This window comes from Adiantum capillus-veneris, chromosome 3 (assembly GCF_014529385.1).
Source record: "Adiantum capillus-veneris isolate H3 chromosome 3, ASM1452938v2, whole genome shotgun sequence".
NCBI lineage: Eukaryota > Viridiplantae > Streptophyta > Polypodiopsida > Polypodiales > Pteridaceae > Adiantum > Adiantum capillus-veneris.
In genome coordinates, this window is record NC_140933.1 from 17,774,426 (window position 1) to 17,846,514 (window position 72,089).

At 41.8% G+C, this 72,089-nt stretch overlaps 1 protein-coding gene across 1 annotated transcript; it reads right to left on the minus strand.

The window, feature by feature from the left end:
* Window positions 1-15,326: 15,326 nt before the first annotated feature.
* LOC147460549 (pentatricopeptide repeat-containing protein At2g33680-like) lies at window positions 15,327-20,111 on the minus strand. The gene has a single exon (XM_086507966.1). The coding sequence runs from the start codon at window positions 19,675-19,677 to the stop codon at window positions 17,026-17,028; it is 2,652 nt and encodes an 883-aa protein (XP_086364092.1). The 5' UTR covers window positions 19,678-20,111; the 3' UTR covers window positions 15,327-17,025.
* Window positions 20,112-72,089: the final 51,978 nt, after the last annotated feature.

Genomic DNA, 72,089 nt, shown 5'->3' on the forward strand with positions numbered 1-72,089 from the left:
ATGCCAAAAGTGTATGTGTGGAGGAAGAAAGGTGGGCCAATTTGTGTATGTGCCAAAATCAGCCCCTCTTCGATCTTTTTGATGCCGGAGCAAGGGGATGCGCCGACACTCTCTCTCTCCTTGCTTCCAATGCCAATTTTCTCTCTTTCGATGCCGAAAATGTGTGTATGTGCATACACATAGGCTCTCGCCAAATCTTCTCCCACTGCTTGCAAACATGTGAGAGCTCACGCTCTCTACTGCTTCTTCTTGCTCAATCTCTCTTTGTAGCATTGCTACACAGTTCCAAGAAACTAACGCTATGCTTTAATTTTCATCAGCGTTATCTATGAAAAAAATAAATGCTACCTGGTATTGCCAAAATTCCAATGCTTCTGTGTTGTGGAAATCAACGCTAACTCCACAGAAACTTCAATGGTGTTTTTCAACTCCAAAAACTCCAAAGTTGCTTTAGATTTGCACAGAGAGGCCAACGTTGCCGTGTTGCTCTAAAACACTTCTTTGCAGAGTGGCGAGCTCTGATTAAATTCACATGCACACTAAGGCTCAAAGCTTAACTCGTTTCGAAGTCCTTGCATGCACCGTCAAAGCCGAGATGAACTACCGTGGCTCTGATACCACTTGTGAGTGTGTGCAAGTGCGCGGTGCGTGCAGTGCACTGTGTGTGTGTGTGTGTGTGTGTGTGTGTGTGTGTGTGTGTGTGTGTGTGTGTGTGTGTGTGTGTGTGTGTGTGTGTGTGTGTGTGTGTGTGTGTGTGTGTGTGTGTGTGTGTGTGTGTGTGTGTGTGTGTGTGTGTGTGTGTGTGTGTGTGTGTGTGTGTGCAAGTGCGCGGTGCGTGCCGTGCAGTGTAGTAGAGATGTGATCTGGTGGAGCTCTCGTGCGATGAGAAGATTTCTCACTGCTCCTTATTCTTTTATATTATCCAAAGTATAAGTGAATTGTTAGTGATGGGCGGTCAACCACTTGGCCTGAACCCCAACACATTGTTGTGAATATATTATATGCTTCATGTGGCACAAAACACAAGAGTTATAGCAAATGTAGAAGCATGTAGAAGAATTATAACAAGTATTTCTCTAATATTCTCCATGTGCATGTGAGATCGGTCCCTTTGACCTTGTAGTCAACACATGGAAGAACACAGTAACACCATGTAGCATCTACTTAACAAGTAGTAAAAGAGGAGAGTTATGTTCTCTAGCATCTTCATTATGTTGGTGCTGCCCACTGTCCACAGGACCTACTCAGCATGCTTGAGTTCAAACAAGGTGAGTGATGTAGCCATCCCAGATGACTTCGGTATTGGTGACTTAGGAGCCAAATTTGAAATTAGTATTCAAGAGGCTATGTTGAAAGAAGAGGAACCAAACAAATTTATTTGTTAGTATTGATGATGGTAGACATGACAGCGGAAGAGAATGCCACATTCAACATGATGGCACAAGTCGCAGCTGAATTTGAATGCTTACTTTTGTGTTTCTCCTCACTTCCAGTCTTGCTTTTAGGTGAAAGAGCAACATGAATGCTAGTGAGAAAACTTCGGTCAAAGCTGAACTCCATTCCCTTTTAGGCCTTTGGAAAACGTTTCTTGCTTCTCACTCTTCTAGGGGAGGTTACTAATGAACTCTGTTAACGCTTTGTGAGAACATCTGATGATGACTTCTAGATCTGTGTAAACCTTCAAAACAAGGGACAACTCACACAAGTACTCTACAGCTTTCACCTCAGGCTCACCCTTCTATGTACTACCTGGAAAAGCACACTTCTATTGGAGCTTGGTTGTCGACCAAACCTTGGTGCAAGGTCCTTTTGGTTGTTGGATGGCTGTCAACGAGAGCCTACTAGCACTGGGTCCATTTGGCTATCACTAGAGGCTGGCATAGGGTTTGTTTGGCACAGACACAGTGTGACGTGCTTTTGGAGGAGGCTAGTGTAGTTGCATGTTTTGAAAAACCTGGTGCTCATTGCTTAATTTAAGCCTGATGCACTTGATATTGTTTCCTGCATCCTCTAATTGATTGATTGATATTGTATCCTATATTCGTTGATTGATTGATTGATTGGTTTAAGCCTGACGCACTTGATATTGCAGCCTGAGCCTCTACATGGGTAGTACATCTATAATATTATAGATCTAGTACCTTAAGCTAACACCTTATCAACACAAAACACAGTACATTGCAACACCTTATTAACAAAAACAGTACACTGCAGCAAAAAAAAGGTCACAAATCCTTCTCAACAAGCCACACACCTTCTTTCTCTACCTTTTCCACATTTCATAATGCACCACAAAGCAGCATAGAGTGCTATTCGAGATTAATGCACGGAATTTCCCTGGCAACGGCACCAAAAATGTGTGTTCTATCGCACGTGTCAAAGCAAGGGACTTGCCATACACTGTGTGTGAGACACAAATGACTGCAAGCACACAACCAGACTAATCTAGCAAGCTCGAGAGAGAAAGGGTGTGTCACTCATCGGCCTACGCTCGCCTTCGTGGAGGATTCCTCATCGCGATGAAGAAGGAGCTACCGCTATGCCGCTCTCAACCGCCTCGCCGCCGCTGTGCCGTCGCAATGCTCTCTCTCTCTCTCTCTCTCTCTCTCTCTCTCTCTCTCTCTCTCTCTCTCTCTCTCTCTCTCTCTCTCTCTCTCTCTCTCTCTCTCTCTCTCTCGCATACACGAGGAGATGAAGAAGAAGATGTAGATGGAGCAAGAGCACTCTTCAATTGCACAAATGAGAGAATAAGTGATTTCTAGGTTTAGGTAACTTTTATATGAGCTCGTCCATTCACACTTGGACGTCCATTCTTAGCCAAATAACCCTTGAATGTTCCAGTTAGAGTGCGCCTCTCATCACCGATCACTCTTACCCTTTTCCTATTGGACGGACAAGCCCGGTTCCTGACTCAAAACAATGTAATGTTCATGGATGTTTACTGGGCCGATGCCTATTTGCCAAGGTCAGCACCAAGCGATAGGGGACGTTTGGGAAGTCACCAAGCCTCCTATTCGCTCGGTGTTGACTTCTTTTTTTCATGTAATGTCTTTGATACCAAGGTCAGTACCAAGCGATAGGAACCGTTGGGCAATCCCCAAACCTCATATTCGCCTAGTATTGACTCAACTGCCTCTTGTAATGACTTTAACACCAAGGTCAACACCAAGTGATAAGGAGCGTTGGACAGTCCCCAAGTCTCCTATTTGCCCAATGCTGACTCCATTGTCTGACTTGTCGGTTAACATGCCCCCCTTCCTGATGTAGATTTCATCCTCGCAATCTATTGTGTTGAAGCTCGTTGATCAAGGTGTGAAAGAGCATTTCAGATGAATGTCCTTAGCTCTCTTCAGTCATTGCAAAATCAAATAAAATTGGCACAATACTTGCATTCTTATATACAATTAAAAAGCATATGAAATTGTAGGTAGACAAATTGATTGGTAACAGAATAGTAAACCATTTGTCAGCAATAAACATTAAATTGTAATATAATCAAACACATTGACTATTGTAAAGATCAAAAACTAAACAAGTATGGGGTCGCTAATGTAACGGTCGAAAGGCACTAGAGGTCAACTATTAATACCATGGGCAAGCTCTCAATTTTCTCTTGTCAATTAAGTTGTTTAATCATGAGAGCCAAGCATTTCATGTCTGAGGGTTGACTAGATGTTATACCTAGAAGACCTTGTAGTTAAGATACGGTAAAAAGAATTGCTCATGAAATCATCGCCTGACTTATTTCTTTTTCTTTGAACCCCCAAAGTCTTTTCATAGTGATTCGATTTTGATGTGTGTGCTTATTTTTGTATGCCTTGAGTTTTTTTCTTTTCAAGGAAAAGCGCCCACACTGGGAACCTCTAGGGCTCTAGTACCATAGGTGATACATGTGAGTGAAGTACCAAATCAAGCTGAGATTTCTCTTCCAGCTTAAGATTTTACAGTGTGGCACTTTGATTTTTTTGTTTGTTCGTTTTTAGCATTTTAATTTTGTAACTTTGGGGGGTCATATAACATTGTTACCCTCCCTAGGCTCATCATATTAGTAAACTCCCTTTATAATACTTAAGCTAAAGGTCAATAGGGACTAAGCCCACTAGAAAGCCCTAGTACATTGCACACAATGCTGCCTAAATCAGATTAAGAACCTAAGTAACCATTGATTATTAGGAAGGCATTCCCCATGGTATTAAGAGAAGATCTCTAATGCCTAACTTGGTCTAGCTTAGTCGGACTGCTTGATTTTTAAACCTAGTCAAGTGATTATGACAAAAAATTACATTGAATTTAATGTTTGATACTAAGCAAATGCGCTGAATATTATGCTAACAATCACAATTAAAACAGACAAACATGGATGCAAAAAAGATAAGAGGCAATGCTAATGGACAAGAAACACTTGTTTGTGTTGATGATTGCGCTTGATTTGAAGAGTGAACGAGAGAAAGATTCCATGGAGGTCCAAATCCTAAAAACAGAAACACGTTCTTGTACACGTGAGGAAACACAAAGAATAACTCTAGGAAGCACATAAGTGGGAAGAGGTACCAACCCTTATTGAACACAATTAAACAACATAAGGGACCCTAACCTAATTATTTGCACTCCCCCTAGAGAGTCAAGGGAATAGGATATTGTAGAGATTGGGGGGGAACCCTAAGGCTGAACCCCTATCCTCGTCATCGAGAAAAACAAAGTCATCATCCGTGAGACCATATGTGCCATCCGTGTAATCATGTAAATTGTCTTCATCATTAGAGGCACCAATGTTTACTAAGAAGGTCACTAGACATCTATAGTCATCTTGGTCAAAAGGGTAGTCTTGTGCAATGGGAGAAATGCTCTCTACTAAGTATGAATCAGTCGTGGTCAAGAGACGTATCAGCCATTCTAACTCGTCAAAATTCCTCTCACATGCTAGCATACCTACAAAATCCCATTCACAGGGAAGCCCCGGAAAGACCATGTGAAACACTTGTGAAAAGTAACGAGGGTAACTCTTACCCAAGGCAGAAGTGGATGACTCTAGCATACGTCTAGCCATATCTGTACACACAGATAGATGATGATTAGAGTGCAAATATTATAAGGGTCGTGTCAAAATGTCATGTCCTTGTGCATAATGTGTTTTTATGATTTTGTGTTATGTATAGAACTTGTAAGTTTTCAGATTATTTTTTGGTGGCTCTTGCTCTTTTACTTTCTTATTTTTGTATTTTTGTGAGTATAGGGCTTTATATATACATTCCCTAAGATTGAGAGATTGAGAGGTTAGGGAGGAAGGTTGAGAGGAGAGTAAGTGAATGATAATTGTCAGCAAACACTCCCCCCGTGGGTAGATCATACCTTTTGGAAAGATGTCGTCACCTTTTGAAATCAATTGCTCCAAGTTGTTATAGGTGAAGGCTTTAACCAATAGTTTTTGACCGTCCTATGCGTTTCATCTAGTTGCAAGGGTGGTAAGGTAATCTCTCATGATTTTATTTGCAACGTTGTTGTAAGTGGTGAACTTACAATGGGAGGTGCAAACTCTTCCTTGTGTGTATGGGTATGTACAATGGTAGGTGGAGGTTGTGTCGAAGCTTCTATTTTTGTATAAGAACTACATGAAGAGCAAAAAGCTACATTTGACTTCCCTGTTCCTAAGCTAGGTGGAACAAATCGTTCTTTCTTTGGTACCCAAACTAACTCTGGAGCGGGTGTGTAGCATTCTGTGATTTTTTTTCTTTTCGTGATCGTCAATTTGTTTTGGAGCTACATGATTGGGCTCACATGGGTCAGGTGACAAATAAGAGTACAATTTACGTTTTGGCACCTAGATTTGATCATTTCCTTCATAGTAGCCTTGGGCTTCTAATAGTTTTTTGTGAATCCAACGCAACGTTTCTTTACATTCCTTGGGGCAAGTGGGACGTCTCTTATCAGACTCTTGTCTTTTAGCACTAGACATGGTTACTAAAGAAGCTTTATGGAACCACTTGTATGTTTTCTTTGTTATATTAGGATGGGTCCTATGTGTCTCAAGCTTTATTTCAACTATAGCAGTTGAAGCTCTAGGACATATGATTCAACCTCTTGGACATGCAATGTTTTGGGTTTTATTTCCTTAAGAGGCAATATCTTAGGGACTATGGCTTGAGTGGCAGGGCTAAGAGTTGGTTTTTGCGTTGTGACACCCTAGTTCCCCAATCAATAGTGCATTTGGTGGCTATCATCCACGTGCGTCCTAGATTTATATTACCCTTCATAGTTCCAGCAGGCATGACCAAAAAGTCTTGAGCTACAACCCCATTCTCATAACTGACAAAAGTGTGCCAGATTCCAAAAACCGCAATTTTTTTCTTGTTGATACCCTTGACTTGGATAATACTCTCAGATAGAGGTGGCTTCCCTAACTGACACCAAACTCCATAGAATAACAGATTATACTTAGCACCCGTGTCCAATAAGGCGTTCTATAGTACTCTTCCATAGAGGCTATTTCGTTCAATTGGATATCATAGAGGTGTGTCAGAGTCCACAACCAATCATCCTCTCTTTAAACGTAGAATGCATGTGTAACTCCCAAGTTGTCCTCTGCGATAGATTTCTTTTCATTTATTCTAGCACGCACATTTTCTCGATATCGTCATCTCTTATATCTCTTACTCTTCTTGTCTAATTTTTGGTTATCGGCTGACCTCTAGGGACTAGTCACTAGATGAATCGCTACTTGTGTCTTCTGATCCCTTGGATAGATTGTCATCTAGGGTACCACTGGGCCCTGAATGGTTTGTACCCACATTTGCACTAAGATTATACTCAGATTCTTCGTCCTCATAGTCAATTTCAATTGATAATTCTGACCACAAATCGTATGGGCTATAGTCTTGTGAGACGCTACTGGTTCCAATGCCAGTCAGACCTTCATCTTGTAGGTCATCAAAAGCTATCTGCATTGCTTCTAGCATATTTAAGGGTATGAGTGGTGGAATTTCACCCCCCTCAAGTGTTACCCAGGTCGTCCCCATGTTTCCCCAAGTGTCTATGGTTGCTGCTAAGTGGACCCAATCCACATTGTTCGACTTAATCATCCCAGGTAATACATCCATATGAGGAGAATCTTCCCCAACATCAGTGTCCATTTTACATGTGTAGCAATACTGCAATGGGGCTGAGTGAACTGTGGTGTCAAATCTATGATCGATTATAAACCTATTTCCTAAATGATGTGCTCGATTAGTTACAAGATCCACTCGAATGACAAAATCTTGGAACTGCAAGTAGACATGGTTTTTAGACCAGTCATGCACCATTTTTGCTTCCGTCATGAAAGGACGTCCTAAGATCATCTCAGATGCCATAGTGTGCTTGGAGAAACCCATAACAATGAAGGTATTTCTTATTTTATGTCCAAGGACCTTGATCTTGAGATCTTCTAGCATCCCAATAGGTTTAACAATAGACCCATTGGCCATCTTTACTAATATGGTTGTGGTCCCAAGGTGAGGTCTTCCCATAGTTTCCCATCAATTTTTAGTCATAATGTTAACCCCAGCGCCACCATCAAGGATTCCCTTCACAGTTAATCCCTTGGTAGTGATATGGTATGGTTGCATTGGATTCATCGCCCTCAAAGTATTATCCCAACTTGCTAAGAGGTATTTCTACAACAGGGTTCTCATCTTGATTGGGTTGTGGATCTAAGTGTTCCTCCTCTATTGGCATCTCCCTAGCTCCATCCATCTATGCAAATTGTGATAGCCCGACCTTCAATTCTCCATTGACGAAATCTTGAAGAGCTAAGAATAGCTCAAGGTCTCCATATAGTTCGGACATGATGGTGGTTCTAACTTTTGAAGCCATGAAATCCATCAATTTGGAAATATTTAAGGGCACCCTTTGGGCTTCAATCCCTTGATGTGGGGAACATGGGATCTCCATTTCTTTAATAGGTTCAGGTAGTCCCTCTGTAAACATTCTTTCCAACAATAAGTGAGTACGCCCACTTTCCCAAGACTTTAAATCACTTTCTTCTTGGATGACACTAGGTATGGCTAAGGGTTTATGGACACTGTGTCTGTAATCTGGGTCTGCCTAGGTGCTAGCTCTAGATCCCTTTGGGTATCTTCTACCAAAATCCTTAATTGCTTGACTCGCTCGATCTCCTCTGTAGGGTTTGGATAAGTTCCTATCTTCTTCTTGGATCGGATCTTCCTTGTTGGTTTCTTTCTTAGTGGTCGTTTTGGTCTCCATGGTTTCACCTGAATCAAAATCCTCTTCAGCATCATTCGTATATACAGGGTCGTCGCCAGTCCCTATATTGGTCTTTGAACTAGGGTCTGCTGACTTTGCTACTTTTTGCGATCTCTTCCTTCGTGTTTTCTTCTTCTTTTGGGATTGGGCAACTGATGCCGTGTCTCTTTCTTCAAGAATATAATTTTGTTTTTGGAGCATCGATCGTGTGAGTACGTTTACCGGTACCACATGTGTACTTTGTGATGGCTCCTTGGTAGCCTCAATCATGTTTAATGGCGTGATCTTTGGCGTATTTGGATTATTTGGACATTGGGAAATCAAATGGTCTATGCCACATTGATTACACATGAGTATCGGAATTGTAGACGTGCTCGCTTGATTGGTTTGCATTAGTGTGGCATTCTTTTGTAGCTTAATAGGACACTCGGCCACACGATGTGGACCTCCACACTTATAGCATTGAAGAGGTGGTCTCTTGGCAGTGTAATTAATATTTTGGCCTCTTGCAGCAAGAAGAGCTACTTGGTAGACAGGTTTGACTTGTCCCCAATAGTCCTCCATGTAGTATTGTAGACTTTCTTCAAGCGCATCAATCCCATAGGAAATATTAGGGTTCCAAACAAGTAATAGATGACTGACAATCCACTTGATTCACAGAAGTGATTCTTGGATGTGGTGGTTGCGGTCCTAGCACTAGAGGTGGTAAGGGTGTTGTTTGAACAACATTTTGGGCCCTAGGGACCATGTGTTGTGACGTTTGTTCAAGAGGTGGGGCCAGCATCACAATGCAGACACTCGAGGTGTTATGTCCATGCTAAGGTTGGTCTATTGGCCATGCACGCTTAAATACTATGCAATCCTTAGCTTGATGACCATACCTCCCACAAGCATTGCAATTTCCATTGAATTTTACTCTAAAAGTAGGGCATTCACTGGTACTATGCGGACCATAGCATACTGAGCACCATTGTTGCTCCCTGCTTGGATACATATGATTGTTTTGCGGAACACGATTGTCTCTAAGACTCTCTTGAATGGCCTTGGTGAAATCTGCTAAAGTCATCTCAGATATCTTTGGCTCCTTAGCAATAGGCTTTTGGGTCATTGGCTGATGCCCCGATGCTTGCGAGCTAGTAGATCTAGGCTCAACAGACACTCTTCCTCCTTGTATAATTAAATTATCCTCCAATTGGTTCGCATTGGTGGTGACTGCTTCCCAAGTGGTGATACCTCTAATGACTAGGCCATTGTAGATATCCTCATGTCGTAATCCCCTAATGAATCTATCAAGCAATTGATTATTATTGAAGCGCTCATTTGGATTACAACAAGAATTCAAATGCTTCAAGCGACTAATAAAGTCTCTCACTGACTCTCCTTCCTCTCGTTGGGCTTTTTGAAGCTAAGATGCTACACCCCAAAGAACTCCCTCTCGTATGTGTTCTTTCAAGAACAGTCTCCTAAGAGTAGGGTAAATCATTTTTTCTTCCACCCTTAGGGTTCTATATCAATCCCTAGCCTTCCCACTTAAGGTTAGGCTTAAATCATTACTCTTATGCAGGTCATTGTGCTCTCCTAGAGAATTGCATATTTGTTCAAACACTTCGATATGCTTTCCCACATCCCTGTCTCCATTAACGTTTTGTGTGAGCTTGGCTATTTTTACTGCCTTACTTCTAGGCTCTCTATCAGGCGTGTTACGCATATTCTCAACAATAGATCGATCGATAGCTTGAGCAAATGTTGCCAAGTCACCTAAGTGAGCATGCACCGTGGGTGAAGGCACTCTAGAGACTACATGTGGAGTAGATATTGGCATTGGGCTTGGCACATAGGAAGCCCTTGGGTTCCAAGTTTGGTACAATGTTGTGCCATGTGGCAGCCCAAAGTTCATATGTGTGGCCCTAGGCATAGTAGACGTCGGATGTGACATGCTAATGCTAGCTGGTATGGTCCCATTGAAATAATAGCTTTGTTGTTGTGGTTGTGGAGCATAGACTGTTGAAACAATGGGAGGGGTAGGAGCTACATGAGTACGAAGACCCATAGGTGTATACGATTGGTACACACTTGTAGGTACTGTTTGCAGGCATTCAGCTACCATGTAGCGGTGCTTTACTAACAAATGAGGTCCATGGCGTGTTTCTTGGCATGCCCATCATTGGGGTAGGCATGGTAGCCGTGGTGTCATCAAGGGAAAGATGAGCTAGACTTGGAAAGGTAAAGCTATCACTTGTGGGCTCAGATTGCACTGAGACCCCTGGCGAAACCACATATGGAGGATCCATCGGACTTATCGAGGGAGTCTCCATTTGCGATAAGTTCGGTTGTTTAGCCTTCTCTGTATCGAAGAATATCATGAGACCCGTTGAAGGCATGTGGATCCCCATGTTCTGTCTCTCTAGCTCAATAACCCTATGGATGACCTCACAAACTCTTTGTTGCTGATCCTCTACACTAGTAGCACCCGTTGTGGATTGTAGGACATCTAACCAACCCACATGATAGGTGTGACCTGTGTATAGGTCGGTTAGAGTTTTTGTTTGTAGTTCGTACTCCCACTTCTCATTTAAGAACGCTCCATCTAGGATTAGGTGCTAGCGGTGTCTTTTGAACTAGATGCAATGTGGCTCTCTATGGGTTGACCCTTAGTGGTTGCTAATTCAGGAGCACTCGATTACTCTCCTAGCAAGGATATTGACATAGGGGCTTTCGCTTTGAACTCTCTTCATTGCTCTGCCTTGCGTAAGCTCTCGATTTCCTTTTCCCTAGCCGCAATGATGTATCGCTCAACCTCTTGCACTTCGGCAAGGCTTCTACCATCAGGTAATATAACCTCGGAGGGGAATAGCTTTGAAGAGTCAGGGGTTGCAGTGAATGGAGTACTCGCGTGCACACTCTCCAAGAGCATGGGGTCTACATTAGTCATGAATGGTAAATTTACTTCCCCACCCCCCTCATTTACATGGTTAGCTCCATGTTCGGAGCGAGTGGCTCTACTAAAGGTTTCCTTCAAGCGGCTGGCTAAGCACGCTCGGCTCGGGCTGTGGGCCCATGGCATGCATGTCTTGGCTGGAGCTATCAGGATTAGGCATTGGGTAACCCTCCATGATGTCGTAGTCAGAGGAAGAGTCACTAGACGCAATATGCGGGTCATGAGTGGTACTACCTTGGGTTCCCGCTGAGGGCCCATAACCTAAGGTAGGTGGGTATTGAGAACTCGCGTAAGTCAAAATGCTCGCTAGTTGCTCGGCCTCTAGGACACAACCAACGCGCAGATGCATGTGCCTTTGGCACCCTACAAGCATCAGCAAATACCCTCGAAGGTTAACCGCTTGATTTTTTGGGCGTTTTGCACCCCGTTTTCACTCATTTTTTGATGTTTTCTAATGTCTTTTTATGATCGATTTTTGGATTACAGCGTGTGATAGCTCAAACTGAGCGTATTGCTCAGGGGGTCGTGCTGTGCTTTACCGCACAGCATTCGGTTACCCGAAGCTCAGTTGGTCCTCAAAAGAGTCGATTTTTACTTAGGCGTGAGACTAAAATAAGTAATTCTAAAGGATGACTGAGGCCTGAGCCTGAGCGTGGGCTTGGCTTGGGCTTGGGCTTAGGCCTGGGGAATGTTCCCGATCTCGGTCCTACCTTAAAATATTTTAATTTTTTATTTTTTATTTTTTTGGGATAAGGTCGTCGCGGCTGCGCCGCGCGTGCGAGCACACTCACACCTAACCTACCTACTTGAAACTAACAAAGCTATTGTTATACAGTAACACAATACTACATCAACTAATTAACTAACAGATCTACTTACTGTATCTTAAAGAGCTAACATTATAGATCTACTACCTTAAGCTAACACCTTATCAACAGAAAACACAGTACATTGCAACACCTTATTAACAAAAAGAGTACACAACAGGAAAAACAAAGGTCACAAATCCTTCTCAACAAGCCACACACCTTCTTTCTCTACCTTTCCTATATTTCATAATGCACCACAAAGCAGCATAGAGTGCTATTTGAGCTTAATGCAGGGCATTTCGCTGGCAACGGCACCAAAAATGTGCATGTATGTCACATGTGTCAAAGCAATGGACTTGCCGTACACTGTGTGCAAGCTACAAATGGCTGCAAGCACACAATACCAAGCTCAAGAGAGCAAGGGTGTGTCACTCACCGCCCTACTCTCGCCTTCGTGGAGGATTCCTCGCTGCGAAGAAGAAGGAGCTACCGTCGTGCCGCGCTCAACCACCTTGCCGCCATCGTGCCGTTGCAATGCTCGATCGCCCTCTCGCCCTCTCTCTCTCTCTCTCTCTCTCACGCATACACACACACACACACAAGGAGATATAGATGGAGCAAGAGCACTCTTCAATTGCACAAATGAGAGAATAAGTGATTTCTAAGTTTAGGTGACTTTTATATGAGCTCGCCCATTCACACTTGGGTGTCCATTCTTAGCCAACTAACCCTTGAATGTTCCAGTTAGAGTGCACCTCTCATCGACGATCACTCTTACCCTTTTCCTATTGAACCGACAAGCCTGGTCCTTGACTCAAAACAATGTAATGTCCGTGGATGTTTACTGGGCCGATGCCTATTTGCCAAGGTCAGCACCAAGCGATAGGGGGCATTTGGGCAATCACAAAGCCTCCTATTCGCTCGGTGTTGACTTCTTTGTCGCATGTAATGTCTTTGACATCAAGGTCAGTACCAAGCGATAGGGAGCGTTGGGCACTCCTCAAGCTTCATATTCGCCCGGTATTGACTCAACTGCCTCTTGTAATTACTTTAACACCAAGGTCAACACCAAGCGATAAGGAGCGTTGGGTAGTCCCCAAACCTCCTATTCGCCCAGTGCTGACTCCACTGTCTGACTTGTCGGTTAACAAAAGGTTTAAAGGGTAGAGAAGCAATCATGCGTGAGTTTGTTTAAAGGGGCGGGCTTTTAAAAAATAAATACAAAAATTTATGGAGCAATTTCAAAGTTACCCGGGTAGGTAGAGAAGACCTTTGGTTTGATAAAATTTTGCAAGAAGAGCAATATCACACAATATATGCAAAAATTTATGGAACAATTTCAAAGTTTGGTAGGTAGAGAAAACCATTGGTTTTGTAAAATTTAGGTACAAGAGGCAATTGGGTGTGTGCCACTTGTTAGGGTATGGGAAAAGAGCATCGGGCAAAAAATATGGTTTACCGATAAGTAGGGTGAAAAGGGCAGGGGGGGGGGGGGGGGGGGGGGGGGGGTAGTGTTTAAATTGGGGTTAATCTTCGAGGGGGGCATGTGGTGATGAATGAACCAAAGTAGTGCTACCATTAGCCCGTACAAAGCGCAAAGCAAAATTAGGATTGTGTTTGAGAAGTGTGCAGATTAGGCCCAGTGGTCCAACATGTGATGGGCTTTTCCAAGTGGGAGAGGTTAAGAGAGTTTTGGCAAGCATGATGTATAAGTTCTCCAATTTCTAAGAAGGGGTTTAGTTTTCTAATTTATGGGATAAAAGGTATTTTGAAAATGATTAGGGGAGGTTTTTTGATTGGAGAGGGTTTACTCAAGAGGTTATTCCTTTCCAAATAGAAGATTGAGTTAAATACTTTAAGAAGCACTTCCCTAAGATAGCTTCTTTTCCTAAGGTTAATGAAAAAGAGGTTTCTTGTGCCTAGGTAGTGTTCGAAGGAGCTTTCCCTCACAATGGATCTTCTGAGTTCTGATTTGATGAAGGCTATTTTTTGGTGGGTTGGATGCCAAGAGATCCAAGGTGGTAACATTGAGAATCTAGGACGTCGTGAGCTAGGAAATTGGGTCCCTTGTAGTAGTGTTTGTCTAAGCTTGTGGCTTGATTGGTAGAGATGTAGGGGGGAATTTTGATGTGCTCATGCAATGGTCCAACATATGTGTTGAGAGTAAGCGTTAGGGACTCGATAGGGCCTGTTCATACTCCAAAGGCATCATCAATGAACCTTATAAAATATGCCACGTTTGGGTTCTTAAGAAGTGGGGATTGGGATTCTAGGTGGCAAAGGAAGAGACAAGCGTACACTACGGCAAAATTGGATCCCATAGAGGTGCCCTTGATTTGCATGAAAACTTTGTCTTTGTCTTTGAAATGATGTAGTGTTGTGTGAGGACGAGGGTAGAAAGAGAGATGATGAAGTTGGTTTTTTGGGGGTCAAAGCGTTTGTAAATGGCTTGATTTTAGAGCACGGAGTCCTTGGTCTGCGGGGATGCTAGGGTATAGGGAGTTTATGTCAAAGGTAAAGAGGAGAGAGTTTGATGGAAAATGAGTATTATGTAGGTCTTTGATTAGAAAGAGGGAATCTTTTAGATGTTGCTTTTTATCTAAGAGAATAGTGTATAACTGCATGTGAAGCCATTTGGATGCATTTTCAAAAAGATAGCCATTGTAAGCACAAATGGGTCTTGCAACAAGGGAAAGTTTGTGCAATTTTGGGAGAAAGTAGATTTTGCAAGGTTTGAAAGGTTTAGAGAGGGATTCAAGGATGAAGGCACATTGTTCTATGGGGAGGAGGGTGTATTTGTGGATGATGGTAGAGAGGACAGAGGCTAGCTAGTTATGAGAAGGTGGGGTGGTTGGTTAATACGTGATAGGGTCATTGAGTTGTCTAAGGGCTTCATTTTCATACCATTCTTTTGAGAGAATAGTAAGATCAAGGTTTTTGTCGGCAGGTTTAATGACAATGGAGTTGGGTTAGACATACAATTTTGGGGGTTTAGAGAAAGGAGTGTTGTAGGAAGAAGGTTTAATTTGGTGATAGTTTCTAGGGTGAGATTCTCTTTGGGTGGTTTTGGGTGGTTTTCAATAGGGGTTGCGTAATTTATATGGAGCTTCATCAATATTGGTAATGTCTATCTTGATTGTCGTAGGAAATTCATAGACAATCAAGAATCAAGAAAAATCAGTCGTTAGGGGGTCTTGCATTTAGGGGGAAGAACGGTATGAGTACTGTCAGAAATATCCATGAAGCTTAGTGCTGCTCTCTATGAGGCTTTCAGCAATGTTTCCTGCTAGTCGCTCTGCTCGACGAAATCGATGATGAGATCTGCTAACACTTTGTCAGAACAGTTGATGTTGGCTTCCAACTGTGTGTGTAGACCTTCCAAAATGAGGAACTTATACTCTAAAGCTTTCGTTTGCCTTCTGTATGTTGCTTTTCTGCGACGAAATCGATTATGAGGTCTGCTTACACTTTGTCAGAACAGATGATGATGGCTTCCAACTGTGTGTACACCTTCCAAACGAGGAATTGTACTCTAAAGCTTTCGTGTGTGTTGCTTTTCGGCGAGATTATTAGACAACGATTTGAAAAAAACGTAGCAGATTCCATGATCAATGTTGAACGTTGGAGGATTAATCACCTAACAAATGGTTGAGATTGAGCCAAGTGCTCAATCCTTTGGCCTCATTCTCTGATCAATGTTGAACGTTGGATTAATCGCCTAACAAATGGTTGAAATTGAGCCAAGTGGCTCAATCATTAGGCTTACCAAGTAAAAAATTGCTGCCATTTTCGCTTGAAGGCAAGAGGAGGGCTATGGTGAGGCACAACTATCAAGCTGCCTTCGGCTAATTAGTACCTATTGCGCCTGTTGCTAGCAAGGGCCTGCTGGTCCACCCCGTTTTGGTTTAACGCGATTCTCCAGGTTCAGTTTTTCTCATTGCAACAGGAAATTTTAGAGCGTTGATCTGGAGCAACCAGTGCATGGCAAGGGGTAAAAAGCCGTAGTGTCCAAGCCGAGCAGCTCTGGTTTTGTGGTGCATCAACCCGAGGCTATCGCAAGGTTATGGGCATTGTGCTGATAAGACAGCCCTACATGGCTAATGTGGGATGGGGAATGGCCAGACAGTCTAAGATGGTAGTACAGGGTGATGTAGTTCGAGAGTCAGCTGCAGTCGAATTCAACTGTCACTAACATATTCCACGCCATGATCAGTGCCAGGTCTTCCGGCATGGTGTCCGCTTTGTTCTACTCCTCAGTTCCCATCTCTCGCCCGCTGTAATCGTGAGAGCTCATCATCATCTCTTCTGCGAGAGCTGTTGTGTTCACTTATGGTATCATGTCCACCATCACCACTGCTTCTGTGTTGCCCAACTCAAACTCAGCCTCATGCTGAAAGTCTTTTTTCAGATCTTTGATTCTCCCTCTGTCATCAGGGGGCAAAAGTACTTGTTTCAGGGGGGCGAGTAACACGAATTGCTCAGGAAGCTCAGCTCCATGCTCTTTGAAGGCTATAATTGGCACTTTTCTGAGCGAGGTTGATGATAAACTCTGCTTACACTTTGCGAGAATAGTTGATGCTTGCTTTCAGTTCTGTGCAGACCTTGAAAATGAGGGACAGTACCATAACGCATCAGAACCTATGGTGCAGGGTGGCTCTCGGATGGTAGGGAGGACAGCTCACCACACTGGCTAAGTTGTGCTCACAGCAAGCGTATATTTATGGAGGTTTTCAAGAAGTCAACACAGCATCAGCAGGAGGTTGTCGTGCAGATAGGTGCTGTTTTCGCTGTAGAAAACATGATTAAAAGCAGGTGCTGTGACGAGAGCTTTTTAACGGGGTCACACCGTACGTAACCTCATGAATTTGCAAGGCTCTTGGCCGTGGGATTCGGTCTTGGGCAATGGCCTAGATCATGCCAAGTAGCTGCTTGCAGGATCCGGAAGCCAAAAAACCTCATTAGGGTCACCAAGTGAATCATGTTTAGTGTTGGCTACAAGTGGAAGAAAAATCCCAGCTGTCGTCCTTGCTTCATAAAACATCATTCCGAGGGTTGCAGAATCTCATTATCCACAGCATTCTTGTCATCAGCCCAAAAAATGTCAAAAAATTCTCTTGTTTCTGTGTGGGCTACAGCAGCACATGGCTCCTCCTCAGAAATCGACTTATAAAACCTCTTGCCTCTTTCAAAATCTCCATGGTTCTTACAAGCACCAAGGAAGGCCATTGTTGGGACAGACAGAAGTTGCAATGACATGATTTTCAACAAAAACTCTGCCCCATCCAGCTGCCCAGCCCTGCCAAGCCCAACAACCATACAGCTATAATGGTCCTCGATTAGCTCAGAGACATAGTCGGACTTAATAACTGATAAGAGATGAATGGCTTCAGCTACAAGGCCCTCATAACTACAAGCAGAGAGAACAGCAACATAAGTGATCTTATCAGGAGTTACACCTTCAAGCTTCATTTGTTGCAGAAGCTCAAGTGTGTCCTTTCCTTTTCCACAACATGCATACACTCTCAACATGGTGTTCCACGCAATCAAATTCCGTTTAAGTAGTGCCTTGAATGTTATTAATGCATTCTCTGCCTCACCACAATTACCTTGCATTTTTACAAGAGCAGTGCCTAGCATGACATTGGAGAAAATTTGAGAATCACCAATAATGCGTGCGTGCACACGAGAGGCTAAAGCCAACATTGCCTGGCTGGCACATGACGTTGCTATCGCTATATAAGTCACTTCATCAGGAAGTATTCCTCGATGTAGCAAGCAATCTAACAGCGAAGACACTAAACTACTCTCTGTGCAGGCAGCTATTAAAGTATTCCATGCTACCACATCCTCTTCCATCCGCTCATCAAAGATCTCCCTAGCACTTTCCAGGCTGTTGCACTTGCCATGTGCATTTATTAGGGCATTTTGTACAACAGAATTATGCATGTATTGCTTCTGTGATAGGATACGCACATGCATCCGATTGACTTCAGCCAGTCCCAGTGATCCTTCACTTGCACATGCATTTAAAGCGGAAACAAAGCTCCCTTCATCAGGAAACAGACCTTCCGAGAGCATTTCATAAAAAAGGTGAAGGACATTCTTGGTTTGATTATGGTCAGCGCAGACTGAGATCAACACATTAAAGGAAATAGTGTTATGCTTTGACATATGCAAAAAGTATGTACCTACCTCCCATGAACCACCACACTTGGCATACATAGAAAGAAGAGCATTCGACAGGACTATGTCGAATAAGTCTCCAAGGGCCACAAACCAGCACGCATGCAGATGCTTCCCTTCATCAAGCAGCCAATTATGACAAGCACAAGCAGAAAATACTGTAATCATTGTAACATCATTGGGCAGCACTCCTTCCACGAGCATCTGGTGGAAGAGTGCAACTGCACTATCTCCTTTCTCATGTTGCACATAAGCTCCCAGCAATGCATGCCATGCAATGGCATTACTCTTCGTGGTCTTACGAAACACTATCTGGGCATCAGCCAAGCTCTTACAAGAACCATACAAACTGATAAGGGCATTTTCCAGTTGGGAATCTGACTCTGCACTTGCCTCCAAAGCACAAGTATGAAGTGCATAAGCTTCTGATACCATGGCTTGACCAACACAAGCCTTAAACATGCCAATTAAGGTGGCTTTAGTAGGTAATATGTTACTCTTACATAGACTGAGGAAAAGCATCCTAGCTTCTGAGCTCTTCCCATTCAAAGTACATGCTGATATCATTGCATTCCAAGAAATTATATCTTTTACTTGCATTCGACTGAACAAAATCCAACATTCCTTGATCTGACCACACTTCCCATAGAAATGGATCAGCGCATTGTTTATTCCCAAAATCAAGTCATACCCAAATGATAAAATCAGGGCATGAAGGTGCCTGCCCATTTTTAGATCAGTTTGTTTTGCACAGAAACCAACAAGGCTAATGAGTGTCACCTCATTTGGTGCCACCTCTTGTTCCTGCATCTGAAAGAAACATTGAAAAGCTTCCTGCCTCTTCCCATTTTCAGTATATGTAGTAACCATGGCAGTCCAAGCAACAACATTTGACACCAAAACCTGACTAAAAACTCTCTCTGCATTACCTACAGAGCCACATTTGCCATAAAATGTGACAAGGGCACACTCCACAACCACATCTGATGCATATCCAGCTGCAAAAATACGAGCGTGTATACGCATACCCTGAGACAAGTCTCGTGCAGAAGTACAAACATTCATGGCGAGAATGTATGTAATTCTAGTGGGTAAGATCCCTTCCGACTCCATCTGAGCGAAAAGGAGGAGCCCTGCTTTGTAGTGACGGCTCTGAGCAAATGCAGTAATCATGGCATTCCATGTTACCACATTCTTTGCAGGCATGGTCTCAAACATGCCTCTCGCATGCTCGATACAGTGGTGCTTGCCATACATGTGAATGACAGAAGTTCCCACCATGACATCCAGCTCAAACCTGCTAGTAATAATGTATGTGTGGATCCACTTGACTTCTTTGGTTGTTGCCTGCCCACCAATTGCAGAGATGATGCTCAAGAAGGTGACCTTGTCCAGAGCAAGACCCTCTTGGAGCACTTGTTGAAATAGCTGGAGCCCTTCCTCAAGCTTCCCATTCCGTGTACAGCATCTAATCAAATTGTTGATCCCAACTAGTCGTTGTTGAAGCATGTGAATCAAAAAGAGACCATGGCCAAGGCCATAAAGGTGATGACCGTTCTTTGCAACCGTCTTCCGACAGACCCAATCAAGGAATGATATTTACCATGACGCATCGGGGCCATCAGATGATGAAGCATCTCAGTGCAAGCCCTGTGGAAGCCATGCAAAATCAATATGCCCGGGTCGATGAGTTTGCCATAGTATTCCACCGTGCAGCTAATTAGCGTCATGAGGATGCAAGACGTGAGCATTTTCGTGTTGGACTCTTGGAGAGGGAGGGAACGCCTAGAGGATGGGATCCAACAGCCGAGCTTGAAGCACGCAAACCTCAAGGCAAGAGAAAGGTCTAAACAAAGTCAACATGCGGGTAACAGCTCATGATTTGAACTCACCACGTCGGGGATGGAGGTAGCTGAGCTAACCATGCAAACATGTGTGGTTCGTTGAAACCGCTTCGAGCGCCTTTGATGATAAAATGAGTCTCCCAATGTCCTTGTTTACTTTTCCTGCTCTTGTTTACTTTTCAGGATCTGCAAGCATTTTCAAACTTTGCCAAACTTATCACTAATGCCAGAATGTGATACGATAGCTAGATTGATTGATATGTATGCTTATTGTGGGTTTTGGGGCCAAGAAATGAAAATTGATGCCTACGGGCCAAGCTACAGTGATGTTGCTAAAATGAAGTTTTATAGGCCAAAGTTGTAGTACTTGGAATGCTCGACAAGCTTGTCTTTACGACTCGTCGATTGGAGTCTAGATGAAAAAGTTATGGGCAATTTAGTATTTTTCAGGGGTTGGGTCTTACGTGCTCGAGTGATCTATTTCAACTTGACAAGGTTTTCGATGATAACATCTAGCACGGGCTAGAGTATGTGCTTTACTGTGCTTGAATTGGGCATTTGGTGCAAAAGTTACGACCAATTCGGTTTCCTATGCAGTTTCAGACATCTATGAGTGGAAAAAATTAATGTTGAAGCAATCGAGGTTGTGCTCGGGACGGTTTTAGTTGATATTTGGGCAGAACAAGCTAATCTTGAGATTGTTTTGATTATCAACATGCCATATGTGATGCTTTTACGGAAGCAAATAAACTTTTAGATGGGGCATCTCTTTGCAATGTCCTCATTCAAAATGCATGGAGTAAGAGTGTGGTCGAGAAAATTCCTAGAAAAGATGATGTGCTTGGCAGTGCTTTGGACCAAATTGAGTTGCCCGGGCAATTGGCAAAACGAGTTGACTTGGTTTATATGTATATTATATGTGGTGCTTTAATGAACACACATAAAGTTCATGATAATCTTTCAATTGAGAAGTTTGACTCTTGGAGAGTATTGATTACGGGGAATGCCCAACATGGCACCAAAAAGGCGGACCGATGGTGCTTTGGCCGATGTGTGTGTCTCGATGTGGTGCTAAGCAATCTCTTGGTCGACTGTGCATGCCAATTATGGAGTTAAAGGCTGCCCATAAGCAAAGGCCGCCCAATGGACATGGAAATGGCCGTCCGAAGGAGGGTTTTTTGAATGGGTGTGAAAGGGGGGGATTTTTGGGCAATAACGATGTCGCTACTTCCCTCTTGTGCTAAGCAACACTTTTTTTTTTGTTTTTAGAAGGTTGCATGTCATGCAAAGCTAGAAAAATAAAGAAAGGAAGAAGGGAAAGAAGAAGTCGCTAAGAAGAAGAGAAGGAAAGGAAAGAAAAAGAGAGGAAGAAAAAGAAAGGGGAAAAAAAGAAGAAGAAGAAAGGGAGGAAGTGAAAGGAAAAAGGAAGAGGGCGGAAAGAAGAAGAAGAAGAAAAGGAGAGGGGAAGGGAAAATTTTCACGAGCCTGGGAAAAATTAGACTTTTCTCTCTCTCATACGTTCACTCGTTTGGCAAATATGCTATGTCTCAATACAGAGAGGAATTTTTTTGGGGGGGAATCATCTGAAGCAAAGAGAAGAAACACAGGGGAAGAAGATGATGGATGCGCTCAACCTCAAGGGGATCTTTTTCAGGATGAGATTACATGAGGGTATGTCAACAGAGAAGGATTTGGGCGAGTGCACGTACAAACGGTGGATTCAAAAGCTTGGATCGAAATTGTTGACCTGTGCTCATTGCAGGTTCACGTGTATGCCACCAACGACGGCTTGAGCATGCAACGGGCAAGAATCGAGGCTGGAGGACCGAGAAACACGAATTCAACGTGTATGAATGCCATTGCTTGAGATTTTGTCATTACCTAGGGTTTTTTGTTAGAGTTTTGATGAATATTGAGTGTCTATTTTGACCATACTTTCTACATGAATTGGAAAACTGAATGAAAGCAGGGTTGGTTCGCATTTGTGTTGTAAATTTCTTGCTGTTTCAATATTGTTGCCTCTTTCTTTCTCTACTTTCTCACAGTGAGAAGCCCGGTGCTTTTCCAATTGACCCTAGAGAACCACGCTCTTCGACAAATTTGGTGAACCCGATGCAATCCGACCAGGGTGAGAGAGAGAAGATGGAGCCGCAGCAAGGAGTACAGGAGGCGTTACAAAAACTTTCAATATAAGCTTGTAATACTTCTCTAAAGAGTTACAAAATACTCCAAATTTTGCAAAATTAATGGAAATGATTGAAGCAGTATCAATCAATGTGCGGACACATGAATTGAAGCAGAAGAAATTAGAAGATGTTGTGGAAGAGGCAATAGCCACTATATACTAGAGTGCAATATGTTCGAGTGCTATGATCCGATAGGATACCTTTCCTATTATGAGATGGAAATGAGGTCTCGTCAAGTTCCACAGGAGCTTATGGTGAAATCATTTGAGTGGTTGGTTATTCTAAGTTTGACTACACAATTTGAAGATCTTGCTAGGGAATATGCAGATTGTTGGGAGTACTTTAAAAAGCAATTTTGCATGCTAGTAATGAATATATGGCAAGGGAAATGAAATACAATGATGAGGAGGCACCAAGCTACAAAGAATTTTGGAAACAATTTTGTGCAAAATCAGCAGCAGAACAAGATGCTTTGGGAGATGTTGCACGAATTGAAGGGCCATAAATTGAAAGTAATAAAGAGTTTTTAGAGTTATCTAAAGCTAATGGTTGCGCCATTAGCAACTCTAGTGAAGCTGTTAATGAAGAATCTGTCGATTGTTCCATGATCAATCAACAGATTCTTAGTGTCCCTCTATGATCAACTTATAGAGGGACACTATGCATCCGGACTATCTATAGGTATGTGACGAGTCGTTGATCTGAAAGGAGATTCCTGTCATGATATGAAAACTACACATGATACCATGGATGTACCATCTGATGCCTATGAACAAGAGCACGAGCCTATGTCTATTGGGGAAGAAGTGCATGCAAATGGAGATGTTGTTGAACAGGATGAGGATGGCATTATTGATGCTTTCCTAAGTGACTTACATACATATGGTCCAACATGTGATGATGCTTCTTTTGATAGGAATGATTATTTAGAGGGGTGTAGGTTTTGCACAAGGAGGATGGGTTTCCAGCAAGCACATATATGCTCAAAGATGATTAGGTAGAGGAGGGTATGCATAGACAAGTCTATATATGTGAAACGTGTCAAAGTTTACTGATGCGGAGAATGTTGTTGAGCTTCCATGTGTTGAAGTGGGTGATGTGGGAATGGGATACCATCACACATATCAAAATCCTAAAGCTAGAGGGGGTGAAGACAATGAGCAGGATCATCATTCGAGGTGGCAAAGCAACCAATTTTTTCAAAACAATGTTTGCTTTCGTTTTTAGAGGATATGTGTGTTATGGACTTTCTATTATATTCCCCTTCTCATCGTGTTAGGGATCTTGTGTTTGCAGGAAGAAGAGAGAACTTTCTCTTGTGTGCATACCAGAAGACAAATTTTGTTTCCAATTACAGACAGGGTCTGGATGTTTTCTCTTGCTTCGGAATAGGTTTCTATGTTTTGCAAAGAATACTGGTGCTATGTTCTCGACATAAAGCTTAAACCGGGTGGATCTAGAAATTTTTTAAAGCAGGTGCAACATGGTTGCATGGAATTGGGCCAAAGGTATGATGTTATGTTGTACGTGCAAAGCTTGCGGAATATGTATACCTTATGGCTTTTGGCAGTGGACTATGTCAGAAGAGTATTATACTGCTCCATTGTTGGGGCAATTCCTTATTATTCTGTTTCATCCAGGAGGGCAAGATGCCAGATGATGTATAGGGTTTACATTTTCCTTTATTCCAAATGGGTATACACTCATGAGAGTTGTCAAAGCATGCTTATAGTGGAGAACTAATTGGGTGCATTTATGACTATGCTTGTTGTTTTAGATAATAATTGGCACATGCCGGAGGATGTGCAAGTTTAGCAGGGGTGGATTTGTGCCGCTTTGTGGACACGGTATGGAAAAGGAGGATTTGCAAGCATTTTCAAACTTTGCCAAACTTATCACTAAAGCCAGAATGTGATATGATAGCAAGATATGTATGTCAGGAAATGAAGATTGATGCCTATGGGCCAAGCTATGGTTATGCTGCTAAAATGACGTTTTATAGGCCAAAGTTGTAGTACTTGGAATGCTCGACAAGCGTGTCTTAACAGCTCGTCGATTGGAGTCCTGATGGAAAAGTTATGGGCAATTTAGTATTTTCCACGGGCCGGATCAGCTATCTTTAGATGGGAGTTGGGATGCGTGCTCGAGTGATCTATTTCAACTTGACAGGGTTCCCGGTGATAACATCTAGCACAGACTAGAGTATGTGCTTAACCGTGCTTGAATTGGGCATTTGGTGCTAAAGTTATGACCGATTCGGTTTGCTATGCAGTTTCAGACATCTATGAGTGGAAAAAATTAATGCTGAAGCAATCAAGGTTGTGCTCGGGACGGTTTTAGTTGATATTTGGGCAGAACAAGCTAATCTTGAGATTGTTTTGATTATCAACATGCCATATGTGATGAAGCAAATAAACTTCTAGATGGGGTATCTCTTTGCAATGCCATCATTCAAAATGCATGGAATAAGAGTGTGGTCGCGAAAATTTCTAGAAAAGATGTTGTGCTTGGCAGTTCTTTGGACCAAATTGTGTTGCCAGGGCAATTGGCAAAACGAGTTGACTTGGTTTATATGTATATTATATGTGGTGCTTTAATGAACACACATAAAGTTCATGATAATTTTCAATTGAGAAGTTTAACTCTTGGAGAGTATTGATTATAGGGAATGCCCAACATGGCAGCGAAAAGGCGGACTGATGGTGCTTTGGTCGATGTGTGTGTCTCGATGCGGTGCTAAGCAATCTCTTGGTCGACTATGCATGTCAAATATGGAGTTAAAGGCTGCCCATAAGCAAAGGCCGCCCAAGGGCCATGGATGGCTGGCCAAAGGAGGGTTTTTTTTAATGGGTGTGAAAGGGGGTATGTATTTTTGGGCAATAGAGACGTCGCTACTGCCCTCTCGGGCTAAGCAACACTCTTTTTTCTTTTAGAAGGTTGCATGTCATGCAAAGCTAGAAAAAGAAAGAAGGGAAGAAGGAAAGAAGAAGTCGCGAAGAAGAACAGAAGGAAAGGAAAGAAAAAGAGAGGAAGAAAAAGAAAGTGAAAAAAAGGAAGAAGAAGAAGAAAGGGAGGAAGAGAAAGGAAAAAGGAAGAGGGGGGAGAGAAGAAGAAGAAGAAAAGGAGGGGGGAAGGGAATTTTTTCATAGGCCGGGAAAAAATTCGACTTTTCTCTCTCTCCTTCTCATGCGTTCACTCTTTTGGCGAATATGCTCTCTCGATACAGGGAGGATTTTTTTTTTTTTGGGAGAATCATCTCGTGCTCTTGACAAAGGTGAAGCAAAGAGAAGAAACACAGGGGAAGAAGATGATGGACGTGCTCGACCTCAAGGTTATTTGATGTGTGACAAGGGGATCTTTTTCAAGATGAGATTACATGAGGGTATGTCAACAGAGAAGGATTTGGGCGAGTGTAGGTAGAAAGGGTGGATTCTAAAGCTTGGATCACGATCGCGACCTGTGATCATTGCGGGTTCGCGTGTATGCTGACAACAACGGCTTGAGCATGCAACGGGCAAGAATCGACCTTATGATAGGAAGGAGGGTCGGGCACAAGGAATTCAACGTGTATGGATGCCATTGCTCGAGATTCTATCATTAACAAGGGTTTTCTGTTAAAGTTTTGATGAATACCGAGGGTCAGTTTTGACCATCCCTTCTACATGAATTGAGAAACTGAATGAAAGAAGGGTTGGGTCGCATTCATGTTGTAAATTTCTTGTTGTTTCAATCTTGTTGCCTCTTTCTCTCTCTACTCTCTCACAGCTAGAAGCCTGGTGCTTTCCCAGTCAACCTTGGAGAATCGCACTCTCTGAAAGCGCGCCTTTGGTTTTGTGCACGCACTTCTCGGCCATTGATCCCAGCGCCTTAGCTTCATTCAAGACCCCATGGGGGAAGGGGGGGGGGGGGGGGGGGGGGCTTTGTTTTATATACCAATGGTCTTTGAATGAACACACTACTAAAGTGAGACAGAATTCCCACGAAGCATAAACGCCGTCTAATTTGTCCAAGTTTGCTTTTCTTGTCCTTTTTAATTTTTTTGGGGACAGCTCGCTTTATAGGGGAGTGAAGTGCCTGGGGGGAATAAGGAATCCCACATGGGCACAAGGTTAGGGTAGCCAACTCCTAAGTAGAAGGTCGTGGGTTCAAAACTTGGACGTGCGGAGAACAGGTCAGTCTGTTGACTTTTTTTCACCACTTTGGGGGCATTGAGACCCTGTGGTATATAGTGCCATTTGGGGGGGGGGGGATTCACTACTCTAGAAGCATTATATACAAGACAAGACACTACAACACTTTGTGCAGATACTGACGCCCATACCGATAAAAATAAAAAAAATTTAAAATTCCAAGCATCGATATGGGCACTAGTATTAGTGTTGGTATCGTACCGTCGGAATAGGCATCAATATGCACACTATCAGTATAAGCGCTCAAAAATACCGACACATATTTCACAGTGCATATCGATGCTTATATAGACGCATATATCGACGCCACATGCTGCAAACTCTTTTTGAGCAAAGAGGATGGTACTGCATGTACTATAGCACCAAAAACCACTCCTCTTTGCTCAAAGTGGCGAGTGAAAAAGCAACCGCACTCCACCTACGTTTTGGCTAAAATTGAGCAGTATTGTTTGTACATATTGACACTGTAACCATTAGCATCACAAGATTTTAGAACCATAACCATGACAAGATTCACAAACCATAACCATAACAAGATTCGCAAATTATAACCATCACAAGATTTGAAAAACATAACAATATCAAGATTTCAAAATTATAACCATAACAAGATTCGCAAACCATAACCATAACAAAATTCCCAAACCATAACCAGACTCTCTAACCATAACCATGACCATAATATGATTCCAAAATCATATTATGGTCAAAATCATAACCATAACAAGATTCGTAAACCATAACCATAACAAAACTCCCAAACCATAACCAAATTCTCTAACCATAACCATGACCATAATATGATTCCAAAACCATAACCGTAACCATAGCATGATTCCAAAGTCATAACCAAAGATCAATTCCATATCCATGAACATAACATGATTCCATATCCATGATCATAACATAATTCCAAAACCATAACCTAAGAGCAATTCTGTAATCATAACTTAAGAGCACTTCCATAACCATGACCATAACATGACTCAAAGACCATAACCATAACTTTAAGTGTATTTCAAAACCATAACCATAACCCAAAATCATAACCATAACATGATTCCAAAACCATAACCATAACACGAATCCAAAACCATAACCAAAGAGCAATTCCATAACTATGACTGTAACATGACTCTAAAACCATAACCATAATCTTAAGTGAGTTCCAGAACCATAACCATAACCAGATTCTTAGACCATAACTATAACCATAACATGATTTCTAAACTATCCATAACCATAACCATCACAAGATTCTGAAACCATAACCATAACAAATTTCCAAAACCATAACCAAACAACAATTCCATAACCATGGCCATGAGAAAAAACATAACCATAACCATAACAATGTTCATAATCATAACCAAAACCAAAACTAAGTATACATGAATATAACCAGAACCATACCAAATGTCTAAGTGTACATGAACCAAAAAGAAAAACGATAACTAACCACACATAAACTATACTCAATGAAAACATATACATAAACAAAGGCAATGAGTCCTAGTCGACGACCTCTCCCTCATCTTGAAGCTGGCATAGAAAGATGACAATGTTTTTCTTCTCGACATGTCGAAGGACGCTTCATGGCAAGTTCCTATAAGATAAACACCTTACCATAAGATAAGCATTAGAAAAGCATATGTAAATATTCTATCTAAATGGCCAGCACTAGCATCTTTACAGTGCTAATCCTAAGTGGCCAAACAGGGCCATCTATTAGTGGCCAAACCAAAAGTCGCTAACCCTGAGCGGCTAGCCCTAAGCGGATTGAAATGGTTCCCTAAGCCGATTTAGAGTAGCCAAACCCAAGGCTGCTTATCAGGCCTAGGGTAAGACCGTGTAGGCCAAGGACCAAGACGGACATGTGGTACATGGGGTCCCTATAATTAGCTAGGCAAGGCCTATATAAGGCACGATTGGGTGGAAAGTGGCATGCTCTAGTTCCCTCAGTCTCAAATAAGTATCAGAGCTCAAGGGAGGGAGAGCTATCAAGGAGGGGGAAATGCCTTGTATGATTTTGCATGCTCTCTCTCTCTCTCTCTCTCTCTCTCTCTCTCTCTCTCTCTCTCTCTCTCTCCGATGGCAGAATTTCACAGTGAACAAGGGACGTGGGAGAGTGGTCTCTTTCTTGGAGGTGGTGGATTCGACAAGGAGAAAGGCCATGGGGGGAAGCCCCCTTGCATGGGCAAGCATGCGATGCTGATTTGCACCATACACTTTGTGTTGGGAGAAGAGGGGGGAGATCGACCGCTTAAACTATTCAACACAAGCTTCCAAACATCACCATCAACCTATCCACCTCTTCTTCCAATTTCCAAGCACACACACTCACACCTAGACTATGACACACACACAGTAAACATAGAATTGACATAGACATGCTTGTAAGAGAGTGTAAGAGATGTATAAGAGATGGAGACTAGATTAGAGAGTACATAGCCAATAACCATAGCATAAGAGAGTAGAGAAGAGAATCTGCAAGAGAAAGGCCTAAATCTAGCCCCAAACTCCACGGCACCTCTCTTGTGGAGTTGGTATTTAATATATTATTTTTGAGTTTAAGGTGCCAAAAATTGAGGGCCCTCTTTTACAACCACTTCACTTTTGTAAATGAGTGAAGCTCATTAGTTCTTGCATGACCCATAAGGGGAGTTCCCACTACAACTATTTACAGAGCCATAGTGGCTTATTGAAATGATATTCTAAAATAATGTGCAACTATAAAATGGCCAAGAGTAATTGCCGTCACCTCTTCATCAACTCCCCGCATTCCACTCTACAAAATCATCATCAACTCAATTAGTAAAATAAATAGACAGCACATAATTAACCATTATGCTAGCTATCCCAATTGCAGCTAACCACTACAACAGGAGGGTGCCCAGTCTCGTAACATCCCTCCCACCAGGCATAGCAACTGTCCTCAGTTGCTTAATAGAGAAATCAACTGGATCGTGAGTGATGGAAAGTGTGGAGAAGGTCGGGAAAGTTGCGAAAAAACTTTTCAGGAATCCATTTGGCATCCTCTCTAGGGTGGCCCTTGAAAGTCAAAAGGTAACGGTTATAAACCATTCCAGTGCGTGTAGTGGTGGTCTCATGGTCAATTATTTTGTCAGGGATGAGTTGCTCTTCTTGGTCTACAAGTGAAGGTGGATCTTCATAAATGTGGTGTGTAGGTAGGGGTCCTCGGAATGGGCGTAAAAGACTAATGTGAAAGGCATTGTGAATGTGCCAATGTGCAGGTAGTTCTAAACGGAAAGAAACATCGTTAATGACAACTGAAATATTGAAAGGTCCATAAAAACGAGGAGCAAGCTTAACAAAGACGTTGGTATCAACACTTTGGATCCTTCGTTTTTCGATTCGGAGTAAAACATGATTACTTTCTTTGAATTGGTGTTCCTTGCGGTGCTTGTTAGCATGCTTGGTGTAAAGTTCTTGTGAGTGTTTAGTGGCAGAATGCACAACATTTTAAGAGTCCTCATGCCCAAGATATCCGAAAAGAAAACTTTACCAAGAATACCTGCTAGGGCCAGTAAGCCCAAAGCTATAAGATATGCAATACCATAGAAACTTGTTAAACTTCACTTTTCCATCAGATAAGTAAATGCTATGATGAAGAAATTGGTGTATTTTGTTATGTAGAAATAGAGTTAGCATACTAGTAGTAAATAAAGTAATGAGGTCATTTTAGCAACTTAATGAGTCGGCATTTAGCTTCTTGAAAAGAATGTAAACCATAGTAAATCTGGTGTTTTGAAGCTCACAATTCTCGAGAGAATTTGGTACTTACAAGTGATTGTATTTGTGATCTGTCAACATCAGAACTAAAAGTGGCCTTTGTGCCATGATTAGTAGCATGAAGATTGAAAAACATATAACATGGAATCATCAATGCTTAACTACAAATGTCACACAAAAAATATTTTTAAAATCCCATAAAGATAGTAGAAAATGAATATTACCCAAGGTCAATATAAACTTTTAAGATACGCATTTTGACTGTTGGTGGTTAGCCAATCCAAATGGCTTCAAATACAGAGATGTGGTTAGTGGATTCTTCCACTGTCTTCTGGGTGCCATCTCTGCAACGTATAAATAGAAAAAACTCCATAGAGAGTTAATAACACAAAGTTCATCCGATAAAACTTGTTTAAACACATGTTTTGAAGAAAATTCAAGAAAATGTAAAAAATTTAGATTAACTTACCTGGTTGTCAAATCTAGTAGGCTATCTTGCAAGCCTTTTCAGTGGTTTCTATCCGCTTTGAGAGCTTTTGAAAATGGTCCTGGGGGTAATCATCAGAAAGCAAGCTACTACTTCCAAGTTCTTTTGGAATGATAATTTTGATGTCGCAAATGATGTGTAAGTTAGCTTTCCTATTTGGTTGTTCACTGAAATTTGGGATTTTGAAACTGGGTCTGAGCGCTTGTGAGCCGAGATGCATTGACTTAGGAGACTAGCGTCAAAGGCCTTGATGGGTGACCAATTGGTGGCTTTATGCAATAAGGGTGTGAAAGTTTTTCGGAGCTATAGAGATTTCCTACGAGGTTTTTGGTAGATCTAGTTGCAAAATAAAAAATAAAAATCAAGAAGTCATTTGAGTTCTCTTCCTCAAATGGTAGTCGGGTGGCTAGTGCTAGAATGGCCTAGGTAGCATGGACGGTTGACAAGTCATCTTTAAGGTTGGGGGCGAGCCAAGGCATTCATAATTGAGGGTAGATGATAAGTTTATGGTGAAGTGACCAGGGTTAATGAGAGTGGATGGCCAATATAATAACTAATATTTATTTAAAAAAAAAAAAATTTGAATTTGTACACTATCTTTCTCTATTTTTGGGTGAATTTCTCCTTTACTCTATGCCCTCAAGTGGCATTTGTTCGAAATTGAAAATGGCACGATATTAAGCTGAGACACATTATTCACGAATAAGCTGAGACACATTATTCACGAATACGAGCGTTCAACCAAGTATTCGAGAAGGTGGGGGGGAAGGTGACTCGAGACCAAGGGGGCAGCCAGGGCTTTATTTTATTATCGCATTTGGTAACCGGCCGAGAGGCTGAATAAGAGGGGTGATTGCACCCTTAAGGACTATAAGTCCTTGAGTTGAGTGGGCGGCCAAAAGGGGTGGAGAGTAGCGGTTGGCCAGTGCTTTAATAAGCACCACTTAAGCTGCATGAAGGAAAGTAAAGTGGTAGCGAGCAAGAGCATAGCCGAACAACGCGAGCAACAGAAAGAGAGTGAGGGCGACATCTACAGGCGTTTTCGGGCTACGAGGCAACAGAAAAAGTTGATTACAATAGTAGGGCGCCCCTTTCGATACAGATTGTGCAAGCTTTTGCTGTGGTCGACAGAGGTGTTCCTTGCCTGCAAGGGAGGACTCCCATGACAGCTTTTCGTAGTTTCTGTCGCATCTTTAAATTGCGCTTCTTTGTTTGATTGCTTGAGAGCTTGAACCGATCGAGCTCAACCTCAACTCGATGCTCAATCCCTTGAAAATGATCCATGTCCTTTGTATGGAAAGGCGAAGCCAAGGATAAGGTTGATTACTCACCCTTCAATTTCTCCCCTCGTGATTCCTCTCTACCCCATTTGCGCTCTTGTGGGAATTTTGGATCCGAAGCTCGTCTCGAAATGATGATCACATGCAACATTACATTTATGATTAGCCACGATCGATAATAATTTAAGGCTTATGACAACTCATCTCTTTTGTCTTATTATCGCTACTATAGCAGGCTATTTTCCACACAAATTCAAAGCATGCCGAGCTTTATATATTGGCTCCTCTTCTTCCGTTTCTCCTCTTCGCCCCTTCTACACAAGCTTTAAGAGCTAGCAAAAATAGGCATGAAAAATTTGCCATACTTTTCTTTATTTTATGCTTGTTAGTCAACATTATAAAGGATTAACCATAATAATAAATCTGATTAGAGAAAATCAAACTTCGATTTTGCAATTTCAATCTTCTATAATTTTTGAAACTTTTGTTGCCAATTGCTTCGACCAATGCTCTGGTGTTGCAGCCATTGATATGATTAGTAGAATTTTTATTAGCAATATTTAAAAAAAAATACCTTGACCTTCTTACAACCACTTCACTTTTGTAAATGAGTGAAGCTCATTAGTTCTTGCATGACCCATAAGGGGAGTTCCCACTACAACTATTTACACAGCCATAGTGGCTTATTGAAATGATATTCTAAAATACTGTGCAACTATAAAATGGCCAAGAGTAATTGCCGTCGCCTCTTCATCAAATCCCCGCATTCCACTCTACAAAATCATCATCAACTCAATTAGTAAAATAAATAGACAACACATAATTAACCATTACGCCAGCTATCCCAATTGCAGCTAACCACTACAACAGGAGGGTGGCCAGTCTCGTAACACTTTGAGGGTGGACTTGTTGGCATTGCAGGGCCAAGCCAAGTATAAAGTGATTCTTCCCCAGGCTGAGTAGAGAGTGCACGGATTAGGGAGAAAAATTTGCAGGCGAAATTGGCCGCCACCATCATTGTGTACAAGGAAGTGCTTATTTTCACATATGGGCACCCTTAAGGGTTCAATTGAACCTAATATAACATAGGGAGGGTGCCCACGGGCCATTTTTCTCCCCTCCCCAATCTTCTCCTTGGCAAGCTATGATACGTATTGAAGTATTGAAGTCTGAGAGTGGCAAGCTACACCACATGCTAAAGTACAACATCTCTAAAAATTCTAAAAGCACAAAGTATTTGCAAATTTACAAATTTACAAGCTTTGGAGAATTTCAAACCAAGTGTATATCTTTTGATATTACTGGTTTGGCATTGTAAAAGTGATTGGCAACAACGATGCCTACTACAAATTCCACCGTTTAATTGGGTCACTGCTAGCCACGCCTTATTGCCACATATTGAGTGCTACTTTCTAAACAAAGGATTTGACAAGGTCGTGGGCTAAGAGCCAAGGATTGGCAATGAATTCTCTTTCGGCAAAGATTTTTGAAGCTTCAAAACTTTGACATACACAAGCTTTCATGGCAAAGCACGATACAAGATGGATAAGACCAACACGGGTTTTGATCACGACAACGAGGTATCTTCTTTTAATTTCTTTTTACTAGTTCCTCAATCATACCTAATGCATGCTGGTAAGGTTGCTTGGCAAAAACGACAAGCCATGCAAGGCCTATGACTTGTAAGTTCAAGATATGCAATAAGGCCGCTCAATATTGTAGGCATCTGTTTCCTTCTTTTGGAGTTTTGGTTTTTCTAAGACATGTCTCCTAGGCAAATTTGTGAAACTCAATACAATCACGAATATGCCATTATTTTCAACAGTTAATGGGAACCACAGCATGCAAGCCATTTTAGGAAACCTAGATACACTTTATTTTTGCAATTTTTGTAGAAGATTCTAAGTTTTTAATTCGGTATATTCCTCAACAAGGTCGACAATCAGCAGGTTTAATTTTCTTTTAACCCTGTTTAATAAGCTAATGCCATAAGATACATCAGTTTTAACTAGGGAGATAGGGATTCTCGGGAACCAATATCTCCTTGATATGTCCTCTTTGTACTATCATGAGGAGGGAAAAAGCAAGGCTTCCAGGAGCATGGCTCCATGCATTGGATGCATAATCACTCAAAGCCATTGTAGCTTGCCAGTGTGCATGCAAATAGGTACGTGAAGTGCATTGAAAGCACAATCATGCCATCAGATGTTCCGGATTCCGATGCCAAGGACAATGGTTACTGAAAGTGGTAAGTATGTTACCTTTAAGTTTTAAGTATGGACTTATTCACTTTTGAAGGATTTTCTACAATGCCAACTTGACAAGTAAATGTTGCTTCATTCAAGCAAAGTTGTCAATAGATGACACTTGATAGCTAAAGTTGTAGATGCTATCTCTGTCAATATTGGTTATCTCATGATTCTCAATAACATCTATGAGCACCCAGGCTACGTTTTGTTTCATCTTTTTGATGAACTTACGCGAAGCAAGGCTTTACTTCAGGGTATCTTTCACAGCAGTTTCCAAAGTTTGAAATATGCTATTAGCATACAAACTTCGAGAAACTTGACAAAATGTCTATCTGATTTTTGTTTGGAGGTCGATATGACCCAATCCGCAAGGGCATGTAGGATACATCCAATTGCTCTAAATTTTTCACCATACCAGGCTAGGAGCTAGCTTCAAGTGAAGACAACCGCTCTCAAAGAGGCAACAAGGTTAGTAGGTTAGTACATTTTATGTTATACTTGTTTTTTCTGTAATTTAACCTTTCATTTGCAAAAGATTTCTCTACTATGCAAAGCAAAGTGCTTGGCCAGACTTCATGTGAAGCAAGGCTTATATTATGTGCCAAGGTAGTATCAATTGACTTCAGCTCATGTAAGCTCACAGTTTGAGTTTGGCAAAAACAATGCACTATGATGTAACCATGCTCGTGTACTCGTGAAAGGCACATATAGAAAAAGCACACAAGGTTGACACTTTCATTGAAGCTAAGGCCTTATCAACCTATTTTTTTGATATGCATGCATGGCATGTGAATAACATGGTAGTACATCCACTCCATCATTGAGTATGCTTTAGCAATAAAATCAGCTACTACCACCCAAGCTTCTTCTTCTCCATCATCATCTGCTTCTCTGTGTGTGTGTGTGTGTGTGTCCTCTCACTCATACATGTGACTTGTCTTCTCAAATGTTATGATATATGTTGGGCAACAAGATTATCCACCAATGTGATAAGTGTCCTTCTATTCTTTCACACTTGTGAGCACTCGTACTGTTGGCGGATACACCACGACGGACGTCAGCACAACGAGAAATCACCTAACATGATTTGTCGGCTAAGGACGAAGCTCGACCCGCAGGCGCGTGGAAGCAAGCATAGGGTGTCAACCTATGCTCGACCGACTGTTGACTACTTCCTACAGAGGTCTCTACCCAATGTCTAAGCTACAACCTTCAAGAGTACACAAGAGGAGATTTACTACAACGCTTTCAAGAGCCAAATACCCATCAAACATTCTCGAAACGCTACGGAACATGAGGGAAATCCTATTAACACCAATAGGTCGCTCTCCCTAAAGTCCAAGAACCAAAACTCCAACCCTAAACACGGTGCAGAATCACGTAGGATGTCTGGTCGAAATTTACAGGTCAACGTTTCTGAAAACTAAAGTGCCTAATGTGTAGCTCTACTCATTGCGAACGCGTGGATATGCTGAAATGCAAAAACAGACAACGTATGCTCACCGAATCACCAGATATAGCTCGTGGGTCGATCTCGCGAAGCCGCGCTGCACACCTACAATGTAGGTGTTGGCGCGTAGCTCTCTTTGGGGGCAACACGCTGCACTTCTCCGCACTCGATTCCGACCACCAGTGGGAGCGTAGCATCAAGATAAAACTCTCACTCTCTCTCGTACACAGAGTACGCTCAACTCACACAGACAAAAAACTTATCTAAATGACAAAGGTTTTTTTGCATTAAGGTCAAAAGTGGTATAAATACCTTACAATCTCAAACCCTAATGTTCGAATTTAACCATTTACTCAATCTAAATGTCAAAAATGGGATACAATTTGGAAGCTTCTGCAAGCCCCACTATTTACAAAGGTGAAATGATGGTTTCTTCTCAATTAAGGAATAATTACAAAGGAAATTAGTATCCCTCTGGGCAATCATCCTCCTTTGAGTGTGTTCAGCCGCTAACACTCCCCGCCTCCTAGATCATGTCGTCCCCGACATGACAGTAGAGCTGCTTCTTTAGTGGAGGCTTTCGCACATGTTCAGAAGAGACTCATACCGTGCATGCTGGGCCAGTAATGTAGGGCCGGATATATCTGTATCAATGGTGAAGAAACCAGTGTAGAAGGCTTCTTCAAAGGCCTGGAGATGGTACGAGGGCAAAAACATTATTTGTCTTTTATTGCCGCTTCTATTGCCTTTTGTAGATTTTCTTCTTCTTCTTGTGTCAGATCACGAGGCTCTTGGGATGGTCCCACAAGGATGTCCTCTTGCATTGTTGTGTCGACTGGATGTGACACATTGTCTATGTCAACTCCTTCCATTGCTGCTGGCCCTGTGCTCAAGTGTGGCTCTTCAGTCTGCTGTTGGCCTTTCAGCTCATCAATCTGCTTCTTATATGCTTTCTTTTCTTGTTCAGCTTGATCCCCCATGTTCACTAAGAGGTCATTCAATTGAGCATTGGATTTTTCAGCCTCTTCTAGATTCCTCTTGGTGTCTTCATTTTCTGTTTGCATCCTCTTTAGATCCTCGTCCATCTTCTTTTTCAAGGCTGCTAGCTCATCTTTCATGGCCTTGTTCTCATCCTCCAAACGGATTTGCATCACTAGGGAGCCCTCGGCCAACATCAATCTTTGTATCTTCTCTAGTGTCAACTCCTTTTGGAGTTCCTTCATCTGTTCTTCATATATATCCTTCTCTGAAGCAGTGCTAGTTGAGGTAGTAGCTTTGACTCTGCCCAGAGATGCCCTTAGCCTCTGGATGGTTTGATCTTTCACTTTCATTTGATCTTTTAGCTCTATAACTTCGTCCTGGCTTGCCTCATGTTCTAGCTCAGCTTTTTCCTTAGCATTCCTCAAAGTTTCCACTTCTTTGGACTCATCAGCAAGCTGGAGTGTCAAGTTGTCCCTTTCTTTCTCCGCATCCGTCAGTGATTTTCTGATTTCCTTGTACTCCTCCTCTGCTCTTTGAAGCTTTTGGTCTGCTGCCTGACTCTGACTTTCCATCTCTTGGCATCTTTTTAGTGCCGCGTCCAGATCAGCTTGCAGCTTGGCTTGCTTCTGTGTGTTCTCTTGGTCCTGCTTTTGCAGCGAGTCCACCTCGGCTTTGATTTGAACTTCATTTGCTTTGAGATTATCAATTTCACTCTGAATAGCCATAGACCTTGCTTTGAGCCGAGTGAGTCTTTGCATCACTTCATCCCAATCATTGGCTTGTGGCTGTAAATCCACTGTATCTGTAGCCATTTCCTTTAACTCCACCAATCGAGGGCTCAACATATATTCTTTGGGCCTAGTGCTAGACAACTCAAAAGATGCATTAGCTGCCTCTTCTCGAGAGTATCCAGCAGCTAGTAGATCAAGAAATATTCTATAGTTTTTTCCCATCAGATTTGTTCAACTCCTCAGTTTGTTGGGTTTGAGGAGGACTAGGAGGAGGTGGTGATGGTGGAGGGCTGGATTCTCGGCTTGATGGTGGGGTTGGTTGCTTCTTCTTGAAGTCTCGATCAGCCTTTGTTTTCCTGTCTCTTTCTTGGCCTTCCTGCTCTTCTAGCAGCTGCTGCCTCACATCATCAACTTCTTCTTCGGTAAAAGGTATGTTTGGGATATTCTCAGATGTAGCATCTAAGATAAATTCTTTATATAATGTTCAAAGTGATCCCTTTGAGTCCTTCGAGATGATCTAGACATAGCCTCAAGTGAGGGCTTCCATAATTTTCTCAGATCCCCTTTAGCGCTCTCTCTGCTCTGAAACTTTCCATTAGTCTTTCCAGCCTTGCTGCTTTCTATGTCTTTGTTTCCTTTACTGGAACCTGTAGAGTTTCTTTCTTTCCCTTCTTGGGCTCTGGCGGCTCTTCTAGCACTGTCTCTAAACGGCGCTTCAACCTTGTGGCTACCCTTGGAGCCTTAGGAGGCTCTTCTTCTTTGTCTTCCTTCAGCCTGAGCCAATCATTTTGGGAGGGAGGTAGAGGCCAATTTCCCTTGGCATGCAATGCTCCATAGATGACTTTGGTTATCAACTCACCAGGCACAATATAGGTGGGATTTTTGGTCCCCATCTTCACAAGGTTGTCGTGAATGTAAGCGGCATAGTTTATCTCCCTCGGTTTTCTCTTCTGCATCGCCCGGGTAAAAGTGGTGGCAATAGCTCTAGGTGGCATCTTGTATTTCTGTGGCCGCTTAGTACACATGTGGAAGTACTGATTGTATAGTTGGCTCATGATGGCCACCTTCGGGTTTGCAATATCTTCAAATGTATAGTTATTTTTCTTTTCTGAGTAGACCTTAATGTCATGTCGACTCTTAGTCACACTGTCTCCTTTGTTAGAGAGGTCAAGTGCTGCTGCCACCACCTTCTCTGTGATGACAATCATTGTATTAGGCTTGCCTTGCAGATCTATAACTCTAGCTATGCCGTCCTCTTTGATTGTGGTGACAAATTCCCATACTCTTTTAACATCAATCTCTGCTGGCAAGGCTTCAAAGTAATTGTGGAGATCCAGTTTCTCCAAGTAGTCCCCCATCTTGCTCCTGACAAATTCATTGAGCTCTTGAGGGATCATGGGTAGCTCTACTGCATTTCCCTCCGGATCTTTAAACACTCCTTGGTAGATTCTCAGATCATTGGTTTCTAGTAGGTCATCTTGAATCCAAGTGCTTGTGGGATTCAGGGTTCCCTCTGGGATAACAAAAGGCTCCACTTCTTCTAAGTAGTCCTTGATAGTCATTCTTCTTTGCAGGTGACTTTGTGTGGCTGCCATGGATCCTGTTGCACTGAGTAGTCCAAAGTTAGCGTTTTTTACAGATTAGCTGATAAACTGAGTTCTGACTACCCAAATGACTTGAAAGTTGAAATAAGAACTCAAAAAGGACTAGGGAAACCATGCATGTGCCCACATTAGATTTTTGGCTGAAAAATAAGCATGTAGACATCCTACGCATAGGATGTCTACCTTCTCTGATTTTGATGAAACTTGACAAGCTTGTGGCCCTTGACTTGTGCAACATGGCTATGTACTTGGAATTTGGTTTGGACATCAAAAAGTACAATTTTGAGCAGATTTAGGCTTTTGGCTCACAAAATGGGTAGGATGTCCTATATGGATGGCAAATGATATTCAATTGGGTTGAAATTTGATATATAGGCTTCTTATACCATGTAAAAGACTGCCAAGAAGTCAATTCCTGCACAGAAGGTCACTATGACCTTGGAGACATCTTACGCGTAGGATGTCTACTTTCTCATAATGACTTGATTTTGGTTCTGTGGGTAGCCCTGATCTTAGATTTTGATTTGGATAAGTATTGGTGTTGTTAGGAGCATGTGTAGTGTTTTTAGGCTTAGGAAAGTGCATCTTTGAGGTTTTGGGGGCCAAATGTGATGGGTTTGGCTTGAAATTTGATACATGAGCTTGTGAAGATGTTATAAAGATATGTGGAACTCAAAAACACCAGCTGGAGGTCAAATAGGTCATTTAGACATCCTACACATAGGATGTCTATTTCATTAATTTTCATATCTGACCCCACAATTAGCTTGGCAATGTGCTAATGAGTATATTGTGCAAGTTTCATGTGATTTGGACTAGTTTTGGTAGGTCTATGACCCATTATTGCCTCTATGCTCTGACTTTCCGTTCTTTGATGCATATGAGGTCAACTCTTGTCCAAATGTGATGAAACTTGATGGCTAGCATGTATAAGCCATGTAGAAGCTGTGTATGAGGTGAGATATTGAGTTTGGTGCCCAAACATGGCCTTGAGACATCCTACACGTAGGATGTCTCCTGATGAATTTTTTTTATGAGAAATGCTACTAGTATATGCCATAAGCCCCCCTGGGTCCCCTTTAAGCCTTATTTCAATAAAAAAGTCAAAAAGATAGATAGAAACTCCCTGTTTGGCTTTCAGAGCCTCTGAATCGTTTTCTGACTCTTGGAGTGCTTTCGGCGATGAAATTTCTTGATGTTAGTCTCCATAGCTTCATGGTTCCTTGGGGATCCTTACCATATGGTTTTTGTTGGCTTTGGCTTCACCGGAGCTCTGTTTGGCGATTTGTCGCTTTGGAAGCGCCCATGGTTGCGTTTGCATACCGTCGATGACTTGTGGTGGTCTACTACCATAGGACTTGGTTGTTGATGGTCTAGGAAAGCCGCTCGTGAGGTTTGGTGGCAAACGGACATCCGGTTTGGCCGTGAGAGCCAGTTGTGACGCTTTGTGTGTTTGATGCCATTTTTGAAGCTTAGTCCCGCTTCGAGTCGCCTTATGGCCATGTGGGCTATATAGCCTTGTAGAGCATGTCGAGATGCTCCTACCCATGAGTTTTGGTAGCATTTGGGCGACTTTCCACCGATTTACCACTTGGTGGCCTCTTGCAGGGCTCTAGAAGTTAGGGTTTTTCCCAATGGTTTTTTGCTGTCTTTATGCATTCAAGAGTGGTCTCCTATGCTAGGGTAAACCCCCTATGAAGCTTTATTGCTATTGGGATAGCCGTTAGGTGGCTACCTCTACCTGTAGGTCTCTACTGTACGTTCCCCGTGTGAACCCCACACTAGTTTTCGCGACAAAACATCAAACATACGCGAAAAGCTCAAGGTGGTGAGCCTACCTCTCATATCTGGAGCCTGTCGTGTGGTCGTGCACGTCGTAGAAGCAGCTGGAAGTCCAGTTTGTTCTAGGTGGCAAGAGTTCTCTCTCAAGAAGGGAATAGTAGAAATGAGCTCTAAGTGAAGTGAAAAAATCTTATAATGGGGGTCCCCGAACCACTTTCTATGAAATTTGACATGTGCTCCCAACTCCTTGCGAGATGCGGTTTAGGCTCAAAAAGTTCTTGATTTGGACTCCGTTTGCCCAGTTTTTGAGAAATTTGACGTTTCGGTCAAAATCTGGTCAAAATACGCTTTCCACTCCATTCACATAATTGCACCCCCATTGTATCATAGGTTTTCCTATAGTCACTGATTATCCCCATATTTTTTGTATTTCATTACGATCGTATTTCACCTGATTTTTGTATTTTTGAAGTTTTTCTGCCAATAATTAGTAAAATTCAAAAGAAAATAGCAAAATAAACCCAAAAAATCCTCAAAAATTACAATAACTCAAAAACATCATTCCAAAACACTATGTACACTCACATGCAATTTTTATGGCTGGATTTCTTTGTTTTATCAATATTTTATCCGAAAAATGACTATTTTTACATATATATACACACCTAGGGGCCTAATTTGGCGTTTGGTCTCATATACTTGCAAATTCGTGCTGTATAAAGGCATATGTACTTAGGTTAGTTTAGAAAATTTCGCAATCAAACGAAAACCCTTCAAAATAGTCAAAAAACGTGCCCTTTTTTGCTCCTTTCACCTTCATTGGGTCCGCATTGAGAATGCCCCCCCCTTCCTAGTCGGAGTCCTCCCCGACAACAAGGTATCATCTCGGGGTATGTGCAGTGCATGGGTTAAAAATTGTGCTAATGCGCGGACTTGTAATGTGGCTCTATTTGATGCATACTCTGTCAATGCATGGAAAAATCAATGTTGTGCGATGGACGGAATAAGCAAGATGCTTATTGGCATTCGACGTCGAGGTTTCCTGTTTTTTGTTGATTTGGTTGTCGCATTTTCTTTGCAAGTAAAAGTTGTAACTCTATAGCTCTTTGTTTGATCGTCTTTTTTGCAAAAGTTGCTTGGTTTGCCGCTACTGTCGATATGGCCGTGGCTGTCTCCGTGGAGAGAATTGTCGTGGCTGAATTGGCCGTAGTCTTTTTCTCTTTTGCTTGCCATTTGTAGCTTTGTTTTGGAGGCTTTTGTAGGTTTATTGCCTCGTCCGTGGTCGTCATTGTTGTTCTGATGATCGACACCCACATAGATCGGTTTGCCGGTTTCATATGTAGTGAGTGTCTGGCTGCTGGTGTTGCTTGTACTGAAGGGAGTTCCTGTTGCTTTGGTTTTGGGATCCAAATGCGAGTCGCATTTAAGTGGTTACTGAGCATTCTCTTTGGGATCCATATCTTTTTTATTCCTGTGGTTGTTGGTTTAACTGTGTTCTTCTGTTGACTTCTACTGTTGTATTGTGGTTTGTATGCCATGTCGCCTCGATCCTTCCGTACCCATACTTGTTTTTCGCGTGTTGCTAACCTTGATCTATTCATTGTTGTCTGTGTTGTCTTATTTTTGTAGTGAACATGTTTAGCAGTTCCTTGGTTGTTCTCCATGGGTATCGTGTTGTGCTTTATTGGCACCCATCCTTTTTGTTCTTTATCCAGTGATGGTGGTGCTATCATCTGGTTCTTCCGGGTTGTCTGAGCAAAGGCTACCACCTGTTGTTCTTGTGCATGCTGAAGTTTGACTGTGTCCGAATTCCAATGTATCTGCATATTATACTCTTTCTGCCAAGGTTGTCCCAACAACATGGGGTGTAGTGTGCTCGCATCCTCAGCTACATAAAACTTGTGGGGGTAAACATATTGATGTATTTGTACATGCAATATTGTCCAGCCCAATGTTCCTAGCGAATGTGATGTACTACTTTCCAGCACTTGTGGAGTAGGATGTAGTTGATCTTTGGGCTTGAGCTGTTTATATAATTTGTAAGAGATCACATTTGCTTGAGCTCCAAAATCAAGCAATGCCGTCAATTCAACTTGATTGCTACCCACTTTGACTGCAATTAATGGTTCCACTGTGTCTTCACCAAAATTCGTTAATCAAATAGCATTTATTCGCAACGGTGATCCACTTTGTTGTTGTTGTCGTAGAAGCCTTCTTTTTGCAATGTGTTCTTTTGCTTCTGCTTGTGCTTCTTCTCGTACCCTCTGTTTCTCCTTCATCCGTTGTTTTTCTTGATGAATTTGTTGAAGCATATCATGTGTTAGTGGTAAATGATACTTTTTTAACCGACACCCACTAATCCAATTTGGCATTTCTTCTCCTGCCAATGTAGCAAGTTTGACAGCTCCACTTTGTGATAAGTCACTAATCACAAAGGGTCCCCTCCCTCGCTTTTTAAGTTTTTTGGCATGTTGCTTCAAAGTATAAACAAGTACATAATCACTTGTTTTGAACTCTTTCGTACGCACATGCTTGTCAAAAAACTCTTTTTGTCTTCTCTTTTTAGCATAGATCGAAGCTACAGCTCTAAGTCGAAGTTCATCTAGCTTTTCAAGATCATCTATTCTTGAAGAAAGCTCATGCCCTGTCCATTCTAAGCGTTTCGCTACTCGTAGAGTTGGAACTAAAAACTCTATGGGTAATATAGCGTTTAGACCAAACACCATGTTGTACGGTGTTGTTCCGATTGATGTTTTGTGAGCTACCCTGTATGCCCATAGTGTTGAGTGTAATTGCTGATCCCAGTCCGTCCTTGACTCTGATACAATTTCAGTCAAAACAGTGCATAGTGTTTTATTTGTGGCCTCAGCTTGTCCATTTGCTTGTGGATGATATGGAGCAGATTTTCTATGTATGACCATGAATTCCTCTAGCAGATATTCAATGACTTCATTAAGAAAATGTGTTCCTCGATCACTGACAATTTCTATTGGTAATCCGTATTGTACAAAGACATCCTCATACAAAAATTGTGCAGTGGTTCTTGCGTCTGCTTTTTGTGTTGCTTTGGCTTCCACCCATTTTGTGAGATAGTTTGTAGCCACAATGATATATTGGGTATGGGTGCAATATGTAGGGGGTGAAATAGGCCCCACAAAATCAATGCCCCATTTTGCAAATGCCCGTGCTCCCATTATTGGCCGTAGTGGCATCTCATCTCTCTTTATCGGCACCTTAGTGCGCTGACATATGTCACAACGCTTTACAAACTCCTCGGCATCCATGTGCAATGTAGGCCACCATATTCCTGCGGTTAAGACAACTTTTGTCGTCTTATCGCATGAAAAATGGCCTCCACTTATTCCTCCATGTGCGTGTTCTAGAATCAGTAGGTATTCACTTTCACTTGCACAGATTCTAAGTTGATTGTCCTTTCCTCTCTTGTAGAGTTGATTTCCAATTAAATTAAAGTCTCGAGCCTCCAACTCTATAGCCCTTTTTCGCGCTTTTGTTATGTTTTCAGGAAATGCCCTTATTGTTAAGAAATCAATGATATATTGACTCCATGCAGGTGCAATGTTTACCTGAAACAATGTCGCGTGATCCACTGGTCGTTTGGCACTACCTATAGTACAATTGTTAACATAAGCATGTGTGTCAGCATACATAGTTGGCCAATAAACTCCTAAGTGTTTCAATATTTGGTGTGTTTTCATTGTTGAACAATAAAATGCACAATCCTGGATGTGTGCTTCTTCAAGATAACACTCGAGTTCCTCTAGATTTATACATAATCGTAGAATTTGGTCCGAGCCTAGATGGTATAGTCGTCCTACAATTAACTGAAAATTTTTCGTTTGTCGAAATGTTTTTTTTTTGGATCTGTCTTCCTTGTTATCAAATCTACCTCCAAAGGAAAGAATGCTAACAATTTCCTGAGACCATTTGGGTATCATTTCAATATTGAAAAGATAAGCATGAGGTATGTCATCGTCTACTCCTTCACGAGCTTCCCTGTTTTGCAGCCTTGAAAGATGATCCGCCCATAGATGAGTTTTATCCTTTTTTACTACCACTGTGAAGTCAAACTCTAGCAATATAATAAACCAGCGTACAATTCTTCCAGTATTGCATGGTTTATTTACTAGATACAAAAGAGCTTGATGATCTGTGAAGAACACAATTTTTTTTGCAAGCAAGTAATGCCGAAATTTCTTTACAGTATAAATCATTTCTAATCCCTCTCTTTCAGTGGTGGTGTAGTTCTTTTCTTCACTATTTAGCTGTTGGCTCGCATAACAAAGTGGAAAATCCATTGTTCCGTCTCCAGGTTGAGCCAGAATACTCCCAATTGCATATGCAGATACATCAATGTGAACATGGAATATCTTTTCCCAATCTGGTACTTTAAGTACAGGTGCTGATACAAGGTTTTCCTTAAGCTTTTGGAATGAAGTTTCACACTCCTCAGTCTAGTCGAAATTGACTAATAAGCGATACAGAGGTTGTGTAATGATTGCATACGTATAAATGAATCTTCGATAATATCCGCAGTGTCCCATGAAGGATTGTACTTGTTTGGCATTAGTAGGCCTGTGCAAGTCTACTATGACTCTAATTTTGTCTAGTTCAGTGGTTATGCCATTTCTTGAGACAATATGTCCTAAGATGCGGCCTTGCCTAACCATAAAAATGCACTTTTTCGGGTTGAAACAGATTCGATATATTCTGCACTTCTCAAATACCTTCTGTAAATGGTCAATATGTTCTTCTCATATAAGAGAGTGGACACAGAGATCATCCATGTATATTTCTAAGAATATTCTCAAGTATTCTTTGAATGCATGAGTCATTAACCTTTGGAAGGTAGCTGGGGCATTGGTTAGGCCAAAAGGCATAACTCTATACGCATATATTCCCCACTCTGTGGCAAATGCTGTTTTGTGTTGATCCTCTATTGCAATTGCCAATTGGTTATACCCCAAAAACCCATCTAAAAAAGAATAAGCCCGTTTTCCAGCCACCCTCTCAAGTACATGTTTTGTGATCGGCAAGGGATAATTATCCCTTATTGTGGTTGCGTTCACTTTTTGAGGTTCACACACACACACACAGCTTTCCGTTCTTTTTGGGAACAACCACAATGGGTGACACCCAATCTGTATGCTCGATTTCATAGATGAATTCAGCATCCATCAGCTTGTCAATCTCCTCTTTGATTCGTTTAGCAAATGTGTCATTATATGTGTAAGGACGCTGTTTGCTAGGTTTGGCATCTGATTTCAAAGGAATTGTATGTTGGCATATCAATTGATCAACTCCTTTGACATCTTTGTAGGACCATGCAAACACATCTTTATACTTCTCGAGAAGTTTTGTTAGCAGTTCTTCTTCTTCAGGCTCTAAATTAGTTGCTATATAGATAGGCTGCGGCTCTTTGCCTGGCGCAGCGAGGTCTATCTGTTTTTGTTGAAAGGTCAACCTTTCAACAACGCTTCCACAAAGATTCCATAAAGATCGCTCAAAGATTCTCTAAAGATTCCAAATAAAGATGCTGATGAAGTGATGAAGACGAAGATGGATGCTGTAATGTGAAGATACAAGCTCATGGACATTATCAAATATCCCGTTATTATCATTTTGAGCCATTACGGCCACTTTTGTAATGTTTACGGGAACTTCATATTTTAAGTCAGCAATTGTATTGAGGCCATAGATGCTTGTTGGATGACCAAAGCCAGCTCACGGTGTTGTAATTAAGCTCTATAGAAGCCTAGGGATAAATAAGGTCATTTTGGTCGGACATTAGGTTTTCTAAGGCTTAGTATATAAGCCAAAACCTAAAGCTTTGTAAAGGGACTTCTAATAAATCAGATCTTCTGTGTCGTTGGGAGACTAAGAGAGAGTGAGAGAGTGTGTGTGTGTGCTACAGAAGCTACGGTGGTCGGAATCGCAAAGGAAGAGCAGCAGTGTGTTGCCCACGAGGAGAGCTATGCGTTGATGCTTACATCACGCACGTTCATCTGTGTTTTGGCAGATTCACCCGCGAGCTACTTTTGGAGTTTCGGTGAGTAACTGTTGTCCGTTTTTGCATTTCAGCATATCCACACGATCAAAGCGAGTAGAGCTACACATTAGGCACTTTGGTTTTCGGAAACGTCGACCTGCAGAAACCGGACAGACATCCTACGCGTTTTCTGCATGGAGGGTATTGAGTAGGTTTTTTTGGTCATGGACCTTAGGGAGAGTGGCCTATTGGTGTTGATAGGATATCCCTCAAGTTTCGTAACGTTTCGAGAACGTCTAATGGGCTTTTGGCTTGCGGTAGCATCATAGGAGACTCTCACATTCACAGAACTGATGGCATGTAGATTTGATATCTCTGTAGGAAGTAGTCATTAGTCAGTCGAGTAGAGGTTGACACCCTTTGCTTGCTTCCACGCGCTTGCAGGTCGAGCTTCGTCCTTAGTTGACATTATATGTTAGGTGAGTTCTCGCTATGCTGACGTCCGTCACGGTGTATCCATCCAACATTGGCGCCGCTGCCGGGGATGACGGCCCTAAGTAGGTGACCGAGACTAGTCCTTGAGGAGAGAGGTCCCTCTGGCTTGCCAGAGTACTATTTTACATTTAGATAGGATCAGAGGGTGGTGGACTCTTTAGGTCTTTGGAGGAGTCTAGGGAGCGTGTGTATGGCTTGGATCTTCCGTCTTAGGTAGTATTAGGTAGTAGTAGGTTGTGGTGTAGAGAGTAGGAGTTGGAGTGGTAGATGTGGTGGTAGGTTGACTTGAGAGTCCGTGTGAGGCTAGGAAGCAACCAAGAAATCAAAATCACCATCTCACATTGATGAGTAGGAGTAGGGTAAGTAGGATATCTTGATTGTTGATCTGGAATACTTTATGCATGTCGTATTTGCTGTTAGGATCATCAGAAAAGTGGAAAACGCTAAGTAGGAAAGCCAGTAAATTTTTTTTGGAAGCTGATTTGAAGTCCAAAAGTTTCTGTGATTATTGCTGAGAGCTCTAGAGAGCATAAGGAGTACTACTGCTAGAAAAAATTTGCGTTTTAAGACAGTAGACATCCTACGCGTAGGATGTCTCCAGGGCACTTTTGGGAGGGAATTTGGGAAAACTGAGGTTACCAGTGGGTTCAGAGGGTAGGTTTTACCCTAGTAACATATTGACTTGAGTGTTTTTCCCAATTTTTTGTTGACCAAAAGCCAAAAGGCGGATTTAGAAAACGTAAAATTGCAGAAAAGGCTTAAATTGAGTGATCTTTGCATGTTTTTGCAATTGTGAAGCATACTTGCACTTGCTAAGAGCATAAGGAAGCATCAGGGACACTTCAGTCTCAGAAAATCAGCAGTAGACATCCTACGCGTAGGATGTCTACAGGGTGATCTGGTGCAAAATTTTGAAATTCTGAGTTGACCAGTGTGTTCAGAAGGTAGGTTTTACCCTCTTTTCACCTGTAAAGTGGAAATTTGACCATATCTTGACAGGATAAGGCCAGATAGATTGAAATTGCCAGACATCCTACCCAAATTGTGCCCAAGGCATAATTTTTGAGACCAAACCATAGGGTGACTTCATGTGCATGTTATACATGATGTTTTGAGTGCATGTTAGAGTTTTCAGCTCATTTGGGTGAGAAAATTGGGTTTTAAGCAGACTTTAGCATTTTTGACTGAAAAAGGAAAGAATAGCTAGTTTTGGGCTCTTTTGACCTCCAAACTCAAATCAAAGCATACCAGGGGGTTGTTGAAGACTAGGAGAATCTTGGGATCAAGTTTGGACAAAATATGAGTAGTTAGACATCCTACGCGTAACATGTCTTCAGCTTGATTTAGGACTCCAAACCAACTTATGAGCACACCATTGTGATCAACACATCAAGGAGAAGCTGGGGTGGAAATTTCAAGTCATTCTGAGAATAAAGACATCCTACGCGTAGGATGTCTCAAGGCCATTTTTAGGTCCAAATGAAATTCTGAGCATACCATTGTGTTGCTGGACTTAAGGGGAGTATCTGGACCAAATTTTGTTAAATTCTGAGCATATAGAAATCCTACACGTAGGATGTCTCTAGGCCAGTTTTAGGGTCCAACTGTACTTTTGACCATCCAGAAGTGTTCACAGAGATCCCAAATCTTCTTTTAAAATTGAATTTGGACTCATTTTGACCATTCTTAACTGCAATTCACTGTTTTGGCCATAACTTTCACAAACGGTATCGGATTGAAAAAGTTTTTATATCAAAACGTAGCCTGAGAGTGACTCTACAGATCTTAAAGTGAAACATGAACTAAATGTATGACAACGGTCACGGTCACCGACAGTTCGAAAGAATTGTAAGAAAACGGTCACGGTTTTGAAGACTGCTAAGTTAGCAGATTGAAATTATCTTTTGGAAAAACCATTGGTCACCCGCTGGAAGGTGCTCAAGGAACAAGTGTGGCCGTCAAAAGTACACCAAGGATTTTTTGATTCATTGTGAAAAATTTTGCCAGCTAAATAGAATTTTGTAGATTGTGTGCTAAAGTGAACACAGGTTAGCTCGACTCAAGAATCGCTACAAAGGGAGCAGTCATTGCAGTATAGTGGTAAGTTGCATAACTTATCACAGTGCTTCCACTAGATCGAGGCCTGCTAAAAGCTCTAGGAAAAGCAAGCAGCCAGACAAGACAGTATCAGTCTTGGCAAGCAAGGGAGCTAAGAAGTTCATGCAGTGCAAGCAAAGCCCAGTTCAGAAAACTTAGAGATTAAGACATCCACAAAAGCTGAAGAACCTCAAGCAAAAAAGACCGACACAAGGGTGCTAATAATTTTTATTAGCATTAAGGCAAGCAATTAGAGCTATCACTGAACAGGTACAACAAGGGAGTCAAGTTGAAAGCAATGGAGTCTCAAAGGAATCAGACCAGTCACGAAGAAGCTTCAACTACATCCACAGAAATTACAAGAGAGCAAATTCGGATCTATCTGATTGGGTACTATAAAGGACTGCCATGCTATGAGGATGTCAATCGAAATTTGTACATCAAGACAAAGAAAGATACAGAGGAAACTCGGACATCTCAATATGTGGAAGTTGAAACAGCGAAGAATGTACTACACCCACATCCAAATTTCATGGAAGACTATCTGGGATCAATTTACATGAGGCACGGAAAATACATCGACAATGAGATAGAAATGTTGTACAAGGATCAACTTACATAACTCTACGCATATCCTCCAAGTATTTTTCTGTACAAAGCACAAGATGGAAAACAAAAATTTGGTACCCTCTATGGAGGTGAAGACGGTCGATACTACAGGGCTGTCACAAGTCATGAAGTTCCTGTAGAAAAAAATCATTACTTTATAGCAGAAGCGTTTGGCTCAAGAGGAGAAGACTACATGTCTAAAGGTGGTAATGTATACTATCTCGTCATGGGTTTACCTCTAACGACGCACTTGGTAGAGTTAACAACTACAGCTGTCACTGCACAAATGGGTGGCACAACACAAGGCACAACATGGAAAGACACGGTACAAGTCTCGTGCATTGCACCAGCACAAGACAAACCACAAACACACCAAATTGCACAAACAGGGAATATGCCAGAAGTATCACCTATGAAGATAGCACAACTTCAAAAAGAACTAGCTCGGTCTCAAGAGCTACTTAACAAAGCACAAGAAGTCATATCATCAGGCATTCAACAGATGCCAACATCAGATATGGAACCCTGTCGGATGGGGGGAGTTCAAACTCAACAAAGAGATCCTATCTCTTCAAGACTGGTGTTGAGCCAGCAGAGGATCACACCCACATTTTTGCTCACACTCATCATTTCGTAACCATTGATTGTAATAAATGTCTTTCTGACATTAATTTTGATTTGAGCCATTCATTAAGTAACGGGACTCAATTGAGTTTCCAGCTTGTAATCCCGAAGTAATTTCACTTGCTGATATAATTAGTTAGAGATGTTCTCACCTCCAAGGCTGAGGTATATAAGCCAAAGTTTTTGTAACCTAGAGAATTTAGATTATTAATCAAAGTGAGTTTTTGAGTGCCGTGACTGTGTCTGAGAGAGAGAGAGAGAGAGAGAGAGAGAGAGAGAGAGAGAGAGAGAGAGAGAGAGAGAGAGAGAGAGAGAGAGAGAGAGAGAGAGAGAGAGAGAGTCTTATCTACTTGCTACGCGAGCTACGGATCCGCCACTGGAGAAGCGACACTGCCATTATGTTAGCAACGGCGAGAGCTACGCACAGATACCAAGAGTGCGCGCTATCGGCTTCTATGTGTGGTAAGTTCCTACGAGCTTCGGTGTGAGTTTTCTTCCAACTCGTGTGTCGGAATTGAGCGTGCATCATATCTATAGAACCACAACGAGTAGAGCTACACATTAGTACCATCGGGGTCAAGTTTCAGTCATCTGTATATTTCGGCCTGTCTTCATACGCGTTTACCGCACGGAGTGGTTATAGGTTGATTTTGTAGTTCAATTCTTTAGGGTGTTGTTCTTACCTAGTGTATAGACTTCCCCTTGAGTTTGAGATCGATTCAATGATTCTAGATCCTGTTTCGTATAGCATTCGTTCGTAGTACGAATTTCAGTCACTTGCGTATTTTAGAACTTAGATTTGATTTCCTTAGTAGTGATTGTCATTAGAAGGTCGAGTAGGTGATTTGACACCCACCTAGTTGTTTCCATGCGCCTGCGGGTCAAGCTCCGTCCTCGTCTGACAAATTCTGTTGTTGGTTGAGTTCTCGCTATTTAGCTTCCGCTAGCGGTGTAACCGCCTTAACATTTGGCGCCGCTGCTGGGGACGAGATCCCTAAGTAGGTGACCTTAGACTAATCCTACGAGGTGAGTCGTATAAACTACTTTGTATACTTTAGTTAGAAAAGATCTAGGAGTGGTGGACTCCGAAGATCTCGAGAGATACTAGGAAGTGGGGTATTCCTGGGTCTTCCGTGTTGACAATATTTTTAGTTTAGCTTAGATTTGTTTGTTGTTTTGTTGGTGTTGAGTAGTTGTTGATAGAAGAAGAATTTGCTAGTCCGTGAGTGGCAGTGGATCTCTTTAAAATCACAATTACCAAACCCATTTTATGATTAGGAATAGCTTAGGTAGGACTTCATTTGATCCTGATCTAGAGCTAGTAATCATTGGAGTATTTGCTTGATATGGTTGATTGCATGTTAGATCACTAAACCGTCGAGTTAGTAGTGAAACTTGCAATAAACAAAAGTCAGAGAAATTTTATGTGTATCTGGGAGTTGCTGAGCACTTGAGAAAGCTTTAGGAAGGATTCTGTGCCAAAAAACTGAAAATCTGCAACTTTAGACATCATACGCGTATGATGTCTAAATGACCAAACAGAGACCAAAACAGAAATTTTGACTTTACCAGAGTGTTCAAAAGGGGGGTTATACCCTAATTTCAACTTAAAACAAGAGCATTAACACTCAAAGAAACCCAAAAAGACAAGTCGGAGTCCAAGAAACGCAAAGAATAGGAAATTTTGTATTCAGATCTTGTTTTTACATTCAAACCTGACAAAAACACTTGAAACTCAATTATAAACATTGGAGAAGGCTTAAAACCAAGAATAGTCAAAATCTGGGACAAAAGACATCATACGCGTATAATGTCTTTTAGCACATCCACTGCTTATTTTTGATATCTGACCTGACAAGATTGTTACAAACACTATAGAAAGCATAAATATCAAGTCTTGACCCAAATTGATGAAAAAGACATCATACGCGTATGATGTCTTTTACCTAATTTTGGACATATTTTGATACTTTGCCAACACAGATCCATTGTAATAGCTGTCTAGAGGTTATATTTCAAGTTTCATCCCATTTGGATCACAATTGACCCAAAACAAGTCAAAAGCGGAAAATTGCCAAGAAAAGCCTAAATTAGCCATAACTTGCTCAAACAGAGTTCAAACTGAATTTTGTAAGTGGACAGAGCATAAGGGGGCTACTGAGAGTGAGCATAACCAAAATAGTCCAAATCTGTAAAAAAAAGACATCATACGCGTATAATGTCTTTTTCAGCATAACTGCAACAAAATTCTCACTTGATGAAACAGAAGTTGTCCAACTGACAAGATTAAACAATTGACCAAGTATCAATCAGTTTGGATCAATTCTGACAACAAAAACTTGGGAAAACAAATTGCCGAGACGGAAAAGTTAAAGTCCTTTAGGGGAATTGATGAATTTGAGATCGGGCAGGAATCTCCAGAATAACTAACCAAAACAAGGGGAACAAGCAAGTGTCATATCAACCGAGGGAAGTGTAAACCAAAGTTGGGTGCAACCATTAGAGCCGATCTTTGAAGGAAGTGTTTCTGATACTTCTTCGGAGAGATCTTACGAGATTTTCATTGAACACTTGGAACACTTGAACCTGAACAATAGAGAAAATATGGCAGCAGGACCATCAAACCCTTCCGCCACAATGAAGCTATTGTTCATAAAATACCAGTACGACAATGAGCAAGGTGCCAAGATCTACAAAGATGGAATGGACCGCTATTGTGTAAAGATAGAAGATAGACCTAGTGAGTTCAAGGACTTAGTGCCTGTGAGCTATAGCGGAGATAGATATCTAGATGACGAGGGTACCATGTATTTGGTAGTCCTAAACCCTAACATTGTGGACAAGTGGGGATTGATGGGCACCAAAGCCAAAGTAGATGAAGAACTTGAGGAGAAAGCACCAATAATGAACTTCCTTGATGCAAGGTTAAGAAGAGAGAATGAAACTACAAGGATCATCACTGATAACATCTATGTGGGGCTATACAAATATAATAATGGGGAGCAAGATCTCTATTATAGATGTGAAGAACCCTACACTGGAGAGTTGACAGACCAAAAAAGACTTTATGTCTTTACCTACACAGAGGGATCGGAAGTGAAAATTTCCGCTTACGACAAGTATGGAAGGCAATACTCAACAATGGGCAAGAAAGAATTAGAAGGATATACATACTTTGGGGGACCACTACATCAGTATTATGTTACTTCTAGCTCACAAAGACCAACACCAACAAATGGACTGCAAAACCCAATGACAACAGGAGGACAAAGAATTCAGGCTGCTGACTCTTTCAGTCAACCTCAGTACTCGAAGCCCGGACCAATGGGATCATTACATTCCAGAGAGTCAATGGATACGAATTGAGGTAGTGCAGTTCCAATCCCCACATATACCACTCCAGGTCCAAGGTTCGAAGCGGAACCATCACATTTACCTCCTAGTAGTAGACTCAGGGCAGGGGAACCGACAAGGGTAACCCATGAAGTCCATGATGCTAGAGAAAGCTTTAGCCGGGACACAGGAGCAATGAGATTGGTAGTAGACCATAGACGTATGAGACCATCTCAAGTAGCCAAGTGTATGCCAAAGAAGTATGGTGGTTCAGGAGATCCGTATGCACATGTGTCACTCTTTAAGCAAGTCTTAAGAGCTGAGCAGATAACAGATTTCCATACACAATATGAGGGATTTGGTCTTACTCTAGAAGGTACGGCATTGACATGGTTTCAACCACTGAACAGAGGAGGATTCCATGACATTGACCATTTGCTAAGAGAGTTTGTTGAGGAATTCTCAAAACGAGGGATTAAGCACAATACGGTCTCACAAATATATGCTTTTAAACAGAGAGAATACGAAAAAGTGAAGGAAGCTTCACTTCGCTTCAAACAATACATTGAGAGATGTCCAGTACGTGAACGACCACAAGATGACAGACTATCTGTTCTCTTTATTGAAGGATTGAGAAATGACACTCTCAAGAAGGACTTGCACTTGAAAGCTTGTACAAGTTTCGAGCAAGTAACGAGAGAAGCATTGTACTTAGTGGATAACTGTACGGTTTATGGAGAGGTGTCAGCGGATACAGATTTTGCATCCAGTAGCTCTTCCTCCGTAGCGAGCGAGACTACCACTAAAAAAATTGTTCAAACAACAACCATGCCAAATGTAGAGAAAATGATAGAAGATGCTCCAAAAAGGATGGCACCATACCAAAAACCATTGCCAAAACCACTGAAATGGTGTGCTATTGAACAAAAATGGACAAACCATCCAACAGAGGAGTGCTATTACAACAAAGGGTATGTAAGGGAGTGTCAGTATGCACCTCCTGCTCAATTAGCACCACCTCAGGTACATCCAGTACCTCGATACCCAACGGGAAATGTACCAGGACCTATGGGGATAGAAAGACCGCAACCGGTATTGCGACATCAACCACCTTTACCAGGAGCAAGACCAGTGGGCATTAGATATGCACCAACCTTAGAGAATCAGGAAGAACAAGCCTTAGTGCCTGTTCAAGCCTATTATGAAGAATGTGGTGCACACATGTCTCCAACTGTGTATTACCCACCAGAAGAACCCAAACAACCAGAACCATGGGGCATGATTGGGAATGTTGGAACACCAACAGTTACAAGTGCTTCTGATGAAGAGAGATACAATTTGGACACAAGAACATTGATGTTCATAGCTCATGGAGGGTTAACAGGACAAAGACCATCCTATCCACAAAGGACGAATCAAGTGGGACCAAGACCAGCACTAGGACCCTGTTACAAGTGTGGAGGTGACCATCTGATGAATGTTTGTCCACATACGGAAATCATTAGAATTAACGCTTATTGCACTGAGTGTGGGGTTACTCACTTCATTGAGGATTGTTCAAAGAATCCAAACAAAGTGCAAAAGACGACATTGAATATGCTAGAAACTATTCCTACCAGCAGTGGGTCCGAAAATGAAACTCTGATACCAACGCAAGTTGTTACTAGAGCTCAAGCTAAGAAAACCACTAGAGAACCTGAGAATGGAAAGTTAGCGACTGAAGTGGTTAGTCAAGTACCGCGGAGTCAGAGAAGCACATGGAAAGCTAGAAAAGCACGCATGAAGTTGAGAAAAGAACGTGAAGATGCTATTCTAGCTGAGGAACTAAAGCGAACTAAAGATAGATTAGAAAAACTTGAGAGTCAAAACGGGAAACGAGAGATGAGCCCGGAAAGAACGAAACAAAAGAGTATCAAAGAAACAACGAGCTTAAGCTCAGGGGGATCAATGCTAGTTGACAAAGTACACGAACCATTGGACGCACTGATGAGAGCTTACGAAGCTAGGTTAAAGAACAACCAAACACAAGAACAGAGGTGGATGACATACCCAAACGCGGAATTGGAAAAGCAGAGACTTGAAATGTGCCAGAGAATGATCGAGACTGCACAAGCCTTATTAGAACCACCAAGAGAAACAATGAATTGTGGAACGAAAAACCCAATTCAGCAAGAGACTATCATTTCACGGGTAGCTGAAAAGACTCCCAGTGCACAAAAGCCTGAAGATACACACAAGGATGACCGCATAGTATTGAACACAACCGATCAGGAGATAGAGAGTTTTCATCCAGTTATACACAGGATTTACGGAAGAGATGAGGATTACAATGAATTTTGGAAACAGTGAGAGAGGCAAACTTTGCAAACGAGCTAAGTTGCCAAGCTAATCAAACAAATTGGGAAAAGGACATCAGGAATCCTCCCATAGTGGAATTTGAAGCAGGATCTCAAGTGGACTTGGATCTGCAATCTTACTGGGGAGATGGGGGCTCTGTTAGAACAATGGAGAGCAAACCTCATTCACTGAATACCTTACCTTCATACTTAGGAGAGCATGAAGCAAAATCCGAGATTAGAGCACTTCCCTCATGAAGAATCTCATCAGAAAAAGTCATGGACTCGCAAGGATTGATAGAGATCTTGTCAACACCAGTGACATGCACTATCACTCTAGCTGAGCTTTTGAGGCTAAGACCACATATGTGGACCACTGTAGGAAAATGCTTGGAGAAATTTGGGATAAAAGACCCAACATCGAGACTGCAAGAGGGTATACAAGAGCTGAGAAAACCACAAAAGAACGCTAAGCCTGTACCCTTAAACAAGGTCGGAGAGTATTGCGAAGGTGAAGAGGGGAATACAACCTTACCAGTTGAATTCCAAGGAGTGAACACGATGGCAATACTAGACAGCGGAGCTGGGGTAGCCATTGCTACAAAAGAAATTTGGAAAAAATGGGGGAAACCAGCAATAAGGAAGACTAGGTTGAAACTCCAATTAGCAGATGGACACATGGAGAAACCTATGGGGTTATTAGAGAAAGTCGTAGTAACTTCTTGCGGCATTGAATACGAACATACTTTTGCTATTGTCGATTTTGGCAAGGAGAATAACTATGATATCATACTGGGAAGACCATTCATGAGACAGTTGAAAATGGTCCAGGATTGGGGCTACGATCACAAATACATGAGAAATATGGAAACCACTACACGTGTGAACCTGAGAGACCATAGCTACAAAGATGTGAACCGAACACCGGTAGAGGAGTTTGATTCAGCTACTTTGGCGGGATCCGAATTTCCAGCTTGGTTAGGTAAGCCCAAGGAGTTATGGATGTGTGGAGCCTCGAAATGTGGAAGTCTGAGGCGAGAAGAATATGTTTTAGAAAGGGCTATCGAAGACGAAACTTATATAGGAGAACCCTTTCCAGAGGACACGCTTGAACCATTAGAATGGACACACATTCTAGCAACCCTAGATGTTTGTGCAATTCCGGATGGTCCCACAATGAAATTTTGCGACAAGGACGGGTACGACGTGGTTCCGTACTTCATGCTGAGAACTATACTCAAAAAAGAAACTGAAAAGAACGATACACTGGAAAAGGAGGATGAAGAAGAGGTGTTTCACGACATTCCCGATCATCCAGAGTGGGGAAATGAAGCAAACAACGAGTCAACGGACAATTCAAGCGGAAACGAAGAAACTATAACGGATGTCCGATTTTATGATTTTCCGAACCAAACTAAACAACGCCAGAAACGCTATAGAGCAAAGAGAAAAACAAAGGGGGTTATAACCAATCCGATGCCTAGAATAAGAGGAAAAAATCAATTCCTAATGCTAGTAAAGGCGGAAGATTGTGTTAAGGACAAGATTTCTGGAAGAATGAGAGGCAATGAGCAAAAGAGCTTACGAAAAGACAAAAGAAGCTCAAGAAATCAAGTTCAAAGGAATGAAACGAAAACTGAAATAGAAAAATCAGAAAAGAGCAAGCGCAACAGAGAACACATGGAGTCCAAGTTAGAACGTAGAAACAAGTACAGAGAGCTCAAGAAAACTCTGAAAGAAGTTTGGACGACAGAAATTGAGAGTGGAGAGGACGAAAACGCCAAAATCAAGGAAAACATGGATGTTCCCTCTCACTACAGGAAATTCACAATAGAGGATAGGAAGGTGGTATTAACCCAACCTATTCGAGAGAGAAGGGAGAACGAATCTTATGACGGACCAGAGGATGCAAAAAAATTTGATTTAGCAGCTCCAGGTGAGACACCTAGACCGGTGTACATAGCCACAGATTTGTCTCCAAGCGAGGAAGAGAGACTTTTGAGTCTTCTCAGAGAGTACAGGGATGTGTTTGCATGGTCTTATAAGGACTTAAAGGGAGTTGATCCATCAATATGCCAACACACAATCCCACTAAAACAAGACGCACAGCCTAGTAGACAGAGACCATACACATATAATGAGACGTTTGCTAAGCGAATCAAAGAAGAGATAGATAAGCTAATGGAAGCTGAATTCATATACGAGATTGAACACACCGATTGGGTATCTCCGATTGTGGTGGTACCCAAGAAGAACGGAAAACTCCGAGTGTGTGTCAACTTAAAGAAAGTGAATGCTGCAACAATCAGGGACAATTATCCCCTGCCGATAACTGATCATGTTCTAGAGCGTGTATCAGGGAAAACAGCATACTCCTTTCTTGATGGTTTTTCAGGATATAACCAGCTAGCCATAGCACCGGAAGATCAACATAAAACAGCTTTTGCAACGGAGTGGGGAATTTATGCTTATCGGGTTATGCCTTTTGGTCTAACCAATGCTCCCGCAACCTTCCAGAGGCTGATGACGCATGCTTTCAAAGAATACTTAAAGTTGTTTCTAGAAATATACATGGATGACTTATGTGTACATTCTCTTCTGAGAGATGAGCATCTAGAACACCTAAGAAAAGTATTTGAGAAATGTAGGACATATCGCATTTGTCTCAATCCTGAGAAATGTGTGTTTATGGTCCGACAGGGCAGAATTCTGGGACATATTGTCTCATAAAACGGAATATCCACGGATTTAGAGAAGATAAAAGTTATAGTGGATATGCCTAGACCAACCAATGTGAAACAAGTACAGAGCTTTATGGGACATTGCGGATATTATAGACGATTCATTTACATGTACGCTATAATAGGCCAACCACTTTACAGGCTAATAGTGAACTTTGAATGGACAGAGGAGTGTGAGGAATCATTCAAGAAATTGAAAGAGGCACTCATTACTGCTCCAGTCTTGAAATCACCAGATTGGGAGAAGATATTCCATGTGCATATAGATGCTTCGGCATATGCAATAGGATGCATTCTGGCTCAGCCAGAAGAAGGAAACATGGATTTTCCTATCTGTTACACCAGTCGACAGCTCAGCAATGCAGAGAAGAATTACAGCACAACAGAGCGAGAGGGATTAGGAATGATATATGCTGTGAAGAAATTTCGGCATTATCCTCTAGCCAACAAGTTTGTGTTTTTTACGGATCACCAAGCCTTGCTCTACCTAGTGAATAAACCATGCAATACTGGGAGAATAGTGAGATGGTTCATTATCTTACTGGAATTCGACTTCACGGTAGTAGTATAGAAAGGAAAAACACATCTTAGAGCTGATCATCTTTCGCGATTGACGAATGGAGAAGACCCTATAAGAGTGGATGACGACATGCCAGACGCGTACTTGTTCAACATAGAAATGATACCGAAGTGGTCTCAAAATGTCGTTAGCCTATTAACCTATGGAGAAGAGTTTGATAGAAGAGAATACAACCAGAAACATATTGCTATTCAGCAATCCAAGAATCTTCAATTGGTTGCAGGAAGGTTGTATCAATTGGAAAATGATCATGTTTTACGACTATGCATCAATCCTGAGGAATATAATATATATCTGTGCGAAGCACATGTTCAGGAATGTGCATTTCATTGTTCAAGAAGGAACACATATAGGAATTTGTTACAATTGGGAGTCTATTGGCCAGGAATGAAAGAAAACGTACATGAATATGTCACTGTATGTATTGTATGTTCATCAAAACCGCCAGCAGAGTATTCGACATTATATCAGATAATGATCGCTTCGGAATGGAGTCAGTATATTGTTGAATATCTCACAAATAGAACTTTCCCAGAAGGAACGTCAAAAGCTCGTCAGAAATCTGTAGAGACAGAAGCTAGAGATTACGCTTTAATAGAAGATCAACTCTATAAGAGAGGTAAAGACAACCAGCTTAGGATTTGCGCATCAGAGTCTGAGTATGTGATAATCCTGGAGCAAGCTCATGGAGGAGTAGGTGGAGGCCATTTCTCAGGTGATAAGACAACAAAACTTCTTAGCCGCAGGAATATGGTGGCCAACATTACATATGGACGCTGAGGAATACGTTAAACGGTGTGATGACTGTCAGCGGACCAAAGTACCACTTAAAAGAGATGATATGCCGCTTAGACCAATGATGGGGGCAAGAGCTTTTGCAAAATGGGGGATTGATTATGTCGGACCCATTTCACCTCCTGCATATAAAACTCATGCACAATACATTGTTGTGGCTACAGACTATCTAACAAAGTGGGTCGAAGCAAAGGCAACTCAAAAAGCAGATGCCAGGACCACGACACAATTTCTATATGAATACGTCTTTGTACGATATGGATTGCCAATAGAAATTGTGAGTGATCGAGGCACACATTTTATAAATGAAGTGATAGAGATCCTTCTAGATGAATTCATGGTAATCCATAGGAAATCAGCCCCGTATCATCCACAAGCAAACGGACAAGCTGAAGCAACAAACAAAACCATATGCACGGTCCTTACGAAGATTGTATCTGAGTCGAGAACTGACTGGGACCAGAAGTTGCATTCAACATTATGGGCATATAGGGTAGCATATAAAACATCAATAGGAACGACCCCATATAACATGGTTTTTGGGCTAAATGCTATCTTACCAATAGAATTCTTGATTTCAACCTTAAGGGTGGCTAAGGATCTAGAGTGGACAGGGCACGAGCTTTCTGATAGAATAGATGACCTGGAAAAGCTAGACGAGCTTCGCCTAAAAGCAGTAGCTTCTATCTACGCTCAAAAAAGGCGACAAAAGGAATTTTTTGATAAGCATGTGAGGACTAAAGAGTTTAAGGTTCGGGACTATGTCCTAGTTTACACTTTGAAACAACATGCTAAGAAGCTTAAAAAGCGAGGGATGGGACCTCTGGTGATTAAAGATCTATCACCAAGTGGAGCCGTCAAGCTTGCTACATTAGACGGAGAAGAAATGCCCAATTGGATTAGTGGATGCAGAGTGAAAAAGTATCTTTTGCCGCTAACCCAAGACATGCTTCTCAAAATACATCAAGAAAAGCTGCGTGTTCAGAAAAAGAAAAAGATTGTGGAGGAAGCGCAAGCCGAGGCGAAGGAAAAAATGGAGAAAAGAAGACTACTGCGTCAGAAACAACGCAATGAAGGAGAAATACTAATAAACGCAGTCAGTATAATAGAAATGGATAATGACATAGAAGAACCCATCATTGAATGCAAAGTAGGAACCAACCAAATCAAAGCCAGAGCACTATTGGATTCAGGAGCTCAAACTAACCTACTTTCACTCAGTTTGTATAGACAATTGACAAATGACACTAAATTACAAACTGCCAAGCAAGAGTTAAAGAGTTACTCTGAGAATTCAATCAAAACTGTCGGATGCACAGTTTTACATATATAGATTAACCAGTATGTGTATCCTCATATGTTTTACGTGGTTGAAGACCAAGCTACACAACATCCATTATTGCTAGGACAACCATGGCAGAAGCAATACAATGCAATGATTGACTGGAGTTCTAAATCAGTGCTTATCAAATACGAAGGTGAAAGTCAATCAGTTAAGTTCACCAAAGGAGCAGAGCCAACTCCAAAGGAAGAATCCAAGAACAAAGGTAAACAACAACCAGAGAAAAAGAAGAAGCAATGGCAACCAAAAGTTTCTATACAACCGGATTACTCTTCGATGAGGAATTCTCAACATTGGATAAGGAAGACAAACAATAATATAACAGCTCAACCTTGGGAAAAAAAGGAGTCAAAGTTGGTATGGAGACCAAAAAAGGTTGTGCCAGAGAACACAAAGGTGGAAAACAGAGTCTTCAATACCAGACAACAGAGTGATTCCAGACAATCAAGGACAGTGAAATAGATCTGGATTCCAAAGAAGTTCATGAGGGCACAAAGCTATAGCAAGCAAATTTGGATCCCAAGGATTTGTAAATAGGAACTCCCTTCAGTACAATCCACGGAAACTCCTAGGTATTTCAAGGCGAGGAAATCAACACAAAGAACAAAGCAGGTTTGGGTCGCAAAGAGTTTGTGGCAAGCACAAGCGAAGCGGAAGCAGATTTGGATTGTGAAAAAGAACAACAAGGTAAAGAAGAATCCATCTACTGATTCTACTACCGAAGTGCCAAAACCAACCCAAAACCCGACCACCAATCCTTCAATCAAACAAAGAGCAGCTTTATTGGAAAGACTGTTGTATCATCGCTCTACAATTGCATTGGGAACTTATGACCAAAACAACTACAATGCTTCACCCACAGACACTTCATAGTCGTCCGGGAGGACTCAGACTAGGAGGGGGAGAGGTATACAGGTATACAGGAGCTACAAAGCAGCTACAAGCGACAAAAACAAAGAAAAACAAAAAATTATATTACAAGGGCAGTGTCTTACATGATTTTGCAATTTTTATATTTGATTGCGGATATTGATAATATTTATGCCCTTATATATCTTGTTTTGCAAAAAGAAGAGATCAAATGATGAATTTGGGTCTCTAGACGTGTAAATATCACTAAATAAGAGTGTTTTTGGAGCTAAAAAGTGGAAAAAAGTAGTAATCCAAGTCCAAAAATCACAAATAAGTGTATATTCATATACACAGGGTTACCAGCTATTTATTGTGTATGTTTGGAATTTTTTGGCTTCAATTTGCTATTTTTCTTTATTTTTTATGATTTTCTTAATAAAAGTAAAAGAAAAATAAAAAAAAAGCAGGTGAAATGAGATAAAAAAAAAGAAAAGAATAGACGGTGATGGTCCTAATGACAAGGGCAACCCATAGTAAAAATTGGGTACAATTCTGAAAAAGTTGCGAAAAGTCCGAAACGGCTGAATTTTGGCAAGTGGACGGAATTCTAAGAAAACAGGTCAAACGGAGTCTGATTTGGGAAATTTCAGATCCTAAAGCGCATCTCACAACGAGATAGGAGCACATGACAAATTTGGTGGCAAGTGAACCGGGAAGTCCGAAGTTAAGTATTTTTCACATCACTTTCAAGCTCATTCATACTATTATCTTCTTGGAGAAGAGCAGAGAGCCACAGGAGCACAGATCTTCTACGACCTTCTACGACTTCCACGAGAGCTCAGAGGACACCAGACATGAGAGGTAAACTCGTTGCCATAAGATTTTGATGCTTATCATTAACTTTTGTCGCGAAAACTGACCAAAACCAAGAAACAAGAGCAGACGGGGAATGGGGTAGAATGCTAGGTAGTGGCACAACCGCCTAACCAAACCTTGCAAGAACTTATAGGTGGGTTACCCTAGTATAGAAGATGGGTTTATAACACTCAAAGCTCGAGAAAGAACGATTGGAAAAACCCTAGGTCAACAGAGCCTGCAAGAGCCAAACAGGAAAAAGTTGTCGAAACAACACGAAACTTCACAAGAAGTTCAACCACATCAAGGACAATGCAACCATAGAATATCTCCAAGTTTGAATCACAAAAAGTAGGTCGGAACAACCGATTTGGCTACGGACACACAAAGCGTCATTTTGGCATAACGGCTGAAATTGACGACCGAATGAAATGAAACTTCACAAGCAGCTTCAAGTAACTATCGATGACTTATGTTTGCAAGCAAAACTCAAAAGAAAGCTGATTCACTTACCGATGGTGAAAAAGACGCTTTCGGGCAACCAAAGGGAGAAAGATGGAGAACGGGGAGCCAAAGTCAAGTTCAACCAAATAGATGGCTTCACAACATATCCAATGAGTTGGAAATGCAACTCTCGAGAAGAAAAGTTGAAGAAATTCAACTCGAAGGCAAAAAGACGACTTCGGAGACTGAAATGCCTATAAGGGGGCTTTTTAGCTAAACTGATGACTTTTTAAGTTGAAAACTAGTTAGCAGGGCTTAGGGCACTAGCACAAAGCATTCTTTGCACAAAAAGACCAACATTTCAAGAAAAGACATCATACGCGTATGATGTCTCACAGCATGAATTTCACATCCATTTCAACATTTGAGTGCATAGCCTCATTCCACATGTTAATCACATCCTATGAACCAAGTATCATGAGAATTGGAGTTAGAAAACCCAAGGAAAACCAAAAAAACGCAAAGTAGGCCATAAAATTGATTTTTGGTCCTAATTTTGTCAAAATAACTCCAAACTCATTGAAACTTTGTAGGATTGTTGTTAAACACATCTACAAGCTATCTGGAACCAAAAAGCACCATTTTGACACAAAAGACATCATACGCGTATGATGTCTATTTGCACTTACAGAGCCAAAACTGCTCATTTGTCATCATACATCCATTATATATATCTAATACATGTTACATATGAGATTTGGAACCATTTGGTCAAGAGGATCACCCCATTAGCCCAATTGAGGAAAAATCCTTCACCTAAAGCCTATTTTTGGCCCAAATCCAACATACTCAAGTCCAAACCAAGATTTGAGTAGGAACAGTCTTTCACTAGTACATGGGGAGTCCACAAAACCAATCCCATGCAAAATTGATGAAAAAGACATCATACGCGTATGATGTCTCCAAAGCCATTTTTAGCCCAAAATCTATCCAAACTTCATAAATCCACTGAATAAGCCTATCTAAAGCCAAATCCAAGCTTATAGAGAAATTTGGTCCAAAAATACACTAAAAGACATCATACACGTATCATGTCTCACTATGTGATTTTGGCACCTCAGGGCTTCAACCACCAAACAGAAGTGATCTACATGCCATTTGAAAGTGAACCACCAAGTTTTATCCAATTTGGATCATAAAATCTAATTCCCTTTCAAAATTTTTCCAAGAGCCGGAACTGGACTAAATTGGCCAAAACTTGACCAAATGAGATCCAAACTCAAATCCAAGCATATGATAATCATGTATACACTATCAGCTACAAGCACAACCAATATGAAGTCATTTTGACACACAAGACATCATACGCGTATGATGTCTCCAGCATGATTTTGAGCCCACTTTGCATATTTTTTCACCTACCTTGCATCCTTAGGCCCTGAATAGCTCATGTTTCAATTTTCAAGTCATTTGGATAGTTAAAAGCTTCATTTCGGCTTTCAGTACTAAAAAGACACTAACTTCTGAAATTGGAGTTACAGGATCCATGGATTCCACCAAGTCATCGGCAACGAAGAGATAAAGACCGACAATCAAAGATGTTATTGCAGAAGCGGAACCATTTGACATTCCAGCAGAAACCCTCAAGCCAACCAAAACTTGGGTGGAGGAAGCAGTATTGGAGAAAGAGGGAATAAAGATCTACCAGGGGACTTTCAGAGATCCTCAAGGGCAAGCGGTGGATGTACCGATGATCCCACAGGAATTGGTAGATTATAGCAGGTCAGAAGACATCAGCAGGTACCTGGAAAGGGCAGACTTGCATAGTTTCTTCACCTCGAGACCATCAGGTGTGGATACAAGAAGAGTGTACGAGTTGGCAACATCCATTCAGAAGGATGGAAAAGCCACATTGACAGCCATGGATGGAGAGAAGGTAGAAGTACAGATCACTCCACAGATAATTGCAGACGCATTGAAGCTGCACAACAAAGGGAGCTCGGTCAGGGAAAGAAGGGAGGCCATAGAGGTCTATGGGCCCAAGAAACAGAATGCGACCTATGGAGATATGAAGGACCCAAGAGCGGAAACCCTTTGCCAACTGTACAACCAATTTCTTCATGTTTGCAGTAAAAGACCGCAAAAGTATACGACACCACCCCATGCCATTGCGACCACCATCACATGGGCATTAAAGAGCAATATGCCAAAAGAGGTGAATTACGCTCAACACATCCACGAGCAAGTAATTGCCATGCACAACGAGAAGCCAAAATACATAGGAGGAGCGGAAGTTCTGACAAGAATAGCTTATGAAGCTATTGGAGCTAGAGATCAGTGGCCAAAGGCTCCCTCCCAGAATGAGTGTCTTAGAGAAGACGATGAGGAGGAAGAACAGCCCGAAGTATCCAAGAGCGCATCCACAAGAGCACGCCGGAAACAAGAAGTAGTTTCAGAACCTGAAGAGGATGTGGAAGAGCCACTTAAGAAGAAAGTAAAGAAGAAGGTTGCTCCCAAGAAAACCAAAAGTCAGAAAGCGGCAAGAATGGAAAGATTAGTGGAGCAGTTTAGAGCGGAAAGAGCTCTAAAGCGTGACTTTGAAGAAAAGTGGGTGCCAGACCCCACTAAAGTCGGAACTAGCTCGGCCAGGCCACATATTGATCAATACGATCAATATATTAAAGCTTATGAGGAGTCAGAGGCTATTTTGGAGCAGCAACCTGTCGAGCCATACATTGAAGAGGAGGTACAACGATTAAAAGCTGAGCTGAAAAAAGACGACAAGGGGAAAAGGAAAGTAGATGGGTCTACTAAGCCTCAAGAGAAAGATGGGCAAGCCGACAAAGGGAAAGCCAAGGAAGTTGAGGACAAACATCCCTCTATGACTGATGTACCAAGCCCAAAGAAGACGGAAAAAATTGTGGAAGAGACCACAGTAGAGGTGGACACAGATGTTTTGGAAAAGCCAGAAGCCGAGACCAAAGAAAAGAAGATAGATCCAGTTCAACAAAAGAGAAATGATTATGAGGATCTAGTAGAGATAGGATACACCGAAGAAGAGGCCCTTGAGGCAGTTTATGGGATCACCCTACAAAAACAAGATGAACGGAGAGGGACGGAGAAAAAGACAAAGAGTAAAAAAGAAAGTGAAGAGAAACTGGACGAACCAAAAATACTAGAAGAGCCAAAGCCAGTGGAGGTGGTGGCGGAAAGAGCTTTAGAGTTGACAGATGATGATGAAAAAGACATGCACATGGTGCATGAACTGCTCAGCAAGATAAAAGAAAGGTCCAAGGCAAAGGAAGTAGAGATTGAGACAGCCAAACAAAGGGAAGGGGAGTTGCAGAGAAATTTAGAGAATGCTATGACTGAATCTGAAAGTCATAAAGCATCACTCTATGACGCGGAAAACGAGAGAGACGGCTTGATACTCCAACTAGCCGAGGCTTCAAGAGAAGTAACAAGTGCACAGGAAGCAAGGGAGCGGATAGAGGATGAGTTGGAGGCGGCTAAGGATGAGCTCATTGAGCTAAGGGAAAGAGTCGAGCTCCAAGAAAGAACAATCACTAGACTCAGGTCTACCCCTAGAGCTAGCAGAGCAGGAACCGAACAAGAGGGAGCTATCATACCAGTTTTGGAAGACCAGGTATGAAGCTTACAAAGAGAGCTAAGATTAGAGCAAGTGCAAAGGTTGCACATTGCGGAGGGATCATTGGCCGCAGAGGAGAGGCTCACATTAGAAAATCAAACACTACGGACAGAGAATGAGGCCCTCCGCAAACAGCTCCAAGATCTACAAGAGTAACAAAGGAGAGAGACAGAGACACCACAAGAAGAATCAGGTGGAGCAGCCATAGAGCTACCAGAAACTGGAGAGGCAACCACAATTGAAGATCCAGCCCCAGCTCAAGAGGTGGCCTCGACTTCAAGAATCTCTGAAGAAGAAGAACAAAGGCTCCATGACCAAATAGAAAAGTCAGCAGAGGAAAGTGCCAAGGCGGAAATGGAATGGGAGAGGAGACTCCTAATCTCCATTAGACTTCAGGGACTAGACAAAAAAGTGCTCCATGAACAGTGGATGCAACCCAGCCTGCCTTTCCCTTTGATGAAATTTGAAGTGCTAAAGACAAAAAAGAGACTAGAAGGGGAGCAGTATGTCACTCTTTACGAAGGCGACATCACAAAGGAGGAACAATCAAAGAAGATAGTAGATTCACAACCTAGATGGAGGAAAGGTTGGCTGAACAAATACCCAGCCTACCTCATCTACTTGGTGGAGGCACCAAAGGAGATCCGGGAGGATGCAACCTTCTGCCCGGTGCCAAGAGTCAGAAACTGGAAAGAGCATGGCAGGATTGCAGAAAAGAAGCCAAATTGGCTTAATTATCCCAGGATGCCAGGACGAAAGGCAGGAGAGAGAATAGGTAAAGCCTACATGGTGAAAACCCTAACGGGCACCATCAAGCTCTTTACTGGCTCTCCTGACCTTTCATGTCAGATGCTCAAGAAAATCTGCAGGACTCTCTTAGCTTGCATTGAAGTGTTCGCGCCAGATAAAGCCACGACCTCGAGTCTACTATCGATGGCCGACACGGTGTCTGATATGATGTACGATCTTTCATTGCAGCCTTCTCCAACAGTGTTACACCTCCTATACCAAAGGATTATGTTTTTGCCTAGCTTCCACATGCAAACATTCGAAGAAGCTTTCTACACCGGCTTTTTCACCCACGAAAGCAAAATATTTGGCCCAACCTTGACCATCGGCAACCTACGATACGAATCACATTTGCAAATGCTCAAGACGACAGGACTTTATTGACCAAGCATAAAAGTCATGTCAGGGACGACATGAACGCGGAAGGGGGGGAGTGTTGAGCCAGCAGAGGATCACACCCACATTTTTGCTCACACTCATCATTTCGTAACCATTGATTGTAATAAATGTCTTTCCGACATTAATTTTGATTTGAGCCATTCATTAAGTAACGGGACTCAATTGAGTTTCCAGCTTGTAATCCCGAAGTAATTTCACTTGCTGATGTAATTAGTTAGAGATGTTCTCACCTCCAAGGCTGAGGTATATAAGCCAAAGTTTTTGTAACCTAGAGAATTCAGATTATTAATCAAAGTGAGTTTTTGAGCGCCGTGACTGTGTTTGAGAGAGAGAGAGAGAGAGAGAGAGAGAGAGAGAGAGAGAGAGAGAGAGAGAGAGAGAGAGAGAGAGAGAGAGAGAGAGAGAGAGAGAGAGTCTTATCTACTTGCTACACGAGCTACGGAGCCGCCATTGGAGAAGCGACACTGCCATTGTGTTAGCAACGGCGAGAGCTACCCACAGATACCAAGAGTGCGCGCTATCGGCTTCTATGTGTGGTAAGTTCCTACGAGCTTCGGTGTGAGTTTTCTTCCAACTCGTGTGTCGGAATTGAGCGTGCAGCATATCTATAGAACCACAATGAGTAGAGCTACACATTAGCACCATCGGAGTCAAGTTTCGGTCACCTGTATATTTTGGCCTGTCTTCATACGCGTTTACCGCACGGAGTGGTTATAGGTTGATTTTGCAGTTCAAGTCTTTAGGGTGTTGTTCTTACCTAGTGTATAGACTTCCCCTTGAGTTTGAGATCGATTCAATGATTCTAGATCCTGTTTCGTATAGCATTCGTTCGTAGTACGGATTTCAGTCACTTGCGTATTTTAGAACTCAGATTTGATTTCCTTAGTAGTGATTGTCATTAGAAGGTCGAGTAGGTGATTTGACACCCACCTAGTTTTTTCCATGCGCCTGCGGGTCAAGCTCCGTCCTCGTCTGACAAATTCTATTGTTGGTTGAGTTCTCGCTATTTAGCTTCCGCTAGCGGCGTAACCGCCTTAACAACTGGGATTAAGAAGTCCAGCTTTACAAGAAGCAGTGTCCTTTTCAGGAGTCCAAGTGGAATTTCAAGAAGCATTGGAAGATGCCGAGCCGGAGGAGATACCACTGGAAATTCACAATGCCCAATGTAGAAGGTCAGGTCAAGATGTCATTGTGGTTGACAAATACGATAGGCACTATGAAATACATGTGAAAAATATGGATGAGTTTAGCAATTGTGGGCAACCTGTAAGTCACATACTTGGACCCCGTCCAAAAGCACCATCAAGGGAAACTGAAAACAAAAATTCGGTTCGACCTTCACCCTCGGTGCTGAAATCGCCAAAATCAACTCGGAAACATAGCCCTAAGGCTATGCAGAAGCCCTACGTCAAAGACCATATACTGATGGAAGAATTAGCATTACAACTGCTAGAAAGCATGGATAGTGATCTGATCTTGTATGCAAGCAATAATGGAAGCTATTTTCAGCTTCTCAAGGACAAGATGATGAAGGATAAAGAGACAAAGCCAGTGGATACACCTAAGTCAGTCGTAATCTACAGGTTCATGCATGCAAAGAAGAGGTCATATCTATATCTAGATACCACAAGAAACCATTATCAGCAGTATTATGGAGAGCTACCTCGTTCAAAGGGTGCACATGTTGAGATAACAACATATTGCGACCAATGTGCCATTGGTCATTTAGTGAAGGACTGCCCAGTAAAGCTCTACATGAAAAAGAAGAAGCAACAAGCCAAAAGCAAAGTTCAGACAGTGACAACAAGGGAATGGAAGAAAGAATCCCCAACAAGATCTCCGGAAAAGAAGCAGATCTTGTTGCAGAGCACAAAAGATAGGCTCAAGACACAGTTGCTTGAAGTCAAGGGTGTCAACGACATTATCATAGAGAATCAGGCTTTCAAAAAACATCAATTGAATCAGCTGATTCAAGATCGTTTAAGGAACCTCAGTGAGGATAAGTCAGAGCATCCACAAGGTGATGAAGATGAAGCTCGTAGTTCAAGGTTCGAGAGCAAAAGAAGCCAAGATTCTGACGATAGTGAGCCAACACAAGAAGAGGTGGCAGAGGTAACAAAAATTCTTAGTGCCAAGTCGCAAGTGGAAGACATGCAAATAGAGTCAATGGATGAAGCTGAAAGTCTACCAAATTTTTTTTCTATTGTGGGCTCTTCATTGGTGATTGAACAAATCAAAGAGTATGAGAAGCTAAAAGAAGATGTAACTGAAGACATACAATGCACAGAAGAACAGAAAATGAATGAATCCAAGATTGACTACCAAGGACAAGCAATACAGGATATGAATGAATATTTTCGAGAAGAGACTCTACAAAAACCCAATTGACTACCAAGGACAAGCAATACAGGATATGAATGAATATTTTCGAGAAGAGACTCTACAAAAACCCATGGAACAATGGAAACCAAAGGCCACGGCGACATTGCATCAGAAGAAGAGAGTAAACCTCTACATCCTACTACACAAGATTCAAAAACATTTCCAAGAATAAAAGTCACCATTGAATGACCTTCAAGTGCTAGAAGAAGTAAATAGTGACAGAGAGCTTCTAAAATCAAGAATCAAGGCGTCACAGTCAGAAACTAGCAATGAACACCAACAAGCAGCTACAACAGAAGATAGTAAGCACTTGGGACATGCTACAACCAGTCAAATGACAAAGAAGTTCAACATACAAGAGGATGACAAAGCTTCCAAGGCACAAAAGTCCAAGACAAGTACCAAAAGCAAAGAGGACATCAGTTACTTCACAGCCAACAAGAAGATTAAATTCTCGTTGGATGTGTATGAGAAACTGAAATTCAACTTTACGGCAGAGATAGATTGCATTCCCACGATTAATGTCATGTCTTATGGGCTATGGTTACTTCTAGGTAAGCCAGAACTGTATGAAATTCAGGTACAGGTTCCTATATCACATGGAATAGCCGTCACAAGTTTAGGGATTGTAGAAGCTTCCCTTAAACTACGGTCAAAGTTAATCAAAGACAAATTCCTAGTGGTGGATTCATCGAAAATGAGTACACATTTGATTTTGTCCAAGCACTGGAAAAAAACATTGGCAGAAGAACCTGGATTTTCAACAATGGTCATCACGACTTGCTCTTAAGAAATCCAGCCTACTACTGCTCCAAGATTATCGGCTTCCGAAAAAGGCAAAACCAAAATGAGCCCACAAATGTCCTACCAACAGAAGCAGCCCCTTAAATTAGAGTCTTCAATCCAGCCCCGAAAAGTTCAAGACAAAGCTTCAACATCAACTGACCACATGCTTCCACATGAAAGATAGACTCCAAAGAAATCTTTCAACCAACCAATACCCTACACTGCGAGATCATTTGGTTACCAAAACCACAGACCTCGGATTATGTGGT

Bases quoted from the DNA above. Each gene is read 5' to 3' on its own strand.
- LOC147460549 (XM_086507966.1), bottom strand. From the start codon at position 19,677: ATGCTTCAACAACGACTAGTTGGGATCAACAATTTGATTAGATGCTGT.